The sequence below is a fragment of the Tachyglossus aculeatus genome, chromosome 22 (genome assembly GCF_015852505.1).
Source record: "Tachyglossus aculeatus isolate mTacAcu1 chromosome 22, mTacAcu1.pri, whole genome shotgun sequence".
NCBI classification, from domain to species: domain Eukaryota; kingdom Metazoa; phylum Chordata; class Mammalia; order Monotremata; family Tachyglossidae; genus Tachyglossus; species Tachyglossus aculeatus.
Genome location: NC_052087.1, coordinates 55430121 through 55502209, shown reverse-complemented (window position 1 = coordinate 55502209; position 72089 = coordinate 55430121). Strand labels below are relative to the sequence as shown.

At 48.8% G+C, this 72089-nt stretch overlaps 1 protein-coding gene across 1 annotated transcript; it reads left to right on the top strand.

The window, feature by feature from the left end:
* Positions 1–27805: 27805 nt before the first annotated feature.
* On the top strand, positions 27806–68619 carry LOC119944188 (toll interacting protein). The gene is made up of 6 exons (XM_038765413.1): positions 27806–27960; positions 60020–60169; positions 63783–63965; positions 64077–64229; positions 64559–64649; positions 67046–68619. Exons 1-6 carry the CDS (start codon positions 27928–27930, stop codon positions 67258–67260), a joined length of 825 nt encoding a protein of 274 aa, XP_038621341.1. The 5' UTR covers positions 27806–27927; the 3' UTR covers positions 67261–68619.
* Positions 68620–72089: the final 3470 nt, after the last annotated feature.

Genomic DNA, 72089 nt, shown 5'->3' with positions numbered 1-72089 from the left:
ATAGAGACAGTCCCTACCCAACAGTGGGCTCACAGTCTAAAAGCTTAATAAAAGCCATTGTTATTATTATTATTATTATTATTGTTATCAGGGTTGTCTCCCAGGGGAATCATCATCATCATCAATCGTATTTATTGAGCGCTTACTATGTGCAGAGCACTGTACTAAGCTCTTGGGAAGTACAAATTGGCAACATATAGAGACAGTCCCTACCCAACAGTGGGCTCACAGTCTAAAAGGGGGAGACAGAGAACAAAACCAAACATACTAACAAAATAAAATAAATAGAATAGATATGTACAAATAAAATAAATAAATAGAGTAAAAAATATGTACAAACATATATGGAATGGGAAGGAGGGAGAGGTGGGGAGGGAATGGGCAAAGGAAAGGGGAAGAGGGGGGAGAATTTAGGAAGGGATGGGAGAGGGCAGGAAGGACAGAGTGGGGGAAGGGATGAAAGTGGGGGGCACAGAAGGGGATTGGGGGCGAGATGGGAGAAACGGGTGGCAGGAGGAGCTGGCCCAGAGGAGACAAAGAAGCCAGCTGGCCCGGGAGCCGAGCCCACCCTTCTTTCACGGCCATCATTAGCAGCCAATCAGGAAACCACAGCTGGTCCCCTGCCCGGCCTAAATCCCCTTTATGATAAGAGTTAACGGGCCCTGGGGTGGTGAGGGATCAGGAGCTGGGGGGAGGGCATCTCATCATATTTAGGGCAGGTGGCCACCAGTGACCATATCTATAATTCTTCTTATTTTGGTGCTATTGATGTCTATCTACTTGTTTTGTGTTGTTGTCTGTCTCCCCCGCCACCTTCTAGACCGCGAGCCTGTTGTTGGGTAGGGATTGCCTCTATCTGTTGCCTATTTGGGCTTTCCAAGAGCTTAGAGAATCAATCAATCAATCGTATTTATTGAGCACTTACTATGTGCAGAGCACTGTACTAAGCGCTTGGGAAGTACAAATTGGCAACACATAGAAACAGTCCCTACCCAACAGTGGGCTCACAGTCTAAAAGGGGGAGACAGAGAACAGAACCAAACATACCAACAAAATAAAATAGATAGGTTAGAAATGTACAAGTAAAATAAATAAATAAATAAATAGAGTAATAAATATGTACAACCATATATACATATATACAGGTGCTGTGGGGAAGGGAAGGAGGTAAGATGGGGGGATGGAGAGGGGGACGAGGGGGAGAGGAAGGAAGGGGCTCAGTCTGGGAAGGCCTCCTGGAGGAGGGGAGCTCTCAGCAGGGCCTTGAAGGGAGGAAGAGAGCTAGCTTGGCAGAGGGGCAGAGGGAGGGCATTCCAGGCCCGGGGGATGACGTGCTCTGCACACAGTGGGTGCCTAAGAAATGCACGCCGCGTGCTTCTCCACACTGCAGAGAAGCAGCGTGGCCCAGAGGAAAGAGCCTGGGCTTTGGAGGCAGAGGTCATGGGTTCAAACCCTGGCTCTGCCAACTGTCAGCTGGGTGACTTTGGGCAAGTCACTTCACTTCTCTGGGCCTCAGTTCCCTCATCTGGAAAATGGGATTAAGACTGTGAGCCCCCCGTGGGACAACCTGATCACCTTGTAACCTCCCCAGCGCTTAGAACAGTGCTTTGCACGTAGCAAGCGCTTAATAAATGCTATTATTTATTCCCCACTGCACCTGTATATATGTGTATATGTTTGTACATATTTGTTACTCTATTTATTTACTTTACTTGTACATATCTATTCTATTTATTTTATTTTGTTAGTATGTTTGGTTTTGTTCTCTGTCTCCCCCTTTTAGACTGTGAGCCCACTGTTGGGTAGGGACTGTCTCTATATGTTGCCAATTTGTACTTCCCAAGTGCTTAGTACAGTGCTCTGCACACAGTAAGCGCTCAATAAATACGGTTGATGATGATGATGATATTATTATTATTATAAATGCGATTGAATGAATGAGTGACCTGGCCCCCCAAAATGTAGCAATGGGGGCCCAGGCCTCCCTCTCCCCTAATTCCCTTACAGCTCCCTCTCACCCATAAATCCCTCTGCCCCCCATCACAGGCTGCAGCAGGGGTGACCCCCCCCTCCTTCCGGCGGTAGAGACCCCCAGAAATGAGCCTGGTCCCACCCTGTCTCCCCGCTTCTAGACTGGGAGTCCTTTGTTGGGTAGGGATTGTCTCTATCTGTGGCTGAATTGTTCTTCCCGAGTGCTTAGTACAGTGCCCTGCACACTGTAAGCGCTCAATAAATATGATTGAATGAATGAGTGAATAAACAGGCTACGTTCCCTGCCCACAACGAGCTTACAGTCTAGAGGGGACAGAGACAGACACATAATATAACAGTGCCTCAGTTACCTCATCTGTAAAATGGGAATTAAGACTGTGAGCCCCACATGGGACAACCTGATCACCTTGTATCGCCCCCCCCCAGCGCTTAGAACAGTGCTTTGCACCTAGTAAGTGCTTAACAAATACCATTATTATTCCAGCGCTTAGAACAGTGCTTTGCACATAGTAAGCGCTTAATAATAATAATAATAATGGCATTTGTTAAACACTCACTATGTGCAAAGCACTGTCCTAAACGCTGGGGGGATACAAGGTGATCAGGTTGTCCCGCGTGGGGCTCACAGTCATCATCCCCATTTTACAGATGAGGTAACTGAGGCTCCGAGAAGTTAAATGACTTGCCCAAGGTCACACAGCAGACATGTAGCAGAGCCGGGATTCGAACCCATGACCTCTGACTCCAAAGCTCGGGCTCTTTCCACTGAGCCACGCTGCTATGACTGAATTGAATTGACAGGAGGGCTTAGTCAGGGAAGGCCTCTTGGAGGAGATGTGCCTTTAATAAGGCTTTCCTAGGTAGAGTGAGTGACCATGTGTCGGATGTGAAGAGGAAAGGATTGTCAGAACAATCAAACAATCAATCAATCAATCGTGTTTATTGAGCGCTTACTGTGTGCAGAGCACTGTACTAAGCGCTTGGGAAGTCCAAGTTGGCAACATATAGAGACGGTCCCTACCCAACAGTGGGCTCACAGTCTAAAAGGGGGAGACAGAGAACAAAACCAAACATACTAACAAAATAAAATAAATAGAATAGATATGTACAGGTAAAATAAATAAAAATAAATAAATAGAGTAATAAATCTGTACAAACATATATACATATATACAGGTGCTGTGGGGAAGGGAAGGAGGTAAGATGGGGGATGGAGAGGGGGACGAGGGGGAGAGGAAGGCAGGACGTAGGTGAGACGAGATAGAGGTACAGTGAGGAGGTTGGCAACGGAGGAGCAAAATGTGTGGGCTGAGTTGGAGGAGAGTGTAGCCTTATTGAAGGCCCATTTCCTCCAAGAAGCCTTCCCAAACTAAACCCCACTTTTCCTCATCTCCCACTCCCTTCCGCGTCGCCTTGACTTGTTCCCTTTGCTCTTCCCTGCTCCCAGCCCCACTTATGTGTCATTTTATTGATTTTTTACTGATGTCTGTTTCCCCCTCTCTAGACTGTAAGAACGATGTGGGTGGGGAATGTTACTGTTTATGGTTGTATTGTAGTTTCCCAAGCGCTTAGTCCAGTGCTCTGCACCCAGAAAGCACTCAATAAATAGCGATTGAATGAGCGAAGGAATGAATGAGAGCAGCGAGGTGAGGTAGGAGGGGGCGAGGGGATGGAGGGCTTCAAAGCGGGTGGTGAGGAGTTTCTGTTTGATGCGGAGGTGGATGGGCAACCACCGGAGGGTCTTGAGGAGTGGGGAAACATGGACTGAAGGTTTTTGTAGAAAAATGATCCGGTCAGCAGAGTGAAGTATGGACTGGAGTGGGGCGAGACAAGAGGCTTGGAGGTCAGTGAGGAGGCTGATACGGTAATCTAGGCGGGATAGGCTAAGTGACTGGATTAAGGTTGGTAGTCGTTTGGATAGTTGAACTCAGCTCTCTTGATCATAAATCATTTATAATTGCAATTTTTGTTGATACAGTAATCTAGGCAGGGTAGGCTAAGTGACTGGATTAAAGTTGGTAGTCGTTTGGATAGTTGAACTCAGCTCTCTTGATCATAAATCATTTATAATCGCAATTTTTGTTGAGTGCTTACTGTCCGTCAAATACTGTTCAAAGCTCTGGGTTAGGGACAAGTTAATTAGGCCGGGCATAGTTTCTGCCCCACATGGAGCTCACAGTCTAAATAGGAGGGAGAACAGGTTTTACAGAGAGGAAACTGAGTCACAGAGAAGTTAAATGACTTTCCCAAGGGCACACAGCAAGCAGTTGGCAGAGCTGGATTGGAACCCAGGTCCGTTTTCCTCTCAGGCCTATGATCTCTTCAGTAGGCAACAGTGCTTCTCAGTCTAAGCCCTCTTCCTTCTGCATCAACCTGGCAAGTGGATTTGTACCCCTTGTTCCCCCTTCCCTCAGCCCCACAGCACTTATTTACATATCCATCATTTATTTATTTCTATTAATGTCTGTCTCCCCCTCTAGACCTAGAGCTCCTTGTGGGCAGGGAACATATCTATCAATTCTGTTGTATCGCTTGCTCACAAGTGCTTAATATAGTGCTCTAAGTACAGTAAGAGCTCAATAAATATGATTTATTGATTATATACTCCACTCCTCCTCCTCCTCCTCCTCCTCCTAATAATAATGAGGGCATTTGTTAAGCGCTTACTATGTGAAAAAGCACTGTTCTACGCACTTGGGGGTATACAAGGTGATCAGGTTGTCCCATGTGGGCCTCACAGTCTTAATCCCCATTTTACAGATGAGGTAACTGAGGCACAGAGAAGTGAAGTGACTTGCCCAAAGTCACACAGCTGACAAGTGGTGGAGCCAGGCCAGTAATGGTAAAAACAATGATAATTTTACTAATAATTCATTGGCAACATAAATTGCTTGGTGCTATTTCTGGGACAGAGGGAGGGGAAAAGGGAGAAGCGGTATGGCATAATGGATAGCGCCTGGACCTGGGACTCAGAAGAACCTGGGTTCCAATTCTGGTTTGGCCACGTCTCTGGTCTGTGACCGTGGGCAAATCACTTCACTTCTCTGGGCCTCAGTTACCTCATCTGTAAAATGGGGATGAAGACGGTGAGCTCCATGTGGAACAGGGACTGTATCCAACCTGATTAGCTTGGATCTACCCTAGCATTTAGTACATAGTAAGTGTTTAACAAATACCATCAAAAAGAGGGGTAGCCATGAATCGCCCCATTCTACAGATGGGAGAAGGCTGAGTCCCAGAGAAGTTAAGAGATGTAAGTGAGGTCACATAGCAAGCCTGAGAGCCCAGAATCCAGGCAGCCTATTAAACAGTGATCTTAATTCTTTTCCAGACTGTTTTGTCAATTTTGTGTTTGTTCAAAATCTACAGTCCTTGGCCACACTGTAAAACTTCCTTCTCATCTCCTCTCTTTCACTCTTTTCCCCACTCTTCTTCTCGTTTCTCCCTTTCTCCCCCTCCTTGCTTCTCTCCTTTTCTCTCCTCCCTCTCTCTTTTCCCCCACTCTCATTCATTCATTCATTCAATCATATTTATTGAGCGCTTGCTGTGTGCTGAGCAGTGTACTAAGCGCTTTGGAAGTACAAGTTGGCAACATATAGAGATGGTCCCTACCCAACAACGGGCTCACAGTCGAGAAGGGGGGGACAGACAACAAAACAAAACATTTAGACAGGTGTCAAAACTGTCAGAATAAATAGAATTAAAGCTAAATGCACATCATCAACAAAGTAAATAGAATAGTAAATATGTACAAGTAAAATAAATAGAGTAATAGATCTGTACAAATATATATACAAGTGCTGTGGGGAGGGGAAGGAGGTAGGGTTGGGGGATGGGGAGGAGGAGAGAAAAAAGGGGGCTCAGTCTGGGAAGGCCTCCTGGAGGAGGTGAGCTCTCAGTAGGGCTTTGATGGAAGGAAAAGAGCTAGTTTGGTGGACGTGTGGAGAGAGGGCAATCCAGGTCAGGGGAAGGACGTGGGCCGGGGCTCGACGGCGGAACGGGCGAGAACGAGGTGCAGTGAGGAGGTTCATTCATTCATTCATTCATTCAATCGTATTTATTGAGCGCTTACTGTGTGCAGAGCACTGTACTAAGCTCTTGGGAAGTGCAAGTTGGCAACATATAGAGATGGTCCCTACCCAACAGTGGGCTCACAGTCTAGAAGGGGGAGACAGAGAACAAAACAAAACATATTTACAAAACAAAGAGAATAAATATGTACAAATAAAATAAAAAAATAAATAGAGTAATGAATACATACAAACATCTATACATATATACAGGTGCTGGGGTGAGGGGAAGGAGGTAAGGTGGGGGGATGGGGAGGGGGAGGAGGGGGAGAGGAAGAGGGGGCTGAGTCTGGGAAGGCCACCTGGAGGAGGTGAGCTCTCAGTAGGGCCTTGAAGGGAGGAAGAGAGCTAGCTTGGTGGATGGGCAGAGGGAGGGCATCCCAGGCCAGGGGGTTGGGGGTCAGTGGCGGGGCAGGTAAGAATGAGGCCTAGTGAGGAGATGAGCGGTGGCAGAGGAGTGGAGGGTGCAGGCTGGGCTGGAGAAGGAGAGAAGGGAGGTGAGGTAGGAGGGGGCGAGGTGATGGATGGACAGCCTTGAAGCCCAGGGTGAGGAGTTTCTGCCTGATGCGTAGGTTGATTGGTAGCCACTGGAGATTTTTGAAGAGGGGAGTAATGTGTCCAGAGCGTTTCTGGACAAAGACAATCCGGGCAGCATTGTGAAGTATGGATTGAAGAGGGGAGAGACAGGAGTATGGGAGATCGGAGAGGAGGCTGATACAGTAGTCCAGACGGGATAGGATGAGAGCTTGAACGAGCAGGGTAGCAGTTTGGATGGAGAGGAAAGGGCAGATCTTGGCAATGTTGCGGAGGTGAGACTGGCAGGTTTTGGTGATGGCTTGGATGTGAGGGGTGACCGAGAGAGCGGAGTCGAGGATGACACCAAGGTTGCGGGCTTGTGAGACGGGAAGGATGGTAGTGCCGTCAACAGTGATGGGAAAGTCAGGGAGAGGGCAGGGTTTGGGTGGGAAGACAAGGAGTTCAGTCTTGGACATGTTGAGTTTTAGGTTAACGGCAGCAGAGGAACGGAGGGTGTGGGCTGGGCTATAGAAGGAGAGAAGGGAGGTGAGGTAGGAGGGGGCGAGGTGATGGACAGCCTTGAAGCTGATAGTGAGGAGTTTTTGCTTGATGCATAGGTTGACAGGCAGCCACTGGAGATTTTTGAGGAGGGGAGTAACATGTCCAGCGTGTTTCTGCACAAAGATGATCTGGGCAGCAGAGTGAAGTATAGACTGAAGTGGGGAGAGACAGGAGGATGGGAGATCCTTGTGACCCCTCTCCTTTTCTCTCTTTCCCTCCTCTCCCCTCTCTCCTTCCCCACCTCTCCTTCCTCCTCTCCTCGTCTCCCCTTTCCCCCTCTCTTCTTTTCTATCTCCTCCTCGTGACATAGTGGATAGAACCACTATCGTCCCATATCCCTCCTACCATTCCTTTCCAAACTCCTTGAACGAGTTGTCTACACGCGCTGCCTAGAATTCCTCAACAACAACTCTCTCCTCGACCCCCTCCAGTCTGGCTTCCGTCCCCTTCATTCCACGGAAACTGCCCTCTCAAAGGTCACCAATGACCTCCTGCTTGCCAAATCCAACGGCTCATATTCTGTCCTAATCCTCCTCGACCTCTCAGCTGCCTTTGACACTGTGGACCACCCCCTTCTCCTCAACACGCTATCCGACCTTGGCTTCACAGACTCCGTCCTCTCCTGGTTCTCCTCTTATCTCTCCGGTCGTTCTTTCTCAGTCTCTTTTGCAGGCTCCTCCTCCCCCTCCCATCCTCTTACTGTGGGGGTCCCCCAAGGTTCAGTGCTTGGTCCCCTTCTGTTCTCAATCTACACTCACTCCCTTGGTGACCTCATTCGCTCCCACGGCTTCAACTATCATCTCTACGCTGATGACACCCAGATCTCCATCTCTGCCCCTGCTCTCTCCCCCTCCCTCCAGGCTCGCATCTCCTCCTGCCTTCAGGACATCTCCATCTGGATGTCCGCCCGCCACCTAAAGCTCAACATGTCGAAGACTGAGCTCCTTGTCTTCCCTCCCAAACCTTGTCCACTCCCTGACTTTCCCATCTCTGTTGACGGCACTACCATCCTTCCCGTCTCACAAACCCGCAACCTTGGTGTCATCCTCGACTCCGCTCTCTCGTTCACCCCTCACATCCAAGCCGTGACCAAAACCTGCCGGTCTCAGCTCCGCAACATTGCCAAGATCCGCCCTTTCCTCTCCATCCCAACCGCTACCCTGCTCGTTCAAGCTCTCATCCTATCCCGTCTGGACTACTGCACCAGCCTTCTCTCTGATCTCCCATCCTCGTGTCTCTCTCCACTTCAATCCATACTTCATGCTGCTGCCCGGATTATCTTTGTCCAGAAACGCTCTGAGCATATTACTCCCCTCCTCAAAAATCTCCAGTGGCTACCAATCAATCTGCGCATCAGGCAGAAACTCCTCACCCTGGGCTTCAAGGCTCTCCATCCCCTCGCCCCCTCCTACCTCACCTCCCTTCTGTCCTTCTCCAGCCCAGCCCGCACCCTCCGCTCCTCTGCCGCTAATCTCCTCACTGTACCTCGTTCTCGCCTGTCCCGCCGTCGACCCCCGGCCCACGTCATCCCCCGGGCCTGGAATGCCCTCCCTCTGCCCCTCTGCCAAGCTCGCTCTCTTCCTCCCTTCAAGACCCTGCTGAGAGCTCACCTCCTCCAGGAGGCCTTCCCAGACTGAGCCCCTTCTTTCCTCTCCCCCTTGCCCCCCTCTCCATCCCCCCATCTTACCTCCTTCCCTTCCCCACAACACCTGTATATATGTATATATGGTTGTACATATTTATTACTCTATTTATTTATTTATTTATTTATTTTACTTGTACATTTCTATCCTATTTATTTTATTTTGTTGGTATGTTTGGTTCTGTTCTCTGTCTCCCCCTTTTAGACTGTGAGCCCACTGTTGGGTAGGGACTGTCTCTATGTGTTGCCAATTTGTACTTCCCAAGCGCTTAGTACAGTGCTCTGCACATAGTAAGCGCTCAATAAATACGATTGATTGATTGATTGATTGATTAACCCAGGCCTGGAGTCAGAAGGATCTGGGTTCAAATCCCAACTCCACCACTTGTCTGCTCTGCAAAATGGGACAAGGTAATTCTACCATCAGTGAGTGACCTGAATAATCTAGCTGTAAAATCAATAAGCGATATGCTATTACACATACAATTGAAGTGTTGTTTAAACTCAAATGACCCCAGAGAGAGAATGATTCTAATAAATGAAAGAGAGACTGCAGGGTCTCTTTTCAAAGAGAAGCAGCGTGGCTCAGTGGAAAGAGCCCGGGCTTTGGAGTCAGAGGTCATGGGTTCAAACCCTGGCTCAGCCAACTGCCAGCTGTGTGACTTTGGACAAGTCACTTCACTTCTCTGGATCTCAGTTACCTCATCTGTAAAATGGGGATTAAGACTGTGAGCCATTTGTGGGACAAGCACTGTGTCCAACCCGATTTGCTTATATCCACCCCAGTGTTTATTACAGTGCCTGACACATAGTAAGCACTTAACAAGTGCTAGTTATTATTCTCCATTTCTCTCTTCTCTCCTCTCTTCGTCTCTCCTCTTCCCTACTCCATCCTTCTACTTCCTTTACTTCTTTTCCCTGCTTCCTTCTCTTTTCTTCTTTTCTCTTCTTTGTTTTACAGAAAATGAGGGTTGTGTGAAGATGGCTTTTGGCACAGTTGGAAGAATATGCTTATTTCCTATTTCAGCTAGAGGCCAGCCCCTCTAAAGTGTTTTCTCCTCTCAGAATGGAGAGAGGGGGAGAGAGAGATAAAGAGAGAGAGAGAGAGAGAAAGAGAGAGAAGAGACAGTAGGGAAAGGGGGAGAAAGAGAGAGAAAGGGAGAAAGAAAGGGGGCAGGGACATATATATATATATATATATATATATATATATATATATATATATTGAGAGAGAGACGAGACAGTAGGGAGAGATAAAGAGAGAGAAGAGACAGTAGTGAGATGGGGAGAAAGAGAAAAAGCATGAAAGAAAATGATCAGGAAGAGAGAGAGAAGAGACAGTAGGAAGAGAGAGAGAAGGGAAAGGGAAAAAGAGGGGGAGAAAGAGAGAAAAGGGAGAAAGGGAGCAGGGAAAAAGAGAAGAAAGAGAGAGATAATGGACAGTATGGAAAGAGAGAAGGGGAGGGAAGGATGGAAAGAAAGAGGCCAGGAGGCCAAGAGGCCATTATGTTGTAGTCATAATGGTGTTAGGCGCTTACTAGGTGTTTATTATGTGGTAATACTGGTATTTGTTAAGCACTTACTAGGTGTCTGTTTATTGACATGTTGTAGTCATAATAATGGTATTTAAGTGCTTACTAGGTGTCTGTTTATTGGTATGTTGAAGTCATTATAATGGTATTTGTTAAGCGCTTACTAGGCGTCTGCTTATTAGTATGTTGTAATAATTTTTACAACAGGAGAAGGTGAGAAAGAGAGAGATGAGAAAGAGAGAGAGAGAGGAGAGAGCGAGAGAGAGAGAGAGTGAAAGGGGTCATGGAAAATTCAAACATCAATAGGTCTTGTAGCTGCTGCTGTTATTGCTTCCCGCACATTGGCAGATCGCAGGAGCCAACAAATGAACCTTCTCTTTCCATTCCTCCTCTCAATGAAATGATTTCCAAGGAGTCGGATCAGTAGTTCTCGGGAAGTGATCAATATCCTAGTGACAGTGATGCTTTTTCCCGGCTACTCTGCTCCCGGGTGACAGACTCAGTGGTCTGGTACAGCCAGTTTCAGAGATTTCCTCCTCAAGGATGAATTACACCCCTCTCTCCCTAGGGATAGCCTGTCTCTGCTGGTTGCTCCTCTAATATTAATAATTGGGGTACTTATTAAATGCTTACTATGTGTCAGTAACTAATAATAACAATAATGGTATTTGTTAAGCACTTACTATGTGCCAAGCACTGTTCTAAGCACTGGGGTGGATACAAGTTAATCAGATTGGACACAGTCCCTGTCCTATATAAGGCTCACACTTTTTAGACTGTGAGCCCACTGTTGGGTAGGGACTGTCTCTATATGTTGCCAACTTGTACTTCCCAAGCACTTAGTACAGTGCTCTGCACACAGTAAGCGCTCAATAAATATGATTGATTGATTGATTCATCCCTGTTTTACAGATGAGGGAACTGAGGCCCACAGAAGTAAAGGGACTTGCCCAAGGTTATGCAGCAGATGTGGCAGGACGAGGATTAGAACCCATGACCTGTACATATTTGTACATATTTTTATACTCTATTTATTTATTTATTTAATTTATTTGTACATATCTATTCTATTTATTTTATTTTGTTAGTATGTTTGGTTTTGTTCTCTGTCTCCCCCCTTTTAGACTGTGAACCCACTGTTGGGTAGGGACTGTCTCTATATGTTGCCAGTTTGTACTTCCCAAGCGCTTAGTACAGTGCTCTGCACATAGTAAGCGCTCAATAAATACGATTGATGATGATGATGATGATGATGATGATGACCTTTGGACTCCCGGGCCCGTGCTGCTTCTGTGAGATCCCGGCTCCATCACTTTGCTGTGTGACCTTGGGCAAGTCACTTTACTTCTCTGGGCGTCAGTTCCCTCATCTGTAAAATGGGGATTGAGACTGTGAGCCCCACGTGGGACAGAGATGGTGTCCAACCCTATTTGCTTGTATCCACCGCAGCGCTCAGAACAGTGCCTGGCACATAGTAAGCACTTAACAAATGCCATAAGTATAATCAGGTCAGACATCATCATCATCATCATCAATCTACAAATAGAGACGGCCACTACCCAACAGTGGGCTCACAGTCTAGAAGGGGGAGACAGACAACAAAACAAAATAAGTGGACGGGTGTTAAGACATCAGAACAAATAGAATTAAAGCTAAATAATAATAATAATGGCATTTGTTAAGTGCTTACTATGTGCAAAGCACTGTTCTAAGCGCTGGGGGGATACAAGGTGATCAGGTTGTCCCGCGTGGGGCTCACAGTCATCATTTTACAGATGAGGGAACTGAGGCTCTGAGAAGTTAAGTGACTTGCCCAAGGTCACACAGCAGACACGTTGGCGGAGCTGGGATTTGAACCCACGACCTCTGACTCCAAAGCCTGGGCTCTTTCCACTGAGCCATGCTGTAAATGCACATCGTTAATAAAATAGGTAGAACGGTAAATGTGTGCAAGTAAAATAAATAGAGTAATAAATCTGTACAAACATATATGAATAAAGAGGGATGCTCACAGCCTAGAGGACCAGTTCACAGTCTAGAGGGAGACCCCTGCCCCGTCTACATCTTTTCATCCCAAGGCGGGAAGGGGCTTCAGGGTTCAGATACTCAGATATGGGAGGGTGGGAGGTGGGAATGGGGTCTCTGCCAAGCGAGCGAGCAGCTGGCCAAAGGACCGGCCTTCCAGATGGTCACTCTGTTGCCCACCCAGCGGCCCCTCCCCAGCCGCTCACAAAGAAAGCTCTCCAGGCCCCAGGCAAGGGGTGGGAGTGGGGGGAAGGGGATAGAGGAGGGAATGGGGGGGGGGGGTGATGGAGAAAGGTGGAGGGAGTGAAGGGGGGGCGAGGGTGAGAGGGATGCAAGGACAGTGCTCTGCACACAGTAAGCGCTCAACAAATACGACTGATGATGAAGGGGGACCCCCAGGGAGTGGGAAGGGAAGGGTGTGAGGTGGTAGTGAGGGGATGGAAAGGGAGAAAGAAGGAGGTGAGGGGGAAATGAGGGGGGGCTGGGGGTGATGGGGAGCCAGGAGTTGGGAGGGGGAAGTGGGAGGGGAGAGAGGAGGGTCAATCAATCAATCAATCAATCAATCAGTCGTATTTATTGAGCGCTTACTATGTGCAGAGCACTGTACTAAGCGCTTGGGAAGTACAAATTGGCAACACATAGAGACAGTCCCTACCCAACAGTGGGCTCACAGTCTAAAAGGGGGTCGAGGGGATCGAGGGTGGCAAGGGGCAGTGAAGAGCAGAGAGGAGCGAGGGGGAGAGAGGAAGGGGTGTTGAACAGGTGCAGGAGAATTCTGGTCCTGGGAAATGGGGGAGAGGGAATAGCAGAGTGGGGTTGGGGGGGTTCAGGGGGGATGGATAATAATAATAATGGCATTTATTAAGCACTTACTATGTGCAAAGCACTGTTCTAAGCGCTGGGGAGGTTACAAGGGGATCAGGTTGGATAGAGAGGGTCAGCAGGGAGCTCAGGAACTCACCTTCCGGGGATTGTTGGAGCCCCCTGGCTCCTGGCGGGGGGGTCTGGAGAGAGGGCAGAAGAGGGAAAGAGGCCCAGATAGACAGCAGAAGGGAGATGGACACCAGGCCAGGCGCAGCTGGACACACAAACCCAGAAAGACAATGAGAGGCACTTGGAAAGGAAGAACAAAGGATTGAAAGAGAGAGGGAAAATTGGAGAGCATACTCTCTCTCTCTCTCACCCCCCCAACCACACACACACATATGAGAAGCAGCATGGCTCAGTGGAAAAGAGCCCGGGCTTTGGAGTCAGAGGTCATGGGTTCAAATCCCAGCTCTACCAGTTGTCAGCTGGGTGACTTTGGGCAAGTCACCTCACTTCTCTGGGCCTCAGTTCCCTCATCTGTACAATGGGGGTTAAGACTGTGAGCCCCCCGTGGGACAACCTGATTACCTTGTAACCTCCCCAGCGCTTAGAACAGTGCTTTGCACATAGTAAGCGCTTAACAAATGCCATCATTATTATTATTATTACATACATGCACAGGAGCCACAGAGCGCCAGGAAGAGACTGAGAGACATACAGAGACAGAGACTGAGAGAGCAGCAGATAAAGAGACTTGGGAAGCACAGCAAGAGAAGAAGAGCCAGAAAGAAAAAAATAGAGAGACAGAGAAACGGAGAGATGGAAAGCCAGAGAGGCTGAGAAAGAGAAAAAAAAAGGCAGCCAGTAATAATAATAATAATGGCATTTATTAAGCACTTACTATGTGCAGAGCACTGTTCTAAGCGCCGGACAGAGCAATCAATCAGTCTTATTTATTGAGAACATTTTTTTAACAGTATTTGTTAAGTGTTTATTAGGTGCCAGAAACGGTTTTAAGCTCTGGGGTGGATAAGTTAGTCAGGTTGGACACAGTCCATGTCCCACAAGGGGCTCACACCCTTAATCCCCATTTTACAGATGAGGTAACTGAGGCACCGATAAATTAAGTGATTTGCCCAAGGTCACACACAGCAGACATGTGGGAGAGCTGAGATTAGAACCCAGGTCCTTCTAACTCCCAGGCCTGTACTCTACCCACTAGGCCAAACTGCTTCTCTAATGGGTGTAGAACACCATGCTTAGAGCAGCGCTTGGCACATAGTAAGCACTTAACAAATACCAACATTATCATTATCACAAAGCTCTTGGAAGAGTACAGTAGAATAACTAGAGATGAATCCTACTTTCCAGGAGCTTACAGTCTACTGGGGAGATGGACATTATAATAAATTACCTGTAGGGAAGCTATGAGAGGGAGAGACAGATGGAGGAATAGAGACGGATGATAAGTAATCACAGAGGAAAAATTACAGAGGAAATATTTTAGAGTGTTAATAGCTCCTTGAGGACAGGCAACACTTATTGCTAGTGCCTACGTCTAGTTGCCTTGGGAAAACCCAAACGGAAAATTAAACATAGACTGGACACTTCACCGTTAGACCTATCCTATTGAACTTGAGATGGTCAGGTATTATCTAGACTGTCAGCTCCTTGTGGGGAGGGAGCATGTCAGCTCTGTTGTGTTGTCCTCTCCCAAGCAGTTAGCACAGTGCTCTGCACACAGTAACTGCTCAGTACTTAGACCATACGTTCAGTGTGGAACAGGGACTGGGTCCAGCCTGATGAATTGTATCTACCCCAGTGCTTCAGACGTATTAAGTGTCTAAAAAATATAATAATAATAATAACTGTAATAATAATCATGTGCTTCAATAGCCTAGGGCAATGCACTGCTTTTAGTAGGTATACAGTCGATTGAAAAAGAAAGAGATAGAGAGCTAGAGGAAGAGAAAGAGAGAGACTGAGAGGAAAAATGAGGCTGGCAAAGAGACTAGAGATAGACTGAGAGGAAAAAAGAGACAGAGGTAGGGAGACTGAGAAATGGAGGAAAAAGGAGATAGATGCAGAGGATAAAAGAAAGAGAGGGAGTCTGAGAGGAAAAGAGAGAAAGAGAGACTGAGAGGATAAAAGAGACAGAAAAAGAGAGGCTGAGAGAGGAAAAAAGAGACAGAAGGAGACAGAGAGGAAAAAAAGAGACGGGGGGACAGAGACTCTGAGATGATAAAAGAAACAGAGATATGCAGAGAGAAAAAGAGAGAGGCTCTGAGAGGTTAAAAAGAGACAAAGAGAGAGACTGAGAAAGGAAAAAAGAGACAAGGAGGGAGACAGAAAGAAGAGACAGAGAAAGAGAGAGACTGAAAGTTACAGAGAAACAGAAAAAGGAGACAAAGAGAAAGATGGAGATTTAGAGGCAAAAAGAGAAAGAGACTCTTAGAAGAAAGAGACAAAAAGAGAGGGACAGAAGGAGAAAAAAGAGACAGGGGAAGAGAGAGGCTCCATGAAGATAAAAGAGACCAAGAGAGACTGAGAAAAAAGGCAGAGAGAAGAGAGCCTGAGGATAAATGAGACAGAGAGAGAAACTGAGAAGAAAAGAGAGGTGGAGAAAGAGAGACCAGAAGATGAAAAAAGAGACAAAACCTGAGAGAGAATTTAAGAGAAGCAGAGGAAGAGAGATTTGAGAGTGGAAAAATGGGAGGCAGAGAAAGAGAGAGGAAGAGGCCCCAGAGTCAGATGAGGAATGATGAAGGCAGGGAAAGGAGAGAAATTAGATAAAGGGGAGAGGGGAGAAGAGAGGCTGATTCAGGGAATGGGGGCGGGGGGCACTTGACATTTCAACTTTATTGCAAAATAAATTTAATTGATTGTCATTTCAGCTTCTTTAATCACTTTTCAACCTTTTTTTAATGAGGCCCATATGTTGCCAGTAACCACGTTTTATGGCTCTTGTTCTCTCTCCTTTCCCAAAGCCTCCATTTGCCCGGTAATTGTGGCGTTCACCGCGCACTTATCAGCCTCTGCCTCCTGGTTCAGCGCCCAGGCGACCTATTTGGCGAGACCCTCCTCTGGGAGAAATACGGTAGCAACACCTGTCTCCCCTTAATTGCAGGCCGCTAGCATTTCTTTGGCCCAAAGGCCAGATGGTGGTTGTGGGTTTTCCCCAGCTGCCATCAGTCAATCGATCTATCCATCAATCAATCCATCAATCATATTTATTGAGCTCTTTCTGTATGCAGAGGACTGTACTAAGTGCTCGGGAGAAAGCAATATAACAGAGTCGATAGGCACGTTCCCTGCCCGCAATTAGCTTACAGTCTAGAAGTCTGTTGATCGATTAATCGATCAATAGTTTCTATTGATAAGTTGCCATTCATTCAATCATATTTATTGAGCACTTTCTGTGTGCAAAACACTGTACTAAGCGTGTGGGAGAGCAGCATGGCGTAATGGTTAGAGCACGGACCTGGAAATCAGAAGGTCATGGGTTCTAATCCCTGCTCCACTACTTTTCTGCTGTGTGACCTTGGGCAAGTCACTTCACTTCTCTGTGCCTCAGTTCCCTCATCTGTAAAATAAGAATTAAGACTATGAGCCCCACATGGGACAGGGAATGCGTCCAACCCGATATGCTTGCATTCACCCCAGAGCTTAGTATTCATTCATTCAGTCTTATTTATCGAGCGCTTACTGTGTACTTGGGAGGGGAGAATATAATAGAGTTGGTCAATAAAATAGAGTTGGTCGACACATTCCCTGCCCATAAGGAGCTTACGGTCTAGGTGGGGAGACGAGCATTAAAACAAATCACAGATTGGGAAATTACATTCATTCATTCAATTGTATTTATTGAGCGCTTACTATGTGCAGAGCACTGTACTAAGCCCTTGGGAAGTACAAGTTGGCAACACATAGAGATGGCCCCTACCCAACAATGGGCTCACAGTCTAGAAGGGGGAGACAGACAACAAAACAAAACAAGTGGACAGGTGTCAAGACGTCAGAACAAATAGAATTAAAGCTAAATGCACATCATTAATAAAATAAGTAAAATAGTAAATATGTACAAGTCAAATAGAGTAATAAATCTGTACAAACATATGTACAGGTGCTGTGGGGAGGGGAAGGAGGTAGGGCGGAGGGGATGGGGAGGAGGAGAGGAAAAAGGGGGCTCAGTCTGGGAAGGCCCCTTGGAGGAGGTGAGCTCTCAGTAGAGTATAGGGATATGCTCTTACTTTCTCAATCAATCAATCAATCGTATTTATTGAGCGCTTACTGTGTGCAGAGCACTGTACTAAGCACTTGGGAAGTACAAGTTGGCAAGCTTTCTCCTTTAGTTTAGCAACAAAGAGAGACAATCCCTGCCCACAACGGGCTCACATTCTAGAAGGGGGGAAACAGACATCAAAACAAGTAAGCAGGCATGCATGGCACATAGTAAGGGTTTAATAAATGCCATAATTATCATTATTATTATTACATAACAATAACCTGACAGATTCCGTGACCACAATGAGTTCACAGTTACTGTGGACAGAACACATTACTATGTGCTTGGGAGAGTAACATGTAGTTGGAAGACACAATCTCTGCCCTCGAGGAGTTTATAATTTGCAGTGGTAATCAATCAGCTGATGGTGTGTAGAGAATTGTAGTAATAATAATGATAACAGTACTACTACTATTGATATTTGTGAGGAGCTTACTATATGTCAATCACTGTACTAAGCTCTGGGGTAGATTCAAAATAACTAGGTCCCATATAGGATTCACAGAGTAAGTATGAAGGAGAACAGGTATTGAATTTCCATTTTGCAGATGAGAGAACTGAGGCCCAGAGAAGTTAATAATAATAATAATAATAATTAATAATAATAGAGAGGCAGCGTGGCTCAGTGGAAAGAGCACGGGCTTGGGAGTCAGAGGTCATGGGTTCTAATCCTGGCTCCTCCACTTATCGGCTGTGTGACTTTGGGCAAGTCACTTCACTTCTCCGTGCCTCGGTTACCTCATCTGTAAAATGTGGATTAAGATTGTGAGCCCCACGTGGGACAACCTGATCATCTTGTATCCCCCCAATGCTTAGAACAGTGCTTTGCACATAGTAAGCACTTAACAAATGCCATTATTATTATTATTATTATTATTATGGTATTTGTTAAGCTCTTACTCTTTTCCAAGTACTGTTCTAAACGCTGGAGTAGATATATGATAATCAGGTTGTCCCAAGTGGGGCTCACAGTCTTACTCCCCATTTTACAAATGAGGTAACCGAGGCCCAGAGAAGTTAAGTGACTTGCCCAAGGTCACACAACAGATAAATAACAGAACCAGGATTAGAGCCCAGGGCCTCTGACTCCCATGCTGGGGCTCTTTCCACTAGGCCACGCTGCTTACCGTAATAATAATAACTGTGGTATTTGTGTAAACTTCTCTAGATTGTAAGCTCATTGTGAGCAGAAAATGTTTCTGTTTATTGTTCATTCAATCGCATTTATTGAGCACTTACTGTATGCAAAGCACTGTACTAAGCGCTTGGGAAGTACAAATCAGCAACATATAGAGACGGTCCCTACCCAACAATGGGCTCACAGTCTAGAAGGGGAAGACAGAGAACAAAGCAAAACAAATAGACAGGCATCAATAGCATCAAAATAGAGAAATAGAATTATAGATTCATTCATCCATCCATTCATTCATATTTATTGAGCGCTTACTGTGTGCAGAGCACTGTACTAAGCGCTTGGGAAGTCCAAGTTGGCAACATATAGAAACGGTCCCTACCCAACAGCGGGCTCACAGTCTAGAAGGAGGAGACAGAGAACAAAACCAAACAGATTAACAAAATAAAATAAATGGAATAAATATGTACAAGTAAAATAGAGTAATAAATATTTATTGAGCGCTTGCTGTGTGCAGAGCACTGCACTAAGCGCTTGGAAAGTCCAAGTTGGCAACATCTAGAAACGGTCCCTACCCAACAGTGGGCTCACGGTCTAGAAGGGGGAGACGGAGAACAAAACACAACATAGTTAACAAAATAAAATAAGTAGAATAAATATGTACAAGTAAAATAAATCAATAAATAGAGTAATAAATCCGTACAAACATACATACATATACACAGGTGCTGTGAGGAAGGGAAGGAGGTAAGGTGGGGGGGGATGGAGAGGGGGAGGAGGGAGTGTAGAGAGGCATTATGGCCTATATTCACATTATTATTATTACAGTCTAATAGGGGAGACAGACATAAAAGGAGCCATAGAGTCAGAAAAAGAAATAATTAAATGGACAGTAGAATAAATGTAATAATTAAGGTACTTGTTAACCACTTCCTATGTACCAAGCACTGTTCTAAACACTGGGGTAGAGGCAAGTTAATCAGATTGGACACAATCTCTGTCCCACATGGGGCTCACAGTCTTAATCTTCATTTTACAGATGGGGTAACTGAGGTTCAGAGAAGTGAAGTAATAATAACGATAATAATAATAATAATAATAATGATGATGATATTTGTTAAGCGCTTACTATGTGCAAAGCACTGTTCTAAGCGCTGGGGAGGTTACAAGGTGAACAGGTTGTCCCACGTGGGGCTCACAGTTTTTTAATCCCCATTTTACAGATGAGGGAACTGAGGCACCGAGAAGGAAAGTGACTTGCCCAAAGTCACACAGCTGACAGTTGGGGGAGCCGGGATTTGAACCCATGACCTCTGAGTCCAAAGCCCGGGCTCTTTCCACTTCTCTGAAGTGACTTGCCCAAGGTCACACAGCAGACATGTGGCAGAGCCGGGCTTAGACCCCAGGTCCTTCTGACTCTCCAGCCTGTGCTCTATCCACACTGCTTCCCTACACCAGTTCCATTCCCGGCTCTGTTATATCATCCTCTCCCAAGTGCTTAGTACAGTGCTCTGGACACAGTCAGTGCTCAATAAATACTATCGATCGATTGATCGATTCCCTTTTTTTTTTCCTGGCCCCCAGGTGAAGACAGTAAGAGAGCAACCCAATTTCCCCTCAGAACAAACCTGATTGTACTACAAAGCGGAAGAGCCCCCTCCACCCACCACCACCAACACAAATTTCTGTTTTATATTTGGAATCTCTTCAATTTTGTTCTATTTCCAGGGGCTGGGATCCGCACCAGAATTTTAATTGATGAGTAAATTCATGCAGCAGGCCAGAGCAGCAGGGAACATGCACGTTATTTAAATAGGTTTTGAAATGATCAGATTTCATCTCCCCAAACAGCACTCTGATGAATATTAAAGTTGCCTTTGTTCCTCTAAAGGAAGTGGGGAGAGAGGATCAAGGCGAGAGGAAGGCAAATCCGGAGCACTCAAACACCAGATTCATTCATTCAATCCACCGCATTTATTGAGCGCTTCCTGTGTGCAGAGCACTGTACTAAGCGCTTGGGAAGTACAAGTTGGCAACATATACAGATGGTCCCCACCCAACAATGGGCTCACAGTCTAAAAGCGGGAGACAGACAACAAAACAAAGCATGTGGACCGGTGTCAAGTCGTCAGAATAAATAGAAATAAAGCAAGATGCACATCATTAACCAGATCCATGCCAGGCACGCAAAACCAATATTCATTCATTCATTCAATCGTATTTATCGTGTGTGCAGAGCACTGTACTAAGCGCTTGGAAAGTACAATTCGGCAACGGATAGAGACAATCCCTACCCAACAACGGGCTCACAGTCTAGAAGCGGGGAGACAGACAACAAAACAAAATAATAATAATAATGGTATTTATTAAGCGCTTACTATGTGCAAAGCACTGTTCTAAGCGCTGGGGAGGTGACAAGGTGATCAGGTTGTCCCCCGGGGGACTCACAGTTTTAATCCCCATTTTACAGATGAGGGAACTGAGGCCCAGAGAAGTGAAGTGACTTGCCCAAAGTCACACAGCTGACAGTTGGTGGAACTGGGATTTGAACCCATGACCTCTGACTCCAAAGCCCGGGCTCTTTCCACTGAGCCGCGCTGCTTGTTTTGAAATACAATACAAAACGAACAGAACAATACACACGTGTCAGTCCGTGATCTTAGACTGTGAGTTCTGTCATGGACAGGGACTGCGTACTAGCCTGCATACTGAGAAGCAGCATGGCTCGGTGGAAAGAGCCCGGACTTTGGAGTCAGAGGTCATGGGTTCAAATCCCGGCTCTGCCCGTTGTCAGCTGTGTGACTTTGGGCAAGTCACTTAATTTCTCTGTGCCTCAGTTACCTCACCTGTAAAATGGGGATTAAGACGGTGAGCACCCCCGTGGGACAACCTGATTACCTTGTAACCTCCCTAGCATTAGTACAGTGCTTTGCACATGGTAAGCACTTAAGAAATGCCATCATTATTATTATTAGCCCCTCATTATCTTCTGCAGGATTCAGCACATTCAATCAGTCAATGAATCCATCAATGGTATTTACTGAGCCTCTAGACTATCAGCTCACTGTGGGCAGAGAATGTGTCTGTTTATTGTTGCATCACACTCTTTCAAGAGCTTAGTAATAATAATAATAATAATGGCACTTATTAAGTGCTTACTATGTGCAAAGCACTGTCCTAAGCACTGGGGAAGTTACAAGGTGATCAGGTTGTCCCACAGGGGGCTCACAGTCTTAATCCCCATTTTACAGATGAGAGAACTGAGGCCCAGAGAAGTGAAGTGACTTGCCCAAATTCACACAACTGACAATTGGTAGAGCTGGGATTTGAACCCATGACCTCTGACTCCAAAGCTCGTGCTCTTTCCACTGAGCTACGCTGCTTCTACAGCCACGAGCCAACTTGTACTTCCCAGGCGCTTAGTACAGTGCTCTGCACACAGTAAACACTCAATAAATGCGATTGAATGAAAGAATGAATCATCATCATCATCAACCGTATTTACTGAGCGCTTACTGTGTGCAGAGCACTGTACTAAGCGCTTGGGAAGTACAAATTGGCAACATATAGAGACAGTCCCTACCCAACAGTGGGCTCACAGTCTAAAAGGGGGAGACAGAGAACAAAACCAAACATACTAACAAAATAAAATAAATAGAATAAAATAAAATATTTTATTTTATGAATGAATGAATGAATGAATGAATGAATGAATGAATGAGAGACAATCCCTGCCCACATTGTCAGCTGTGTGATCTTTGGCAAACTACTTAACTTCTCTGTGCCTCAGCTATCTCATCTGTAAAAATGGGGTTTAAGACTGTGAGCACCACGTGGGACACTCTTATTATCTTGTATCTATCCCAGTGCTTAGAACAGTGCTTGACACCTAATAACGGCTTAACAAATACCATTATTATTATTGTTATTATTATTATTATCATTATTGGGAGAGTACAAAATGCCACAGAGCTGGTAGACATACTCCCTGCCCACAGCAAGCTCACAATCAGTACCACTGACTGGTTGATTGATGTGATTGGTGATTTCAGCAGGAGTTAAGATCTCCTCACAGCATGGAGTTGGATTATTTCTTGTTAATAGGGTTCTGGTTTTGTGTTTTCTCGCATTTTGCCTCAAAATATGTTCCTTATCCATTATGAATGGGAACAGAAAAGAGCAAAAATGCAATTGAAGGGGTGGGGCATTCGCTACAGTAGCTCCCTAATTCATGTTTTATTAAAGATGTTTTTTATGAGATCCAAGAGGAACTGAAAGTAAATTCAGCTTTTGGAATAAAACATTAAGAACACTCTTTGCTTGCCAGATGTGTTTCTCCGGAGGGATTCCTAGACCTGTTTCCAACATATCAAAAATCCTTCCAATAATAAGAATGGTATTTAAGTGCTTACTATGTGCAAAGCACTGTTCTAAACGCTGGGGAGGTTATAAGGTGATCAGGTTGTCCCACGGGGGGCTCACAGTTTTAGCCCCCATTTTACAGATGAGGTAACTGAGGCACAGAGAGGTGAAGTGACTTGCCCAAAGTCACACAGCTGACAGTTGGCGGAGCCGGGTTTAGAACCCATGACCACCGACTCCAAAGCCCGTGCTCTTTCCACTGAGCCACGCAGCTTCTCTAACCTTCCAACGCCATCAAGAAGTCAATTTTAAACCCATTTTTCAGATGGGGGACTTAGGTTCTAAATCCGGCTCTGCCACGTATCTGCTGTATGACCTTGGGCAAGTCACTTCACTTCTCTGTGCTTCAGTTTCCTCATCTATAAAATGGGGATGAAATCCTCCTCCCTCCAATTTAGACTGTGGCCTGGTAGATTGAGCAGAGGGTGGCTGTGTTTTGTTCTGTGTTTGTATTTTTTATGGTACTTGTTAAGTGCTTAATTTGTGCCAAGCCTTGTGCTAAGCGCTGGAGTAGATCCAAGATGAGCACGTTGGACTCAGTTCTTGTCCCGCATGGGACTCACAGTTTAAAGAGGAACACGGTCTGCGGAGCACTGTTCTGCTGCTCTGAAAGAGTGTACCTCCTTCCCCTCCCCACAGCACCTGTATATATGTATATATGTTTATACGGATTTATTACTCTATTTATTACTATTTTTACTATTATTTACTATTTACTATTATTAATTTACTATTTACTATTATTACTATTATTTACTATTATTACTCTATTTATTACTCTATTTATTACTCTATCTCCAGGAGGCCTTCCCAGACTGAGCCCCTTCCTTCCTCTCCCCCTCGTCCCCCTCTCCATCCCCCCATCTTACCTCCTTCCCTTCCCCACAGCACCTGTATATATGGATATATGTTTGTACATATTTTTTACTCTATTTATTTATTTATTTATTTTATTTGTACATATCTATTCTATTTATTTTATTTTGTTAGTATGTTTGGTTTTGTTCTCTGTCTCCCCCTTTTAGACTGTGAGCCCACTGTTGGGTAGGGACTGTCTCCATATGTTGCCAATTTGTACATATTTATTACTCTATTTATTTATTTATTTATTTATTTATTTATAATTACATATTTATTCTATTTATTTTATTTTGTTAATATGTTTTGTTTTGTTCTCTGTCTCCCCCTTCTAGACTGTGAGCCCGCTGTTGGGTAGGGACCGTCTCTATATGTGCCGAACTTGGACTTCCCAAGCGCTTAGTACAGTGCTCTGCACACAGTAAGCGCTCAATAAATCGACTGACTGAATGAATGAATGAATGAATAACAGCCCAGGTTTGGCAGAGGAGCGCGCCGAGCATGCGCACTGGCGGGCATTGGGAGCCCTTTGGCCCAAGCCTTTGGTCCGGTCGGGGAGTCTGCGCAGGCGCGCGCTCCTCGGCATCGCCCCTCGGCGGCGAATCCGGGAAGCGCCGAGGGCGGGCCGGAATTCAGCTCGCGCGCCTGCGCATGCGCCATCACGAAGGGGCGAAAGGGGGGGGAGGCAGGGTTCTATGGCGCCTGCGCACGAGCCGTCACGAGCGGGCGCGGCAGGGTTCCCTGGCGCCTGCGCACGGGTCATTCATTCATTCATTCATTCATTCATTCATTCATTCATTCATTCATTCATTCATTCATTCATTCATTCATTCATTCATTCATTCATTCGACTTTGGCCGTAGTTCCCCTTTTAGACTGTGAGCCCACTGTTGGGTAGGGACTGTCTCTATATGTTGCCAATTTGTACTTCCCAAGCGCTTAGTACAGTGCTCTGCACACAGTAAGCGCTCAATAAATACGATTGATGATGATGATTCATTCATTCATTCATATTTACTGAGCGCTTACTGTGTGCAGAGCGCTGGACTAAGCGCTTGGGGAGTACAAGTTGGCAACATATAGAGACGGTCCCTACCCAACAGCGGGCTCACAGTCTAGAAGGGGGAGACAGAGAACAGAACAAAACATATTAACAAAATAAAATAAATAGAATAATCAATCAATCAATCAATGAATCAATCGTATTTATTGAGCGCTTACTGTGTGCAGAGCACTGTACTAAGCGCTTGGGGAGTACAAGCTGGTAACATATAGAGACAGTCCCTACCCAACAGTGGGCTCACAGTCTAAAAGAGGGAGACAGAGAACAAAACACAACATACTAACAAAATTAAATAAATAGAATAATCAATCAATCAATCAATCGTATTTATTGAGCGCTTACTGTGTGCAGAGCACTGTACTAAGTGCTTGGGAAGTACAAGTTGGCAACATACAGAGACAGTCCCTACCCAACAGTGGGCTCACAGTCTAAAAGGGGGAGACGGAACAAAACCAAACACACTAACAAAATAAAATAAATAGAATAGATATGTACAAGTAAAATAAATAGAGTAATAAATATGTACAGACGTATATACAAATATACAGGTGCTGTGAGGAAGGGAAGGAGGTAAGATGAGGGGATGGAGAGGGGGACGAGGGGGAGAGGAAGGAAGGGGCTCAGTCTGGGAAGGCCACAGTCTAGGAGGGGGAGACAGAGAACAAAACAAAACATATTAACAAAATAAAACAAATAGAATAATCAATCAATCGTATTTATTGAGCACTTACTGTGTGCAGAGCACTGTACTATGCGCTTGGGAAGTACAAGTTGGCAACATATAGAGACAGTCCCTACCCAACCAGTGGGCTCACAGTCTAAAAGGGGGAGACAGAGAACAAAACTAAACATACTAACAAAATAAAATAAATAGAATAGATATGTACAAGTAAAATGAATAGAGTAATAAATATGTACAAACATATATACATATATACAGGTGCTGTGGGGAAGGGGAGGTAAGATGGGGGATGGAGAGGGGGATGAGGGGGAGAGGAAGGAAGGGGTTCAGTCTGGGAAGGCCTCCTGGAGGAGGTGGGCTCTCAGCAGGGCCTTGAAGGGAGGAAGAGAGCTAGCTTGGCGGATGGGCAGAGGGATTGGGGGCATTCCAGGCCCGGGGGAGGACGTGGGCCGGGGGTCGATGGCGGGACAGGCGAGAGCGAGGTACGGGGAGGAGATCAGCGGTGGCAGAGGAGCGGAGGGTGCGGGCTGGGCTGGACAAGGAGAGAAGGGAGGTGAGGTAGGAGGGGGCGAGGTGATGGACAGCCTTGAAGCCCAGGGTGAGGATAATAAGGGCATTTGTTAGGCGCTTACTATGTGCGAAGCACTGTTCTAAGTGCTGGGGGGAATACAAGGTGATCACGTGGGGCGCGCAGTCTTCACCCCCATTTTACAGATTAGGTAACTGAGGGCCAGAGAATAATAACAATAATGATGGCATTTGTTAATTGCTATGTGCAAAACAATCAATCAATCGTATTTATTGAGCGCTTACTGTGTGCAGAGCACTGTACTAAGCGCTTGGGAAGTACAAGTTGGCAACATATAGAGACGGTCCCTACCCAACAGTGAGCTCAAAACACTGTTCTAAGCGCTGGGGAGGTTACAAGGTGATCAGGTTGTCCCACGGGGGGGGGGGGGGCTCACAGTCTCAATCCCCCTTTTACAGATGAGGGAACTGAGGCCCAGAGAAGTGAAGTGACTTGCCCAAAGTCACCCAGCTGACAATTGGTGGAGTCGGGATTTGAACCCACGACCTCTGACTCCAAAGCCCGGGTTCTTTCCACTGAGCCACAGTGCTTCTCTATGACTTGCCCAAAATCACATTGCTGACAAGTGGCGGAGGCGGAATTAGAACCCAGGACCTCAGGCTCCCAAGCCCGGACTCTTTCCACTTGGTTCCCTGGCGCCTGCGCACGAACCATCAGCAGAGGGCGCTACGGGGGTGGGGAGGCGCGTTGTCTGGCGCCTGCGCACGAGGCGTCACGATTGGGCGCAACAAGGGAGGGGGAAGGCAGGGTTCCTGGCGCATGCGCATGAGTCGTCACGCGAGGGCGCAGGGCGGGTAGGGAGGCAGGGTTTTCTGGCGCCTGCGCACGAGGCGTCACGAGCGGGCGCAAGAAGGGAGGGGGGAGGCAGGGTTCTATGGCGCCTGCGCACGAGGCGTCACGAGCGGGCGCAAGAAGGGAGGGGGGAGGCAGAGTTCTTGGCGCCTGCGCACGAGCCATCACGACTGGGCGCAAGGGGGGGTGGGGAGGCAGGGTTTTTCTGGCGCCTGCGCACGAGGCGTCACGAGGGGGCGTAAGAAGGGAGGGGGAAAGGCAGGGTTCTTGGCGCCTGCGCACGAGGGGGCGCTAGAAGGGAGGGGGAAGGCAGGGTTCCTGGCGCATGCGCCCGAGCCATCACGAGAGGGCGCAAGAGGGGGTGGGGAGGCAGTGTTTTTCTGGCGCCTGCGCACGAGGCGTCACGAGCGGCGCAAGAAGGGAGGGGGAAGGCCGGGTTCCTGGCGCATGCGCACGAGGCGTCAAGAGGGGGCGCAAGAAGGGAGGGGGAAGGCAGGGTTCTTGGCGCCTGCGCACGAGGGGGCGCAAGAAGGGAGGGGGAAGGCAGGGTTCCTGGCGCATGCGCACGAGCCATCACGAGAGGGCGCAAGAGGGGGTGGGGAGGCGGGTTTTCTGGCGCTTGCGCACGAGGCGTCACGAACGGGCGCAAGAAGGGAGGGGGGAGGCAGAGTTCTTGGCGCCTGCGCAGAAGCCGTCACGCGGTGGCGCAAAAGTGGGGGGGGGGGAGGCAGGTTCTTGGCGCCTGCGCTAGAAGGGTGGGGGGTGTGTGTGTGTGTGTGTCAGAGTTCTGTGGCGCCTGCGCAGTGCGGCGCCAGTCCGGGGGCGGGGTCAGGGTCGGGCGCTCAGCTGACGCGGCGGGGGCAGCGGGCCGGACCGGAGCGGACCGGACCCGCGCCTCGCCCTCCTGTCCATCCATCCGTCCGTCCGTCCGTCAGCCCAGCCGCCCGCTCGGGGACGACATGGCCACCACCGTCAGCACCCAGAGGGGCCCGGTGAGCATGGACAACCCCCCCCGCCCCCCTCCCGGGCCGCTCCTCGTCTCCTCAGACCCCCAACCGTCTGTGTGTGTGTGTGTGTGTGTGAGTGACGGGAGGGGGGGCGGGGGCTCCCTGGCTCCTTAGCGCCCCCTCCCGGGCTGGGCAGGGGGGGCCTTGTCTCCTCAGACAACCGCCCCCCTCCCGGACTGGGGTGTGTGTGTGTGTGTGTGTGGAGTGACGGGAGGGCGGGGGCTCCCTGGCTCCTTAGCGCCCCCTCCCGGGCTGGGCAGAGGGGGCCTTGTCTCCTCAGACAACCGCCCCCCCCCCCCGGATTGGGCTCTGTGTGTGTGTGTGTGTGTGTGTGTGTGTGTGTGTGACGGGGGTGGGGGGGCGGGGGCTCCCTGGCTCCTTAGCGCCCCCTCCCGGGCTGGGCAGAGGGGGCCTTGTCTCCTCAGACAACCGCCCCCCCCCCCCGGATTGGGCTGTGTGTGTGTGTATGTGTGTGTGTGTGACGGGGGTGGGGGGGGCGGGGGCTCCCTGGCTCCGTAGCGCCCCCTCCCGGGCTGGGCAGAGGGGGCCTTGTCTCCTCAGACAACCCCCCCCTCCCCCCGGACTGGGGTGTGTGTGTGTGTGTGTGTGTGTGTGTGTGTGACGGGGGTGGGGGGGCGGGGGCTCCCTGGCTCCTTAGCGCCCCCTCCCGGGCTGGGCAGAGGGGGCCTTGTCTCCTCAGACAACCGCCCCCCCCCCCCCGGATTGGGCTCTGTGTGTGTGTGTGTGTGTGTGTGTGACGGGGGTGGGGGGGCGGGGGCTCCCTGGCTCCTTAGCGCCCCCTCCCGGGCTGGGCAGAGGGGGCCTTGTCTCCTCAGACAACCGCCCCCCCCCCCCCCGGATTGGGCTGTGTGTGTGTGTGTGTGTGTGTGTGTGTGTGTGTGTGTGTGTGACGGGGGTGGGGGGGGCGGGGGCTCCCTGGCTCCTTAGCGCCCCCTCCCGGGCTGGGCAGAGGGGGCCTTGTCTCCTCAGACAACCCCCCCCTCCCCCCGGACTGGGCTGTGTGTGTGTGTGTGTGTGTGTGTGTGTTGCGGCTGTGGGGGGGGGGGGATGCTGGGAAATCCCTGTCTCCTCAGACCCCTCCCCCCAGGGCCGGATGGGGGGGCGGGGTCTCCCTGTCTCCTCATTCATTCATTCATTCATTCATTCAATCGTATTTATTGAGCGCTTACTGTGTGCAGAGCGCTTGGGAAGTCCATTCGTTCAATCGTATTTATTGAGCGCTTACTGTGTGCAGAGCCCTGGACTAAAGCGGTTGGGAAATCCATTCATTCACTCATTCATTCAATCGTATTTATTGAGCGCTTACTGTGTGCAGAGCCCCGGACTAAAGCGGTTGGGAAGTCCATTCATTCATTCATTCATTCATTCAATCGTATTTATTGAGCGCTTACTGTGTGCAGAGCGCTTGGGAAGTCCATTCGTTCAATCGTATTTATTGAGCGCTTACTGTGTGCAGAGCCCCGGATTAAAGCGGTTGGGAAATCCATTCATTCACTTATTCATTCAATCGTATTTATTGAGCGCTTACTGTGTGCAGAGCCCCGGACTAAAGCGGTTGGGAAGTCCATTCATTCATTCATTCAATCGTATTTATTGAGCGCTTACTGTGTGCAGAGCGCTTGGGAAGTCCATTCATTCAATCGTATTTATTGAGCGCTTACTGTGTGCAGAGCCCTGGACTAAAGCGGTTGGGAAGTCCATTCATTCACTCATTCATTCAATCGTATTTATTGAGCGCTTACTGTGTGCAGAGCCCCGGACTAAAGCGGTTGGGAAGTCCATTCATTCATTCATTCATTCATTCAATCGTATTTATTGAGCGCTTACTGTGTGCAGAGCGCTTGGGAAGTCCATTCGTTCAATCGTATTTATTGAGCGCTTACTGTGTGCAGAGCCCCGGATTAAAGCGATTGGGAAATCCATTCATTCACTTATTCATTCAATCGTATTTATTGAGCGCTTACTGTGTGCAGAGCCCCGGACTAAAGCGGTTGGGAAGTCCATTCATTCATTCATTCATTCATTCAATCGTATTTATTGGGCGCTTACTGTGTGCAGAGCGCTTGGGAAGTCCATTCATTCAATCGTATTTATTGAGCGCTTACTGTGTGCAGAGCCCCGGATTAAAGCGGTTGGGAAATCCATTCATTCACTTATTCATTCAATCGTATTTATTGAGCGCTTACTGTGTGCAGAGCCCCGGACTAAAGCGGTTGGGAAGTCCATTCATTCATTCATTCATTCATTCAATCGTATTTATTGAGCGCTTACTGTGTGCAGAGCGCTTGGGAAGTCCATTCATTCAATCGTATTTATTGAGCGCTTACTGTGTGCAGAGCCCTGGACTAAAGCGGTTGGGAAGTCCATTCATTCACTCATTCATTCAATCGTATTTATTGAGCGCTTACTGTGTGCAGAGCCCCGGACTAAAGCGGTTGGGAAGTCCATTCATTCATTCATTCATTCATTCAATCGTATTTATTGAGCGCTTACTGTGTGCAGAGCGCTTGGGAAGTCCATTCGTTCAATCGTATTTATTGAGCGCTTACTGTGTGCAGAGCACCGGACTAAGCGCCAGGGAAATCCATTCATTCATTCATTCAATCGTATTTATTGAGCGCTTACTGTGTGCACAGCCCCGGACTAAGCGCTTGGGAAATCCATTCATTCATTCATTCAATCGTATTTATTGAGCGCTTACTCTGTGCAGAGCCCCGGACTAAGCGCTTGGGAAATCCATTCATTCATCCATTCATTTAATCGTATTTATTGAGCGCTTACTATGTGCAGAGCCCTGGACTAAAGCGGTTGGGAAATCCATTCATTCAGTCGTATTTATTGAGCGCTTACTGTGTGCAGAGCCCTGGACTAAGCGCTTGGGAAATCCATTCATTCATTCAATCGTACTTATTGAGCACTTACTGTGTGCAGAGCCCTTGACTAAGCGCTTGGGAAATCCATTCATTCATTCATTCAATAATAATAATAATAATAATGATGATAGCATTTATTAACCGCTTGCTATGTGCAAAGCACTGTTCTAAGTGCTGGGGAGGTTACAAGATGATCAGGTTGTCCCCCGGGGCACTCACAGTCTTCATTCCCATTTTACAGATGAGGGAACTGAGGCCCAGAGAAGTTAAGTGACTTGTCCAAAGTGACACAGCTGACAAGTGGCGGAGCAAGATTTGAACCCATGACCTCTGACTCCAAAGCCCGGGCTCTTTCCATTGAGCCACGCTGCTTCTCTGCAATCGTATTTATTGAGCGCCTACTGTGTGCAGAGCCCTGGACTAAGCGCTTGGGAAATCCATTCATTCATTCATTCAATCGTATTTATTGAGCACTTACTGTGTGCAGAGCCCTGGACTAAGCGCTTGGGAAATCCATTCATTCATTCAATCGTATTCAGCACTTACTATGTGCAGAGCACGAGACTAAGCGCTTGGGAAATCCATTCATTCATTCATTCAATTGTATTTATTGAGCACTTACTGTGTGCAGAGCCCTGAACTAAGCGCTTGGGAAATCCATTCATTCATTCATTCATTCATTCAATCGTATTTATTGAGTGCTTACTGTGTGCAGAGCACCAGACTAAGCAGTTGGGAAATCCAAGTTGGCAATCAATCAATCAGTCGTATTTATTGAGCGCTTACTGTGTGCAGAGCACTGGACTAAGCGCTTGGGAAGTACAAGTTGGCAACATATAGAGATGGTCCCTACCCAACAGTGGGCTCATCATCAATCATATTTATTGAGTGCTTACTGTGTGCAGAGCATTGTACTAAGCGCTTGGGAAGTACAAATTGGCAACAAATTGGCTCACAGTCTAGAAGGAAAATAATGATGGTATTTGTTAAGCGCTTACTATGTGCAAAGCACTGTTCTAAGCGCTGGGGAGGTCACAAGGTGATCAGGTTGTCTGACAGGGGGCTCACAGTCTTCATCCCCATTTCACAGATGAGGGAACTGAGGCACAGAGAAGTGAAGGGACGTGCCTAAAGTCACACAGCTGACAGTTGGCAGAGTCGGAATTTGAACCCAGGACCTCTGACTCCCAAGCCCGGGGTCTTTCCACTGAGCCACGCTGCTTCTCTGCAGCATCTGGAGACGGTCCCTACCCAGCAACGGGCTCGCAGTCTAGAAGGGGGAGACAGGGAACAATCAATCAATCAATCAGTCGTATTTATTGAGTGCTTACTGTGTGCAGTGCACTGTACTAAGCGCTTGGGAAGTACAAGTTGGCAACATATAGAGACAGTCCCTACCCAACAGTGGGCTGGACAAAACAAAACATATTAACAAAATAAAATAAATAGAATGGGGGGGGGGGGGTGCTGGGAAATCCCTGTCTCCTCAGACCCCTCCCCTCCAGGACTGGGTAGGGGGGTCTCCTTGTCTCCTCAGACCCCTGGGCTGGATGGGGGGGTCTCCCTGTCTCCTTAGACCCCTCCCCCCTGGGCTGGATGGGGGGGATCCTCCCTGTCTCCTCACACCCCCCCCTCCCCCGCCCCGGGCTGGATGTCCGTTGTTGGGTAGGGACCGTCTCTATATGTTGCCAACTTGTACCTCCCAAGCGCTTAGTACAGTGCTCTGCACACAGTAAGCGCTCAATAAATACGATGGAATGAATGAGTGAATGGATGGGGAGGGTCTCCCTGTCTCCTCAGACCCCCCCTGCCCCGGGCAGGATGTCTGTTGTTGATTAGGAACCGGCTCTATAGGTTGCCAATTTGTACGTCCCAAGCGCTTAGTACGGTGCTCTGCACACAGTAAGCGCTCAATAAATACGATTGAATGAATAAATACGATGGAATGAATGAATGGATGGGGAGGGTCTCCCTGTCTCCTCAGACCCCCCTGCCCCGGGCTGGATGTCCGTTGTTGGGTAGGGACCGTTTCTATATGTTGCCAATTTGTACTTCCCAAGAGCTTAGTACAGTGCTCAGCACACAGTAAGTGCTCATTAAATACGATTGAATGAATGAATGGATGGGGAGGGTCTCCCTGTCTCCTCAGACCCCCTCCTGCCCCGGGCTGGATGTCCGTTGTTGGGTAGGGACCGTTTCTATATGTTGCAAACCTGTACTTCCCAAGCGCTTAGTACAGTGCTCTGCGCACAGTAAGTGCTCAATAAATACGACTGAATGAAGAAATACGATGGAATGAATGGATGGATGGGGAGGGTCTCCCTGTCTCCTCAGACCCCTGGGCTGGATGGGGGGTGGTCTCCCTGTCTCCTCAGACCCCCCTGCCCCGAGCTGGATGTCCGTTGTTGGGTAGGGACCGTCTCTATATGTTGCCAACTTGTACCTCCCAAGCGCTTAGTACAGTGCTCTGCACACAGTAAGCGCTCAATAAATACGATTGAATGAATAAATATGATTGAATGAATGGATGGGGTGGGTCTCCCTGTCTCCTCAGACCCTTGGGCTGGATGGTGGGGAGTCTCCCTGTCTCCTTAGACCCCTCCCCCCTGGGCTGGATGGGGGGGGTCCTCCCTGTCTCCTCAAACCCCCGCCCCGGGCTGTATGTCCGTTGTTGGGTAGGGACCGTCTCTATATGTTGCCAACTTGTACCTCCCAAGCGCTTAGTACAGTGCTCTGCACACAGTAAGCGCTCAATAAATACGATTGAATGAATGAATGAATGGGGAGGGTCTCCCTGTCTCCTCAGACCCCCTCCTGCCCCGGGCTGGATGTCCGTTGTTGGGTAGGGACCGTTTCTATATGTTGCAAACCTGTACTTCCCAAGCGCTTAGTACAGTGCCCTGCACACAGTAAGCGCTCAATAAATACGATTGAATGAATAAATACGATGGAATGAATGAATGGATGGATGGGGAGGGTCTCCCTGTCTCCTCAGACCCCTGGGCTGGATGGTGGGGAGTCTCCCTGTCTCCTTAGACCCCTCCCCCCAGGGCTGGATTGGGGGTGGTCTCCCTGTCTCCTCAAACCCCCCCCCCCCCCCCGCCCCGAGCTGGATGTCCGTTGTTGGGTAGGGACCGTCTCTATATGTTGCCAACTTGTACCTCCCAAGCGCTTAGTACAGTGCTCTGCACACAGTAAGCACTCAATAAATATGATTGAATGAATGAATGAATGAATGGGGAGGGTCTCCCTGTCTCCTCAGACCCCCTCCTGCCCCGGGCTGGATGTCCGTTGTTGGGTAGGGACCGTCTGTATATGTTGCAAACTTGTACTTCCCAAGCGCTTAGTACAGTGCTCTGCACACAGTAAGCGCTCAATAAATACGATTGAATGAATAAATACGATGGAATGAATGAATGGATGGATGGGGAGGGTCTCCCTGTCTCCTCAGACCCCTGGGCTGGATGGGGGGTGGTCTCCCTGTCTCCTCAGACCCCCCTGCCCCGGGCTGGATGTCCGTTGTTGGGTAGGAACCGTCTCTATAGGTTGCCAACTTGTACCTCCCAAGCGCTTACAAGGTAAGCCCTCAATAAATACGATTGAATGAATAAATACGATTGAATGAATGGATGGGGAGGGTCTCCCTGTTTCAGACCCCTGGGCTGGATGGGGTGTGTGTGTGTGGGGGGGGGTCTCCCTGTCTCCTCAGAGCCCCCCCGGGCTGAATGGGTGTGTGTGTGTGTGTGTGTGTGTGTGTGTGTGTGTGAGTGATATCCCTTTTTCCTCAGACCCCTGGGCTGGATGGAGGGAGAGGGAATCCCCGCCTCCCCAGACCCCCAGGGTTGCAGAATCCATGTCTCCTTAGATCTCCAGGCTGGATAGGGATGGGGGCTTGGGGTGGGAACGGCAGGGAATTCCCTTCTCCTCAGACCTCCGGGAACCCCATCCGGGCTGGGGGGGGTCCCTGTCTCCTCTGGCTGGGCCGGGGCGTTGGGGGCCGGAGACCCCTGGGCTGGAATTGGGGTGGGGAGCACAGTATTCTTTGCGCGTGAATTAAGCAGTGTATTCATGCAGAATAGTGTGCAGCTGCAAATACACGAATAAACGTGCCAAAATCTCCAACTCCAACAGGATTTTTCGTTTTACTTAAATTGTAATTTATGGTATTCCTTTATATCAATCTCTTCATTCCTGTATATATGTTTGTACATATTTATTTATGGTATTCCTTTATATCAGTCTCTTCATTCCTGTATATATGTATTTATGTTTGTACATATTTATTACTCTATTTACCTTACTTGTACATATATATTCTATTTATTTTATTTTGTTAGTATGTTTGGTTTTGTTCTCTGTCTCCCCCTTCGAGACTGTGAGCCCGCTGTTGCGTAGGGACTGTCTCTATGTGTTGCCGACTTGTACTTCCCAAGCGCTTAGTACAGTGCTGTGCACACAGTAAGCGCTCAATAAATACGATTGATTGATGGAATCCCCGTATCCTCAGACCCCTCGGCCGGGACTGGGATCCCAGTAGGAATCCGCGTCTCCCGAGACTCCTGGGCTTGAAGGTTGGGCGTCTCCCGAGACTCCTGGGCTTGAAGGTTGGGAATGGGGCGCGGCCTGGGAGAATCCCTGTCTTCTCAGACCCTGGGCCGGCTTGGGGGCGGGGTTGGGAATCTCTGTCTCCCCAACCTCCCAGGCTGGATTTCAGGGATTCCTGTCTCCTCCGATCCCCAGCTGGATTTAGGTGTGTCCGGTGGAATCCCTGCCCGTCTTCTCAGCCCCCCAGCTGGACTTGTGATTTTTGTGGCTGGGAATCCCTGTCTCCTCGGACACCCGGAAAGGACATGGTGGGGGATGCCTGTTTCCTCAGACCCCTGAGGGGGATGGGATAATAATAATGATGGGGTTTGTTAAGCGCTTATTGTGTTCCAGGCGCTGGGATCGATACAAGGTGATCAGGTTGTCCCAAGTGGGGCTCACAGTCTTCATCCCCGTTTTACAGATGAGGTAACTGAGGCCCAGAGAAGAGAAGTGACTTGCCCAAAGTCACCTAGCTGACAAGTTGCGGAGCCGGGATTAGAACCCACATCCTGTTACTCCCAAGTTCGGGCTCTTTCCACTAAGCCACGCTGCTTTTGTTGGGGGGGGGGGCTCCGTACCTAAAGACTTCAGTTTTGGGGTCTAGCCAGGATGGGATTTGTGACTATTCAGTTCCCTTGGGGGAGACAAGTTAGGATTTCTGGAGTTCTTGGAAAGGGAGCTGTGTGTGGTGTTATCCTCCAACCAAGAAGGTGCTCCTCTCCTCACAGATAAGAAACCGCATTCCTAATATTAATGATAATAGCGGTATTTGCTAATCAATCAATCAATCGTATTTATTGAGCGCTTACTATGTGCAGAGCACTGTACTAAGCGCTTGGGAAGTACAAATTGGCAACATATAGAGACAGTCCCTACCCAACAGTGGGCTCACAGTCTAAAAGGGGGAGACAGAATAAAACCAAACATACTAACAAAATAAAATAAATAGGATAGATATGTACAAGTAAAATAAATAAATAGAGTAATAAATATGTACAAACATATATACATATATACAGGTGCTGTGGGGAAGGGAAGGAGGTAAGATGGGGGGGATGGAGAGGGGGACGAGGGGGAGAGGAAGGAAGGGGCTCAGTCTGGGAAGGCCTCCTGGAGGAGGTGAGCTCTCAGCAGGGCCTTGAAGGGAGGAAGAGAATCACCCTGTGCAAAGCCCTCTGCTAAACGCTGGGGTAGTTACAGTGCATTCAGATCAGAGACACCGTTCCCCTGGGCGTTCACAGTCTGAGGTAGAGGGAGTTGATGCATAATCACTTCTCCGGGCCTCAGTGACCTCACCTGGAAAATGGGGATTAAGATTGTGAGCCCCACATGGGACAACCTGATCACTCTATATCCTCCCCAGTGCTTAGAATAGTGTTTGCGCATAGTAAGCGCTTAATAAATGCCATCATTATTATTATAATCTACATTTTACAGATGAGGAAACTGAGGCCCAGAGGAATCCCCGAGGTCACACAGCAGGTCTGCACATTCCCAGACCCCTCCCTCTTAACAGTAGGCCGCCCTGTTTCTGCCCTGTCTCTGCCCGGTCCTTGCCAGGTGGTTAGGTGCCTAGGCTGGACCGTCTGGGGCGGTGCCCGCAGAGACGCGATTTCGAGATTTCTCTCCCATTGCCCAACCTCAGCGGGAGAAAAAACGCTTTGCAGGATTGATGGGGCAATTTTTGACCTGCCCCAATGTCCCCCGGGGAGGGGTGGGGTGGGACAGACAGGATTTATCCCATCCTCGTCCCCCTACACCCAGTGAGTCAATTCCAGCAGCCAGTGGCCTCAGGGGAGGGAGGGCTGCCATCCTCCCCCTGGCCCAGCAGGCCGCCCACTTTCTTTTTTTCTTTTTTATTTATGGTATTTCTTAATCATCATCATCATCATCATCAATCGTATTTATTGAGCGCTTACTATGTGCAGAGCACTGTACTAAGCGCTTGGGAAGTACAAATTGGCAACATCTAGAGACAGTCCCTACCCAACAGTGGGCTCACAGTCTAAAAGGGGGAGACAAACAACAAGACCAAACATACTAACAAAATAAAATTAATAGAATAGGTATGTACAAGTAAGATAAATAGAGTAATAAATATGTACAAACATGGATGGAGAGGGGGACGAGGGGGAGAGGAAGGAAGGGGCTCAGTCTTAATCCGAGCTCTGTTCTTAGCACTGGGTAGATACAAGGTAATCAGGTTGGACACAGTCCCTGTCGCGGATGAGGCCCCCAGTCTAAATTGGCAGGGAAAAGATTGAGTCCCCCTTTTCCAGATGAGGTAACCGAGGCCCAGAAGTGAAGTGACTTGTCCTAGGTCACATGGCAGGCATTTGGTGGAGCTGGGATTAGAACCCAGGTCAATCAATCAATCAATCAATCGTATTTATTGAGCGCTTACTGTGTGCAGAGCACTGTACTAAGCGCTTGGGAAGTACAAGTCGGCAACACATACCCTACCCAACAGCGGGCTCACAATCTAGAAGGGGGAGACAGAGAACAAAACCAAACATATTAACAAAATAAAATAAATAGAATAGATATGTACAAGTAAGATAAATAAATAGAGTAATAAATATGTACAAACATATATACATATATACAGGTGCTGTGGGGAAGAGGAGGAAACCGACTCTCAGGCCCAGACTCTATCCTCTAGGCCATGCGTGGCTCAGTGGAAAGAGCATGGGCTTTGGAGTCCGTGTCATGGGTCTGGGCATGGGTTCAAATCCCGGCTCCGCCACTTGTCAGCTGTGTGACTTTGGGCAAGTCACTTAACTTCTCTGGGCCTCAGTTACCTCATCTGTAAAATGGGGATTAAGACTTTGAGCCCCCTGTGGGACAACCTGATTACCTTGTAATCTCCCCAGCGCTTAGAACAGTGCTTTGCACATAGTATACGCTTAATAAATGCCGTATATATATATATATATATATATATATATATATATATCCTTGACTCTCACTCAATCCACATATTCAATCCATCCCTAAATCCCTTGGGTCCCACTCTCACACCATGGCTAAAATCCACCCTTCCTTCTCCTTCCAAACCGTTACCACAGTAAGACAGTCACTCACCCTATCCCACCTGGATTTCTGCATCAGCTTCCTTGCCGACCTCCCAGCCACCTGTCTCTCCCCACTCCAGTCCATACTTCATCATCATCATCATCATCAATCGTATTTATTGAGCGCTTACTATGTGCAGAGCACTGTACTAAGCGCTTGGGAAGTACAAATTGGCAATATATAGAGACAGTCCCTACCCAACAGTGGGCTCACAGCCTAAAAGGGGGGAGACAGAGAACAAAACCAAACATACTAACAAAATAAAATAAATACTTCATTCTGCTGCCCGGATCATTTTTCTACAAAAATGTTCAGAACGTGTCACCCCACTCCTCCAAAAACTCCAGCGGTTGCCCATCCACCTCCGTGTCACACAAGAACTCCTCATCATTGGCTTTAAAGCATTCCACCTCCTTGTCCCCTCCTGCCTCACCTTGCTTCTCTCCTACTACAACCCATTCATTCATTCAATCGTATTTATTGAGCGCTTACTGTGTGCAGAGCACTGGACTCAGTCTGTACACATCATTCCTGTACCTCGATGTCATTTATCTCGCCTCTGACCTCTCGCCCGCATCCTACCTTTGGCCTGGTACTCCCTTCCTCCTCATATCAGATGGATAATTGCTCTTCCCCACTTCAAAGCAGCAGCGTGGCTCAGTGGAAAGAGCCCCGGCTTGGGAGTCAGAGGTCATGGGTTCGAATGCCGGCTCCGCCGCTTGTCAGCTGGGTGACCTTGGGCAAGCCACTTCACTTCTCTGGGCCTCAGTGACCTCATCTGTAAAATAGGGCTTAAGACCGTGAGCCCCCGTGGGACAACCTGATCACCTTGTATCCTCCCCAGCGCTTAGAACGGTGCATTGCACTTAAGTGCTTAACACATACCATCATTATTATTATTATTATTATTATTGTTATTATTCAAAGCCTTATTGAAGGCCCATCTCCTCCAAGAATCAATCAATCAATCGTATTTATTGAATGCTTACTGTGTGCAGAGCACTGTACTAAGCGCTTGGGAAGTACAAGCTGGCAACATATAGAGACAGTCCCTACCCAACCCTCCCTCCCATTCATTCATTCATTCATTCAATCGTATTTATTGAGCGCTTACTGTGTGCGGAGCACTGTACTAAGCGCTTGGGAAGTACAAATCGGCTCCCATCCCTTCAGCACTTATATATCTGTAATTGTACAGTGCTGTGCACACAGTAAGCACTCAATAAATACGATTGAATGAATGAATGTAATTTATATATTTAGTCATGTATATTAATATCCGTCTCCCCCTCTAGACTGTGAATTCATTGTGGGCAGGGAATGTCTCTTTGCTGTCGTATCGTACTCTCTGAAGTGGTTAGTACAGTGCTTTGCACACAGTGAGCGCTCAGTAAATGCAATCGAATGAATGATTTGAGTACCTCCCCTTGCTACTCTCCTACAATCCAGCCCGCACACTTTGCTCCTCTAATGCAGAAGCATTCTCTAATTAGAGAAGCAGCGTGGCTCTGTGGAAAGAGCCCGGGCTTTGGAGTCAGAGGTCATGGGTTCAAATCCAGGCTCCGCCAATTGTCTGCTGGGTGACTTTGGGCAAGTCACTTCACTTCCTCTGGGCCTCAGTCCCCTCATCTGCAAAATGGGGATGAAGACTGTGAGCCCCCCGTGGGACAAACTGATCATGGGTTCAAATCCAGGCTCCGCCAATTGTCAGCTGGGTGACTTTGGGCAAGTCACTTCACTTCCCTGTGCCTCAGTCACCTCATCTGCAAAATGGGGATGAAGACTGTGAGCCCCCCGTGGGACAAACTGATCACCTTGTAACTTCCCCAGCGCTTAGAACAGTGCTTTGCCCATAGTAAGCACTTAATAAATGCCATCGTTATTATTACAGTGCCCTGCCCACAGTAAGCTCTCAATAAGCAGAAGGGAGTGGGAGAAGAGGAAAGGAGGGCGCAGTCAGGGAAGGCTTCTTGGAGGAGATGGGCCTTCCGCCACTTGTCAGCCGTGTGACTTTGGGCAAGTCACTTCACTTCTCTGGGTCTCAGTTACCTCATCCGTCAAATGGGGATTAATCCTGGGGCCCCCACGTGGGACAGCCTGGTGACCTTGTATCTCCCCCCTCCCCCCCGCGCTTAGAACCGTGCTTGGCACATAGTAAGCGCTTAACAAATGCATCGTCATTATTATCATTATTAATATTATTATTATTAGAGAGCACAGGCCTAGGAGTCAGAAGGTCATGGGCTCTAATCCCGGTTCTGCCACTTGTCTGTTGTGTGACCTTGGGCAAGTCTCTCCCCCTCGTCCCCCTCTCCATCCCCCCATCTTACCTCCTTCCCTTCCCCACAGCACCTGTATATATGGATATATGTTTGTACATATTTATTACTCTATTTATCTATTTATTTTACTTGTACATATCTATTCTATTTATTTTATTTTGTTAGTATGTTTGGTTTTGTTCTCTGTCTCCCCCTTTTAGACTGTGAGCCCACTGTTGGGTAGGGACTGTCTCTATATGTTGCCAAATTGTACTTCCCAAGCGCTTAGTACAGTGCTCTGCACACAGTAAGCGCTCAATAAATACGATTGATGATGATGAAAAAGTACAATTGAATGAATGAATGAATGGGATAAATGAATGAGTACTTCCTTTTCCCCAGTGCCCAGTGAGGCGGCCTGGTCTTGTCAGCTGGTCAGAAAAGAAGTGACTTCTCTGTGCTCTGCAGCTCCAGATGCCTTCAAATTATACTAATAATAATAGTGATGGCATTTATTAAGTGCTTACTACGTGCAAAGCACTGTTCTAAGCACTGGGGGGGATGCACGGTAATCAGGTTGTCCCACGTGGGGCTCGCAGTCTTCACCCCCATTTAACAGATGTGGTAACTGAGGCCCAGAGAAGTGAAGTGACTCGCCCAAAGTCACACAGCTGACAAGTGGCGGAGCCGGGATTCGAACCCGTGATGGGTTCAAAATGGGCGGAGTTGTCCTGGGTGGGTTGAGGCAGCACACTGTGTCTCCCCCTCCTCCCGTTCTTCCTGCAGAAGGGTGAGGCGTCTGACTTGGAAGCTCGTTGTCGGCGGGGAATGGGTCCGTTGTATTGTTCTACTAGAGAAGCAGGGTGGCTCAGTGGAAAGAGCCCGGGCTTGGGAGTCAGAGGTCACGGGTTCTAATCCCCGCCCCACCACTTGTCAGCTGTGTGACTTTGGGCAGGTCACCTCACTTCTCTGGGCCTCAGTTACCCATCTGTAAAATGGGGATTATTATTATAATGGCATTTAGTAAGCGCTTACTCTGTGCGAAGCACCGTTCTAAGCACTGGGGAGGTTACAGGGTGATCAGGTTGTCCCACGGGGGGCTCACAGTCTTAATCCCCGTTTTACAGATGAGGTAACTGAGGCCCAGAGAAGTGAAGTGACTTGCCCGAGGTCACACAGCTGACAATTGGCAGAGCTGGGATTTGAACCCATGACCTCTGACTCCAAAGTCCGTGCTCTTTCACTGAGCCACGCTGCTTCTCCAGTCTGAAGATTGTGAGCCCCACGGGGGACAACCTGATCACCTTGTATTTACCCCAGTGCTTAAAACAGTGCTTCGCACATAGTAAGTGCTTACCAAATACCATTATTATTATTATTTATTGTCCTCACCCATGGTGCTCAGCACCCATTAAGCGCTCAGTAAATACGATTGGCTGGCCGACTGTTGAGAACTTGGAGGAGCTCGCCTCCTCCAAGAGGCCTTCCCAGACTGAGCCCCCTTTTTCTCCTCCTCCTCCCCATCCCCCCCGCCCTACCTCCTTCCCCTCACCACAGCACCTTTATATACGTTTGTACATGTCTGCAGTGTGAGCTTGGGCAAGTCACTTCACTTCTCTGGGCCTCAGTTACCCATCTGTAAAATGGGGATGAAGACCGTGAGCCCCACGGGGGGCAACCTGATCACCTTGTATTTACCCCAGTGCTTAAAACAGTGCATCGCACATAGTAAGTGCTTACCAAATACCATTATTAGTATTATTATTATTATTTATTGTCCTCACCCATGGTGCTCAGCACCCATTAAGCGCTCAGTAAATACGATTGGCTGGCCGACTGTTGAGAACTTGGAGGAGTTCGCCTCCTCCAGGAGGCCTTCCTAGACTGAGCCCCCTTTTTCTTCTCCTCCTCCCCATCCCCCCCACCCTACCTCCTTCCCCTCACCACAGCACCTGTATATATGTTTGTACGTAATAATAATGATAATAATGGTGGTATTTGTTAAGCGCTTACTATGTGCAAAGCACTGTTCTAAGCACTGGGGGGGGGAATACAAGGTGATCAGGGTGCCCCAGGGTGGGACACATCATCATCATCATCTATCGTATTTATTGAGCGCTTACTATGTGCAGAGCACCGTACTAAGCGCTTGGGAAGTACAAATTGGAAACATATAGAGACAGTCCCTACCCAACAGTGGGCTCACAGTCTAAAAGCTGCTGTGTGACCTTGGGCAAGCCACTTCACTTCTCTGCGCCTCAGTTCCCTCATCTGTAAAATGGGGATTAAGACGATGAGCCCCACATGGGACAACCCCATCTCCTTGTATTCCCCCCAGCGCTTAGAACAGTGCTTTGCACATAGTAAGCGCTTAACAAATACCAACGTTATTATTATTATTATTACAGATTTATCACTCTATTTTACTTGTACATATTTACTGTTCTATTTATCTTATTAATGATGTATATATAGCTATAATTCTATTTATTCTGATGGTATTGACACCTGTCTACTTGTTTTCTTGTTTGTCTCCCCCTTCTAGACTGTGAGCCCGTTGTTGGGCAGGGACTGTCTCTATGTGTTGCCAACTTGTACTTCCCAAGCGCTTAGTCCAGTGCTCTGCACACAGTAAGCACTCAATAAATACGGTTGAATGAATGAATGAACTTCTGGGCTTCACGTGCCTCACCTGGTTCAGCTTCGACGGCCAGGTCGAGTGGCAGCTTGGAATGTGCAGGGGTTTCGGGGATGATCACCTCCTCCAGGAGGCCTTCCCAGACTGAGCCCCTTCCTTCCTCTCCCCCTCGTCCCCCTCTCCATCCCCCCATCTTACCTCCCTCCCTTCCCCACAGCACCTGTATATATGTATATATGTTTGTACATATTTTTTTTTACTCTAATTTATTTGTACATATCTATTCTATTTATTTTATTTTGTTAGTATGTTTGGTTTTGTTCTCTGTCTCCCCCTTTTAGACTGTGAGCCCACTGTTGGGTAGGGACTGTCTCTAGATGTTGCCAATTTGTACTTCCCAAGCGCTTAGTACAGTGCTCTGCACATAGTAAGCGCTCAATAAATGCGATTGATGATGATGATGATGATGTTCCTTTTTTTAATCCATTCAATTGTATTGATTCAATCGTATTTACTGAGCGCTTACTGTGTGCAGAGCACTGGACTTTTTTTCTGGTATTTGTTCAGAGAAGTAGCATTGGCCTAGGGGATAGAACATGGGCCCGACAGAAGGACTATTAATTTATTTATTTGTTTTACTTGTACATATCTATTCTATTTTATTTTGTTAGTCTGTTTGGTTTTGTTCTCTGCCTCCCCCTTCTAGACTGTGAGCCCACTGTTGGGTCGGGACCGTCTCTATATGTTGCCAACTTGGACTTCCCAAGCGCTTAGTACAGTGCTCTGCACACAGTAAGCGCTCAATAAATATGATTGATTGATTGATTAATTGAGGATTAAGCGCTTCCTCTAGGCGGTAAGCTCGTTGCGGACAGAGAATGTGTCCGTGCTGTGTTATTCTTCCGAGCACTTGGTACGGTGCTCCGCGCAGAGTAAGCGCTCAAGAAATACCAAGCTCATTGTGGACAGGGACTATGTTGCCTAGTGAGCCTGGGAGCCCGAAGGTCGTGGGTTCTAATCCTGGCTCCACCACTTGAGTGCTGTGTGCCCTTGGGCCAGTCGCTTCCCTTCTCTGCGCCTCAGTGACCTCATCTGTAAAAGGGGGATAAAAGACTGTGAGCCCCACGTGGGACAGGGACTGAGTCCAACCTGATTTGCTTGAATCCACCCAGCGCTTAGTACAGTACCTGGCACGTAGTAAGCGCTTGGCAAATGTCATGAATCATCAGTCGTATTTACTGAGTGCTTACTGTGTGCAGAGCACTGTACTAAGCGCTTGGGAAGTACAATTTGGCAACATCTAGAGACAGTCCCTACCCAACAGTGGGCTCACAGTCTAAAAGGGGGAGACAGAGAACAAAACCAAACATGCTAACAAAATAAAATAAATAGAATAGATAGGTACAAGTAAAATAAATAGATAAATAAATAGAGTAATAAGGGGGCCCCACCTGGGACATCCTGGTGACCTTGTATCCCCCCCCCCCCGCCCCAGCACTTGGAACAGTGCTTGGCACATAGTAAGCGCTTAACAAATGCATCGTCGTTATTATTATTATTATTAATATTATTATTATCATTATAGAGCACAGGCCTGGGACTCAGAAGGTCGTGGGCTCTAATCCCAGTTCTGCCACTCGTCTGTTGTGTGACCTTGGGCAAGTCTCTCCCCCTCGTCCCCCTCTCCATCCCCCCCATCTTACCTCCTTCCCTTCCCCACAGCACCTGTATAGATGTGTATATGATATGGACAGTAACACTCGTGGGGGAGTTGATTCAGTCAGTCAGTGGTATTTATTGAGCGCTTACCGTGTGTAGAGCACTGTACTAAGCGCTTGGGAAAGTACGGATCCAACAATAAACACACATTTCCCGTCCTTAAGTGCCGAGGAGAGTGGTAGGGCAGAAATGGCCACTCCCAAACCGTTATCTCTTCCCCCTCTAAATGAGAGGCTGCTATCTTTTCCCCAATACTTTAGTTCCTTTTTTTTTTTTATGGTATTTGTTAAACGTTTACCATGTGCCAGTAACTTTACTGAGGGCTGGGCTAGATAGAAGCTAATCAAGTTGGATACAGTCCATGTCCCACATGGAGCCCACAATCCTCATCCCCGTTTTACAGATCGTTTTTTTGTTAGTAATGTATTTGTTAAACGCTTATTCTGTTCCAGGCCGGTAATAATAATAATAATGATAATGATGGCATTTATTAAGCGCTTACTATGTGCAAAGCACTGTTCTAAGCGCTGGGTAGACACAAGCGATTCAGTTTGGACACAGTCCTTGTCCCACTGTCCTAGTCCCCATTTTAGAGATGAGGTAACTGAGGCCCAGAGTCAGTCAGTCCATCAGTCATATTTATTGAGCACTTACTGTGTGCAGAGCACAGTACTAAGCGCTTCCTCTCCCCCTCCTCCCTATCCCCCCGCCTTACCTCCTTCCCCTCCCCACAGCACCTGTCTATCTATATATATGTTTGTACATATTTATTACTCTATTTTACTTGTACATATTTATTCTATTTATTTTATTTTGTTAATATGTTTTGTTCTGTTGTCCATCTCCCCCTTCTAGACTGTGAGCCCGCTGTTGGGTAGGGACCATCTCTATATCATCAATCGTATTTATTGAGCGCTTACTATGTGCAGAGCACTGTACTAAGCCCTTGGGAAGTACAAATTTGTATATGTTGCCAACTTGTACTTCCCAAGCGCTTAGTACAGTGCTCTGCACACAGGAAGCGCTCAGTAAATACGATTGAATGAATGCATGAACAGTGAACAGACACATTCCCTGCCCATAACCACCTTACATTCTAGAGGGGGAAGAAGAAGTCAAACGACTTGCCCAAGATCACACAGCAGACAAGCGGAGGAGCTGGGATTAGAATAATAATAATAATAATAATGATGGTATTTGTTAAGCGCTTACTATGTGCCAAGCACTGTTCTAAGCACTAGGGTAGATGCAAGGTAATCAGCTTGTCCCATGTGGGGCTCACGGTCTTAATCCCCATTTTCGGCTCAGTGGAAAGAGCCCGGGCTTGGGAGTCAGCGGTCATGCGTTCGAATCCCGGCTCTGCCAATTGTCAGCTGTGTGACTTCGGGCAAGTCACTTCACTTCTCTGTGCCTCAGTTCCCTCATCTGTAAAATGGGGATTAAGACTGTGAGCCCCCGTGGGACAACCTGATCTCCTTGTAACCTCCCCAGCGCTTAGAACAGTGCTTTGCACATAGTAAGCGCTTAATAAATGCCATCATTATTATTTACAGATGAGGTAATTGAGGCCCATTCATTCATTGTCGTATTTATTGAGCGCTTACTGTGTGCAGAGCACTGTACTAAGCGCTTGGGGAGTAAAGTGACTTGCCCAAAGTCACACAGCTGACAAGTGGCAGAGGTGGGATTAGAACCCACCCCCTCTGACTCCCAGGGCCCGGGAGTCAGGCTTCTTCCATCTTTCTTTATTTATTACTCTATTTATTTATTTTACTTGTACCTATCTATTCTATTTATTTTATTTTGTTAGTCTGTTTGGTTTTGTTCTCTGTCTCCCCCTTCTAGACCGTGAGCCACTTCCCAAGCGCTTAGTCCAGTGCTCTGCACATAGTAAGCGCTCAATAAATACGATTGATGATGATGCTGGGTAGGGACTGTCTCTATATGTTGCCAGCTTCTACTTCCCAAGCGCTTAGTACAGTGCTGTGCACACGGTAAGCGCTCAATAAATACGATTGATTAATTGATTGATTTCTTTATTCAAAAGGCCTTTTAATAGTAATGGTGATAATAACAATCATTGTTATTATGGTATTTGTGAAGCATTTACTTTGTGCCAGGCACTGTACTAATCCCTGGGGTGGATACGAGCTAATCGGGTTGGATACGGTCCCTGTCCCATGTGGGGCTCGCAGGCTCAATCCCCATTTGACCAATAAGCTAACCGAGGCCCGGAGAAGCGCGGTGACTTGCTCAAGGTCATCATCATCATCAATCGTATTTATTGAGCGCTTACTGTGTGCAGAGCACTGTACTAAGCACTCAGGGTCATGCAGAGACAATTGGCAGGGTCGGGATTAGAGCTCTTAAATACAGATCCTTCTCTGAGAGGCTCCAACCTGTCCCCAGTACAGTAAGCAGCCCTTTGAGGAGCAGCATGGCCTAATGGTTAGAGCTTGGGCCTAGGAATTAGAAGGTCATGGGTTCTAATGCCACCACGTGTCTCCCTTTTAGACTGTGAGCCCACTGTTGGGTAGGGACTGTCTCTATATGTTGCCAATTTGTACTTCCCAAGCGCTTAGTACAGTGCTCTGCACATAGTAAGCGCTCAATAAATACGATTGATGATGATGATGATGATGCTGTGTGACCTTCATTCATTCAGTCAGTCGCATTTATTGAGCGCTTACTGCGTGCAGAGCGCTTGGGAAGCACAAGTTGGCAACACATAGAGACGGTCCCCACCCAACAGTGGGCTCACAGTCTAGAAGGGGGCAAGTCACTTCATTTCTCTGGGCCTCGGTTACCTCATCTGGAAAATGGGGATTAAGACTGTGAGCCCTATGTGAACCCCCTCCAAAGCCCTGCTGAAGGCCCGTCTCCTCCAAGAGGCCTTCCCAGACTAAGCCCCCTTTTCCTCAGCTCCTACAGCACTTATATATAATTCTGTTTATTTATATTGGTGCCTGTTTACTTGTTTTGTTGTCTGTCTCTCTCCCTCTAGACTGCAAACCCGTTGTGGGCAGGGATTGTCCCTCTTTTTTGACGTATTGTACTTTCCAAGCGCTCAGCACAGTGCTCTGCACATAGCAAGCTTTCCATAAATATGAATGAATGAGTGTCACCTGCTAATTTACTAGCGATGACTCACTTTCCTCTCTGCTTACCCAGATCGGCCAAGGCCATCTGACAGAAACACGGGGAGGGCGGGGAAGGAATAAAAAAGAAGAAAAAAAAAAAGAATAAAAAAGAAAAAAGAATAAAAGAGAAGAACGGGGTACAATGCTCTCAGGTGCTACAGGGTCAAGATGTCCAAAGTGGCATCTCGGACGGATGATTCTGCATCCCAGACCAAGATTTGTGACCTGTGTTGAGCAGGTGATGATAGTGATGGTATTACTAATAATAATAATGGCATTTATTAACTGCTTAGTATGTGCAAAGCACTGTTCTAAGTGCTGGGGAGGTTACAAGGTGATCGTGTTGTCCCGTGGGCATTTAACAAACGCCATCATTATTATTATTACCCCACGCCCTCCACTCCAGGACCAACCCAGAAGTGCAGGGTTTATTCATTCCCTCCGGCGGCCAGCATCCCTAGGGCAGGATTTTTTTTTTAATGGTATTTGTTACTAATGATGTTATTCATTAAGTGCTTACTACTTATCAGGCACTGTACTAAGCGCTGGGATAGGTACAGGTAATCGGGGTAGATGCAAGCCCTGTCCCAAGCACTGTTCTAAGCGCTGGGGGGGGGATGCAAGGTCAATCAATCAATCAATCGTATTGAGCGCATACTATGTGCAGAGCACTGTACTAAGCGCTTGGGAAGTACAAATTGGCAACACATAGAGACAGTCCCTACCCAACAGTGGGCTCACAGTCTAAAAGGGGGAGACAGAGAACAGAACCAAACATACCAACAAAATAAAATAAATAGGATAGAAATGTACAAGTAAAATAAATAAATAAATAAATAAATAGAGTAATAAATATGTACAACCATATATACATATATACAGGTGCTGTGGGGAAGGGAAGGAGGTAAGATGGGGGGATGGAGAGGGGGGCGAGGGGGGTGGAGAGGGGGGTGAGGGGGGCAAGGGGGGCAAGGTGATCAGGTTGTCCCACGGGGGGCTCACAGTCTTCATCCTCATTTTACAGATGAGGGAACTGAGGCTCAGAGAAGTTAAGCGACTTGCCCAAGGTCACACAGCAGACCTGTGGCAGAGCTGGGATTCGAACCCATGACCTCTGACTCCCAAGCCCGGGCTCTTTCCACTGAGCCACGCTGCTGCGGGGTGGCAGGTGATGGTTATTTGATCTGATGTGTTGTTTTCATCTTCATAATGAAAATAATAACTGTGCTATTCAAGCGGTGTAGTATCTACCAAGCACTGTATTAAGCACTGCAGATTATCAGGTTGGACTCCCACTCCCACGTGGGACTCTCTCAGTCTGAGGAGGAGGGAGAACAGTTATCGATTCCCCATTTCGCAGATGAGGAAGCTGAGATACGAAGAAGCCAACTGTCTTGTCTGGGTTCACCAGCAGGCAAGGAGCGGAGGCAGGATTGGAACCCAGATCCTTTGACTGGAAGAGAAGCACGCCGCTTTTTCTGTTTTCTTCTCCGTATTTGTCATGTATTCGTGAGGATCGGATGAAGAAGCGGTCCTCTTCTTGGTGTTTTCAGGCATGCACTGGGTCGCAGCCAACTGTCTTGTCTGGGTTCACCCAGCAGGCAAGGAGCGGAGGCAGGATTGGAACCCAGATCCTTTGACTGGAAGAGAAGCACGCCGCTTTTTCTGTTTTCTTCTCCGTGTTTGTCATGTATTCGTGAGGATCAGATGAAGAAGCGGTCCTCTTCTTGGTGTTTGCAGGCATGCACTGGGTCTCCCCATTTCAGGGATCTATAGAAGTGTCCTCATACGCTGCTGTTAATAATAATAATAATAATAATAATAATAACAATAATAATAATAATAGCATTTATTAAGTGCTTACTATGTGCAAAGCACTGTTCTAAGTACTGGGGAGGTTACAAGGTGATCAGGTTGTCCCACGGGGGGCTCACAGTCTTAATCCTCATTTTACAGATGAGGAAACTGAGGCCCAGAGAAGTTAAGTGACTTGCCCAGAGTCACACAGCTGACAATTGGCGGAGCAGGGATTTGAACCCATGACCTCTGACTCCAGAGCCCGGGCTCTTTCCACTGAGCCACGCTGCTGTTGATGCCTCTGTTCTGGGTTGATGGACATTTTGTTTTTCCTCCTCTGAAATATTTCTGCCTCGTTAGGAAAGAGGAGTGATTTACTAGGATTTCCATTACAAAGGAGAGAAAAGTGCTAAGTTGGTTTCCTGGACCCTGGGGAGCCTAAATAATGATGATAACAATAATAATAATGGCATTTATTAAGCACTTACTATGTGCAAAGCACTGTACTAAGCGCTGGGGAGGTTACAAAGTGATCAGGTTGTCCCATGGCGGGGCTCACAGTCTAAATCTCCATTTTACAGATGAAGTAACTGAGGCCCAGAGAAGTGAAGTGACTTGCCCAAAGTCACCCAGCTGACAAGTGGCGGGGCCGGAATTTGAACCCATGACCTCTGACTCCAAAGCCCGGGGCCCTTTCCACTGAGCCACGCTGCTTCTCTAATTAGAGAATGCTTCTGCATTAGAGGAGCAGAGTGTGCGGGCTGGATTGTAGAAGGAGACTAGCAAGGGGAGGTACTCAAATCATTCATTCGATTGTATTTATTGAGCGCTCACCGTGTGCAAAGCACTATACTAGCCACTTCAGAGAGAACGGTACGACAGCAAAGAGACATTCCCTGCCCACAATGAATTCACAGTCTAGAGGGGGAGACGGATATTAATATACATGAATAAATATATAAATTACATTCATTCATTCATTCATTCAATCGTATTTATTGAATGAATGAATGAATGAATGTAAATAATTAAATCAGTCATATTTATTGAGCGCTTGCTGTGTGCAGGGCACTATACTAAGCACTTGGGAGAGGACAATATAACAATAAACAGACACATTCCCTCCCCACAACGATGTTGCCGTCTACTCTATTTATTTTACTTGTACATATCTATTCTATTTATTTTATTTTGTTAGTATGTTTGGGGTTTAGTTCTCTGTCTCCCCCTTTTAGACTGTGAGCCCACTGTTGGGTAGGGACTGTCTCTAGATGTTGCCAATTTGTACTTCCCAAGCGCTTAGTCCAGTGCTCTGCACATAGTAAGCGCTCAATAAATACGATTGATGATGAGGATGATGATTAAAAGAAAGAAAGAAATAACAGATATGTACACAAGAGCTGTGGGGCTGGGAGCGGGGATGAAGAAAGGGAGCAAGTCAGGACGACGCAGAAGGGAGTGGGAGAAGAGGAAAGGAGGGCGCAGTCAGGGAAGGCTTCTCGGAGGAGATGGGCCTTCCGCCACTTGTCAGCCGCGTGACTTTGGGCAAGTCACTGCACTTCTCTGGGTCTCAGTTACCTCATCTGTCAAATGGGGATTAATCCTGGGGCCCCCACCTGGGACAGCCTGGTGACCTTGTATCCCCCCCCCAGCACTTAGAACAGTGCTTGGCACATAGTAAGCGCTTAACAAATCCATCGTCATTATTATCACTATTAATATTATTATTATTATAGAGCACAGGCCTAGGAGTCAGAAGGTCGTGGGCTCTAATCCCGGTTCTGCCACTTGTCTGTTGTGTGACCTTGGGCAAGTCTCTCCCCCTCGTCCCCCCCTCCATCCCCCCATCTTACCTCCTTCCCTTCCCCACAGCACCTGTATATATGGATATATGTTTGTACATATTTATTACTCTATTTATTTATCTATTTATTTTACTTGTACATATCTATTCTATTTATTTTATTTTGTTAGTATGTTTGGTTTTGTTCTCTGTCTCCCCCTTTTTAGACTGTGAGCCCACTGTTGGGTAGGGACTGTCTCTAGATGTTGCCAAATTGTACTTCCCAAGCGCTTAGTACAGTGCTCTGCACACAGTAAGCGCTCAATAAATACGATGGATGACTAGCCCCCTCCTTCCTCTCCCCCTCTCCATCTCCCCCGCCTTACCTCCTTCCCCTCCCCACACCACCTGTATATATGTATAGATGTTTGTACGGATTTATTACTCTATTTTATTTGTACATACCTATTCTATTTATTTTATTTTGTTAGTATGTTTGGTTTTGTTCTCTGTCTCCCCCTTCTAAACTGTGAGCCCGCTGTTGGGTAGGAACCGTCTCTATAATGTTGCCAACTTGTACTTCCCAAGGGCTTAGTACAGTGCTCTGCACACAGTAAGTGCTCACTAAATACGACTGAATGAATGAATGAATATGTTTGTACGTATCAATCAATCAATTAGTGTAATTGATTTTTTTAAGCGGTATTTGTTAAGCTTAAGACAAAATATTTGTTAAGCACTTATGTGCCGGTCACTGTTGTAAGTGCTGGGGTAAATTCACTCTAATAAGGTTGGACACAGTTCCTGTCCCACGTGGGCTCACAGTCTTAATCTGCATTTTACAAATGAGGGAGAAGCAGCGTGGCTCAGTGGAAGGAGCCCGGGCTTTGGAGTCAGAGGTCATGGGTTCAAATCCCGCCTCTGTCAATTGTCAGCTGTGTGACTTTGGGCAAGTCACTTCACTTCTCTGTGCCTCAGTTACCTCATCCGTAAAATGGGGATTAAGACTGTGAGCCCCACCGTGGGACAACCTGATCACCTTGTAACCTCCCCAGTGCTTAGAACAGTGCTTTGCACATAGTAAGCGCTTAATAAATGCTATCATTATTATTATTATTATTATGAGGGACCTGAGGCCCAGGGAATAGTCTTCTAGACTGTGAGCCCACTGTTGGGTAGGGACTGTCTCTGTATGTTGCCAGCTTGTACTTCCCAAGCGCTTAGTACAGTGCTCTGCACACAGTAAGTGCTCAATAAATATGATTGATTGATTGATTGATAGTAATAATAATAGTAATAATAATTATGGTATTTACTAATTGCTTACTATATGCCAAGCACTGTTCTAAGCAGTGGGGTAGTTACAAGGTAATCAGGTTGTCCCACGTGGGGCTCACAGCCTTGAGAAGCAGCATGGCTTAGTGGAAAGAGCCCGAGCTTGAGTCAGAGGTCGTGGGTTCTAATCCTGGCTCCGCCACTTATCAGCTGTGTGACTTTGGGCAAGTCACTTCACTTCTCTGTGCCTCAGTTACCTCATCCGTAAAATGGGGATTAAGACTGTGAGCCCCACCGTGGGACAACCTGATCACCTTGTAACCTCCCCAGTGCTTAGAACAGTGCTTTGCACATAGTAAGCGCTTAATAAATGCTATCATTATTATTATTATTATTATGAGGGACCTGAGGCCCAGGGAATAGTCTTCCAGACTGTGAGCCCACGGTTGGGTAGGGACTGTCTCTGTATGTTGCCAACTTGTACTTCCCAAGCACTTAGTACAGTGCTCTGCACACAGTAAGCGCTCAATAAATACGATTGATTGATAGTAATAATAATAATAATAATAATTATGGTATTTAGTAATCGTTTACTATATGCCAAGCACTGTTCTAAGCAGTGGGGTAGTTACAAGGTAATCGGGTTGTCCCATGTTGGACTCACAGCCTTGAGAAGCAGCATGGCTTAGTGGAAAGGGCCCGGGCTTGAGTCAGAGGTCGTGGGTTCTAATCCTGGCTCCGCTACTTATCAGCTGTGTGACTTTGGGCAGGTCACTTCACTTCTCTGGGCCTCAGTTCCCTCATCTGTAAAATGGGGATTAAGACTGTGAGCCCCCCATGGGATAACCTGATTCTTATATCTCCCTCAGTGCTTAGAACAGTGCTTGGCACTGTTAAGTAAATGCTTAACAAATACCATTATTATTATTATTATTATTATTATTAATCCCCGTTTTCCAGATGAGGTAACTGAGGCACAGGGAAGTGAAGTGGCTTGCCTATGGTCACACAGCAGCCAAGTGGCAGAGCCAGGAGTAGAACTCACGACCTCCCGACTCCCAGGCTTGGGTTCTAGCCACTACGCCATGCTGCCTCTCTAATAGCCTAGTGGAAAGGGCACGGGTCTGGGCGTCAGAAGGACCTGGGTTCTAATCCTGGAGCTGCCACATGTCTGTTAATGTTTTGTTTTGTTCTCTGTCTCCCCCTTCTAGACTGTGAGCCCGCTTTTGGGTGGGGACCGTCTCTATATGTTGCCGACTTGTACTTCCCAAGTGCTTAGTACAGTGCTCTGCACACAGTAAGCGCTCAATAAATACAATTGAATGAATGAATGAATTGCTTTATTTATTTATTTTATTTGTACATACTTATTCTATTTATTTTATTTTGTTAATATATTTTGTTTTGTTGTCTGTCTCCCCCTTTTAGACTGTGAGCCCGCTGTTGGGTAGGGACCTATGTTGCCAACTTGTACTTCCCAAGCGCTTAGTACAGTGCTCTGCACACAGCGCTCAATAAATACGATTGAATGAATGAATGAATTACTCTATTTATTTATGAATAAATTTATTTTATTTGTACATACTTATTCTATTTATTTTATCTTGTTAATATGTTTTGTTTTGTTGTCTGTCTCCCCCTTTTAGACTGTGAGCCCGCTGTTGGGCAGGGACCATCCCTATATGTTGCCGACATGTACTTCCCAAGCGCTTAGTCCAGTGCTCTGCACACAGTAAGTGCTCAATAAATATGATCGAATAAAGGAATCTTGGGCAAGTCACTCTACTTCTCTGGGCCTCAGTTCCCTCATCTGGGAAATGGGGATGAAGACCACGAAGCCCCACATGGGGCAGGGACCGTGCCCAACCCGATGACCTTCTATCTACCCCAGCTTTAGAACAGTGCTTGGCGCACAGTAAGCACTTAATAAATACCATCATCATCATCAATCATATTTATTGAGCGCTTACTGTGTGCAGAGCACTGTACTAAGCGCTTGGGAAGTACAAGTTGGCAACATATAGAGACAGTCCCTACCCAACAGTGGGCTCACAGTCTAATCATTATTATGACTTGCCCAAGGTCACACGGCAGGCGAGCAGTGGTGCCAGGATTTTTAGCCCCCTTTTAGACTGTGAGCCCACTGTTGGGTAGGGACTGTCTCTATGTGTTGCCAACTTGGACTTCCCAAGCGCTTAGTACAGTGCTCTGCACACAGTGAGCGCTCAATAAATACGATTGATTGATTGATTACACCGCAGGTCACCTGCCTCCCAGCCCCTGGGCTCTTTTTCGTAGGCTGCCCTGCTTTTCCCAGAGCCCGCGTTGGCATGGCACGTGTTGCCTAGAGAGCCCGGAGGGAGTCTTGCCAATAGCCGGCACCCTGGGCAGAGCCCGCTCAGTGCCCGAGGGAACCGTGGGCTGCGGCACTGGTTGACACCAGCTTACAGTCCAGAGGGGAGGAGACAGACCTTAATAGAAATAAAATAAATAAGCAGTATGGGGCTGGGAGAGGGAATGAATAAAGGGAGCAAGGCAGGGCGACGCAGAAGGGAGTGGGAGAAGGGGAAAGGAGGCCCCTTAAATTGTAAATTAATTTATATTAAGTTTAATAAATAAATTAAGAATAAAGCAATAATGATTAAAGAAATATAATTATTTACTAGAATAAAAATAATAATGGTGGTATTTGCGAAGCGCCTACTATGTGCCAAGCACTGTTCTAAGCACCGAGTTACAAGCCAGTCAGGTTGGATACCGTCCCTGTCCAGCATGGGGCTCCCAGCCCTCATCCCCATCTCACAGACGAGGGGACCGAGGCCCAGAGAATAATAATAATAATAATAATGGTATTTGTTAAGCGCTTACTATGTGCAAAGCACTGTTCTAAGCGCTGGGGGATACAAGGTGATCAGGTTGTCCCATGGGGGGCTCACAGTCTTAATCCCCATTCTACAAATGAGGTAACTGAGGCTCAGAGAAGTGAAGTGACTTGCCCAAGGTCACCCAGCAGTCAAGTGGCAGAGCAGGGATTAGAACCCACGTCCTTCCAGTTCCCAGGCCCGGGCTCTACTCACTAGACCTTCTCTTGGGGACGATGGGCCTTCAAAAGGGCTTTGAAAGCGGCGGAGGGTGCACGCCAATTTGTGAAGCGTTCCGTATCTTTTGAGAAGCCGCGTGGCTCGGTGGCACGCCTGGGAGTGGGAGGTCGTGGGTTCTAATCCCGACTCCGCCACTTGTCAGCTGTGCGGCTTTGGGCAAGCTTCTCTGTGCCTCAGTTACCTCATCTGATGGGGATTAAGATTGGGAGACGTGGGACAACCTGATCACCTTGTATTCCCCCAGCGCTCAGAAGAGTGCTTTGCACATAGTAAGCGCTTAAATACCATTATTATTATTATTAATTATTATTATTAATTGTGTGACAGATTTGAGGACTCTAAGTCTGCAGGGCCTTGGATTCCCCGGCCCAAGGGCCACCTTGCAGTCCCCCTACTTGGGGCTGAGGCTGGGCAGGGAAGAATGGCTTAGTGCCCCCTGCTTTTATAAAATGACATTTATTAATATTCATTCATTCAGTCATATTTATTGAGTGCTTACTGTGTGCAGAGCACTGTACTAAGCGCTTGGGACTACTCCTAAGAATGGTGTGAGAAGCAGCGTGGCTCAGTGGAAAGAGCCCGGGCTTCCCACTGTTGGGTAGGGACTGTCTCTATATGTTGCCAATTTGTACTTCCCAAGCGCTTAGTACAGTGCTCCGCTCATAGTAAGCGCTCAGTAAATACGATTGATCGACTGATTGATTTGGAGTCAGAGGTCAGGGGTTCAAATCCCGGCTCCACCACTTGTCAGCTGGGTGACTTTGGGCAAGCCACTTCACTTCTCTGGGCCTCCGTTCCCTCATCTGGAAAATGGGGATGAAGACTGTGAGCCCCCCGTGGGACAACCTGATCACCTGGTATCCTCCCCAGTGCTTAGAACAGTGCTTTGCACATAGTAAGCGCTTTGTGAACGCCATTATTATTATTATTTGTTAAGCACTGACTATGCGTCAAGCACTATTTTAAGCGCCGCGGAGGATACAGGCTCGTCAGGTTGGACACCGACCATGTCCCACGTGGGGCTCACAGTCTTATTCCCCATTTGACAGATGAGGTAAGTGAGGCACAGGGAAGTCAAGGGACTTGCCCAGGGTCACCCAGCAGACAAGTGGCGGAGCCGGGATTAGAACCCAGGTCCTTCCGACTCCCAAGGCCACACTCTATCCACGAGGCAATGCTGTTTCTAGCGCTTTCTTTGTGCCATGCACTGTTCTAAGCGCTGGAGTAGGTCGAAGCTAATCAGGTTGGGCACAGTCTGTGTCCCACATGGGGCTCCCAGTCTTTATATAATAATAATAATAATAATAATAATGGCATTTATTAAGTGCTTACTATGTGCAAAGCACCGTTCTAAGCGCTGGGGAGGTTACAAGGTGATCAGGCTGTCCCACGGGGGGCTCACAGTCTTCACCCCCATTTTACAGATGACGGAACTGAGGCCCAGAGAAGTGAAGTGACTTGCCCAAAGTCACCCAGCTGACAAGTGGCGGAGCCGGGATTTGAACCCATGACCTCTGACTCCAAAGCCCGGGATCTTTCCACTGAGCCACGCTGCTTCTCGTTATTTTACAGATGAGGGAACGGAGGCACAGAGGAAGTGAAGTGACTTGCCCAAGGTCACATAGCAGACACTCTAATCTTTATATCATAAATTCCTTATTATAATATAAATTGTTTACTCTGAGCTCATTACGGGCAGGGAACGTGTCTGCCAATTCGATTGTATTGTACTCTCCCAGGCGCTTAGTACAATGCTCTGCACATAGTAAGTGCTCAATAAATACGATTGAATGAATGAATGAATAAATTCATCTTCTAGACTGAGCCCGTTGTTGGGTAGGGACCGTCTCCATATGTTGCCAACTTGTACTTCCCAAGCGCTTAGTACAGTGCTCTGCACACAGTAAGCGCTCAATAAATACGATTGAATGAATGAATGAATGAATGAATGAATACCACTGATTGATCGAAGTGACGGAGCCTGGATTGGAATTGATTCATTCAGTTGTATTTATTGAGCACTTACTGTGTGCAGGACACTGTACTAAGCACTCGGGGGAGGACAGACTAATGATAAGCAGACACATTCCCTGCCCACAGTGAGCTTACAGTCTGGAGGACTGTAGAAGCCGGGTCCTTCTGACTCCCGGCTCTGTGCGTTATCTACTAGACCGTGTTGCTTCAGCATGGAGGTGGTGTGAGGTTAATAAGGTTTTGGAGGTGGGAAGAGCGGTGATATAATAACAATAATAATAATAATAGCATTTATTAAGCGCTTACTATGTGCAAAGCACTGTTCTTAGCACTGGGGAGGATACAAGGTGATCAGGTTGTCCCATGGGGGGCTCACAGTCTTCATCCCCATTTTCCAGATGAGGTCACTGAGGCCCAGAGAAGTGAAGTGACTTGCCCAAAGTCGCACAGCCGACAGTTGGTGGAGCTGCGATTTGAATATAATAATAATAATGGTGGCATCTATTAAGCGCTTACTATGTGCAAAGCACTGTTCTAAGCACTGGGGAGGTTACAAGGTGATCAGGTTGTCCCATGGGGGGCTCACAGTCTTCATCCCCGTTTTCCAGATGAGGGAACTGAGGCCCAGAGAAGTGAAGTGACTTGCCCAAAGTCACACAGCCGACAGTTGGTGGAGCTGGGATTTGAATATAATAATAATAATAATGGTGGCATCTATTAAGCGCTTACTATGTGCAAAGCACTGTTCTAAGCACTGGGGAGGTTACAAGGTGATCAGGTTGTCCCACGGGGCTCACAGTCTTCATCCCCATTTTACAGATGAGGGAACTGAGGCCCAGAGAAGTGAAGTGACTTGCCCAAAGTCACACAGCCGACAGTTGGTGGAGCTGGGATTTGAATATAATAATAATAATGGTGGCATCTATTAAGCGCTTACTATGTGCAAAGCACTGTTCTAAGCACTGGGGAGGTTACAAGGTGATCAGGTTGTCCCACGGGGCTCACAGTCTTCATCCCCATTTTACAGATGAGGGAACTGAGGCCCAGAGAAGTGAAGTGACTTGCCCAAAGTCACACAGCCGACAGTTGGTGGAGCTGGGATTTGAATATAATAATAATGGTGGCATCTATTAAGCGCTCACTATGTGCAAAGCACTGTTCTAAGCACTGGGGAGGTTACAAGGTGATCAGGTTGTCCCATGGGGCTCACAGTCTTCATCCCCATTTTCCAGATGAGGTCACTGAGGCCCAGAGAATCAATCAATCACTCAATCAATCGTATTTATTGAGCGCTTACTATGTGCAGAGCACTGTACTAAGCGCTTGGGAAGTACAAATTGGCATCACATAGAGACAGTCCCTACCCAGCAGTGGGCTCACAGTCTAAAAGGGGGAGACAGAGAACAGAACCAAACATACCAACAAGATAAAATAAGTAGGATAGAAATGTACAAGTAAAATAAATAAATAAATAGAGTAATAAATATGTACAAGCATATATCCATATATACAGGTGCTGTGGGGAAGGGAAGGAGGTAAGACGGGGGGGATGGAGAGGGGGACGAGGGGGAGAGGAAAGAAGGGGCTCAGTCTGGGAAGGCCTCCTGGAGGAGGTGAAGTGACTTGCCCAAAGTCACCCAGCCGACAGTTGGTGGAGCTGGGATTTGAATATAATAATAATGGTGGCATCTATTAAGCGCTTACTATGTGCAAAGCACTGTTCCGAGCACTGGGGAGGTTGCAAGGTGATGGGTTCGGGGGCCCGCCCGAGCCGACTCCGTGCCCTTGGTGGGTGTGCAGGTGTTCATCGGGGACCTGCCCCAGGACTTCCTGCGCATCGCCCCCACGGCCCAGCAGCGGCAGAGCCAGCTGGACGCCCAGGCGGCCCAACAGCTGCAGTACGGGAGCCCCGTGGGGACCGTCGGCCGGCTCAGCGTCACCGTGGTGCAGGTAAGGGGCGGCGGGGGCCGCGCGGCCCACGGCCGCCTCGCTGGCCTGTCCTGGCCCGGCCCCTTGCCGCTGTGTGCGTTGGTGTGCGCGCGCCCCAAGCCCTGTGCTGAGCGCTGGGCCAGATGGGACGCAGCCCCCATCATCATCATCATCAGTCGTATTTATTGAGCGCTTACTATGTGCAGAGCACTGGACTGAGCGCTTGGGAAGTACAAGTTGGCAACATATAGAGACAGTCCCTACCCAACAGTGGGCTCACAATCAATCAATCAATCAATCAATCGTATTTATTGAGCGCTTACTATGTGCAGAGCACTGTACTAAGCGCTTGGGAAGTCCAAGTTGGCATCACAGTCACCAAGCCCCGCGGTGAGCGCTGGGGGAGGTGGGCCCGGCCCCCGGACCCACCCGGGGCATCCACCGAGGAGACAGTAATGACACTGTGTTTCCTCTGTCGTGTGTGTGTGTGTGCGTGCGCCCCTTTTAGACTCCCCCCCCTTTTAATAATAATAATAATAATGGCATTTGTTAAGCGCTTACTATGTGCAAAGCACTGCTCTAAGCGCTGGGGGGATGCAAGGCGATCAGGTTGCCCCACGTGCGGCTCACAGTCTTCATCCCCGTTTTACAGATGAGGGAACTGAGGCGCAGAGAAGTGAAGTGACTTGCCCAAGGTCACACGGCGGACATGTGGCGGAGCCGAGATTCGAACCCATGACCTCTGACTCCAAAGCCCGGGCTCTTTCCACTGAGCCACGCCGCTTCTCGACTGCTTTTAGACCGTGAGCCCACTGTTGGGTAGGGACCGTCTCTATATGCTGCCAGTTTGTACTTCCCAAGCGCTTAGTACAGTGCTCTGCACAGAGTAAGCGCTCAATAAATACGATTGATGATGATGACTGTAAGCCCGCTGTGGACTTCCTCTTAGCACAGCACCCGGCAATCAATCAATCAATCAATCGTATTTATTGAGCGCTTACTGTGTGCAGAGCACTGTACCAAGCGCTTGGGAAGTCCAAGTTGGCAACATACAGAGACAGTCATCATCATCATCCATCGTATTTATTGAGCGCTTACTATGTGCAGAGCACTGTACTAAGCGCTTGGGAAGTACACCCTACCCAACAGTGGGCTCACAGTCTCGAAGGGGGACTAGAAGAACTGGCACGCAGTAAGCGCTCAATAAAAATAAGAATAATGGCATTTGTTAAGCGCTCACTACGTGCAAGGCACTGTTCTAAGCACTGGGGAGGTTACAAGGTGATCGGGTTGTCCCACAGGGGGCTCACCGTCTTCATCCCCATTTGACAGATGAGGGAACTGAGGCCCAGAGAAGTGAAGCGACTTGCCCAGTGTCACCCAGCTGACAGTTGGCAGAGCCGGGATTTGAACCCGCGACCTCTGACTCCAAAGCCCGGGCTCTTTCCACTGAGCCACGCTGCTTCTAGACTGTGAGCCCGTTGTCGGGTAGGGATCGTCTCTCTTCGTTGCCGAGTTGTACTGTCCAAGCGCTTAGTACAGTGCTCTGCACACCGTAAGCGCTCAGTAAATACGATTGAATGAATGAATATCCCAGTGCTTAGTACAGGGCTTGGCCCAAACAGTCCTGGGAGTCAGAAGGACCTGGGTTCCCCTCCCAGCTCCACCACATGTCTGCTCTGTGACCTCGGGCAAGTCACTTCACTTCTCTGGGCCTCAGTTCCCTTATCTGTAAAATGGGGATGAAGACCGGGAGCCCCATGTGGACTGGGACTATAGGTTGCCAACTTGTACTTCCCAAGTGCTTAGTACAGTGCTCTGCACACAGGAAGCGCTCAATAAATTAGGGGAAGCAGCGTGGCTCAGTGGAAAGAGCCCGGGCTTTGGAGTCAGAGGTCATGGGTTCAAATCCCGGCTCCACCAACTGTCAGCTGGGTGACTTTGGGCAAGTCACTTCTCTTCTCTGGGCCTCAGTTACCTCATCTGGAAAATGGGGATTAAAACTGTGAGCCCCACGTGGGACAACCTGATCACCTTGTTACTTCCGCAGCATTTAGAACAGTGCTTTGTACATAGTAAGCACTTAACAAATACCATTATTATTATTATTATTATTACAGTACGTGCTCAGCAAGGACCCTAATTATTATTATTGGTAAGAGCGCTTAACAAATACCATTATTATTATTAATAATAATAATTCATTGTCAGTCATATTTATTAATAATAATAACAACAATAATAATAATAATAAATATGATTGAATGAATGAATGAACGGGACAGCCTCCAACCTGATTAACTCCTGTCTGCCCCAGCGCTTAGAACAGTGCTTGGCACACAGTACGTGCTCAGCAAGGACCCTAATTATTATTATTGGTAAGAGTGCTTAACAAATACCATTATTATTATTAATAATAATAATAATTCATTCAGTCAGTCATATTTATTAATAATAATAATAATAATAATAAAAATATGATTGAATGAATGAATGGGACAGCCTTCAACCTGATTAACTCCTGTCTGCCCCAGTGCTTAGAACAATGCTTGGCACACAGTATGTGCTCAGCAAGGACCCTAATTATTATTATTGGTAAGAGTGCTTAACAAATACCATTATTATTATTATTAATAATAATTCATTCAGTCAGTCATATTTATTATTATTATTATTAATAATAATAATAATAAATATGATTGAATGAATGAATGAACGGGACAGCCTTCAACCTGATTAACTCCTGTCTGCCCCAGCGCTTGGAACAGTGCTTGGCACATAGTATGTGCTCAGCAAGGACCCTAATTATTATTATTGGTAAGAGTGCTTAACAAATACCATTATTATTATTGTTAATAATAATAATTCATTCATTCAGTCAGTCATATTTATCAACAATAATAACAATAATAATAAATATGATTGAATGAGTGAATGAACGGGACAGCCTTCAACCTGATTAACTCCTGTCTTCCCCAGTGCTTAGAACAGTGCTTGGCACACAGTACGTGCTCAGCAAGGACCCTAATTATTATTATTGGTAAGAGTGCTTAACAAATACCATCATTATTATTATTATTAATTATAATTCATTGCCATTATTATTAATAATAATAATAATCATTCAGTCAGTCATATTTTGTAATAATAATAATAATAATAAATATGTTTGAATGAATGAATGAACGGGACAGCCTTCAACCTGATTAACTCCTGTCTTCCCCAGTGCTTAGAACAGTGCTTGGCACACAGTACGTGCTCAGCAAGGACCCTAATTATTATTATTGGTAAGAGTGCTTAACAAATACCATTATTATTATTATTAATAATAATAATTCAGTCAGTCAGTCAGTCATATTTATTATTATTATTATTAATAATAATAATAAATATGATTGAATGAATGAATGAACGGGACAGCCTTCAACCTGATTAACTCCTGTCTACCTCACCGCTTAGAACAGTGCTTGGCACACAGTACGTGCTCAGCAAGGACCCCAATTATTATTACTGGTCAGAGCGCTTACCGGACGCTGTTAAGAAAGAAAAAGGGAGAGGGGCTGGCGCCTCGCTTCCCGGAGGCCGCTCCCGCCGGCCCTGACTTGCCCGGCGGGCCGATCCTCCGCTCCCGCAGGCGAAGCTGGCCAAGAACTACGGGATGACCCGCATGGATCCCTACTGCCGGATCCGGCTGGGCTACGCCGTGTATGAGACGCCCACGGCCCACAACGGAGCCAAGAACCCCCGCTGGAACAAGGTCATCCAGTGCACGGTGCCCCCCGGCGTGGACTCCTTCTACCTGGAGATCTTCGACGAGGTCGGGGGGCGCGGGCCGCAGGGGGGGACCTCCGGGGAGCCCGGCGGGGCCGCCCCCGGGCGCTGGGGTTGACGGCGGCCCCCCGTCCTCCCCCCCCCCGCCCCCCGACAGCGCGCCTTCTCCATGGACGACCGCATCGCCTGGACCCACGTCACCATCCCCGAGGGGCTGAGGCAGGGCAAGGTGGAGGACGAGTGGTACAGCCTGAGCGGGAGGCAGGGCGACGACAAAGAAGGCATGATCAACCTGGTCATGTCGTACACGGTGAGCGCCCCCCCCGAGGGCCGGGTCTCTGTGCGCGTGTGTGTGCCCACGCGTGTTGGCGGGTGGCGACACGTCAGCGTGCCCGGGGGTGGGTGGACCGCGTGCGCGTGCCCACCTGCGGGCGCGGGGTCCGTTGCGGTGCGTCCCGAGCGAGGGCTTCGTTCCGGGCACGGTCCCGGGGTCAAGGGGGTGGGGGGAAGGGGTCACGCACACGTGGGCATCGCCCACGCGCACCCTTCCTCCTCCACATGCGCCCTCCGTGACATTCGTTCAGTCATTCAACCGTTGGGGTCGCGGTCGTTCCCCTCCTGCTCTCTCTCTCGCTCCAGTCGCTGCCCGCCGCCATGATGATGCAGCCCCAGCCGGTGGTCTTGATGCCCACGGTGTACCAGCAGGGCATCGGCTACGTGCCCATCACAGGTGTGTGGACCCCCCCCGCACCCCCCCACGCCTCCCCGGGCTGCCCTGTGGGATGGGGGGAGTATCACCACCCACCCCTCTGGGCCCTTGCCCCTGAGCCTCAAAACTCTCCAGTGGCTACCAATCAATCTGCACATCAGGCAGAAACTCCTCACCCTGGGCTTCCAGGCTGTCCATCCATCCATCCATCCCCTCACCCCCTCCTCCCTCCCCTCCCTTCTGTCCTTCTCCAGCCCAGCCCGCACCCTCCGCTCCTCCGCCACTGATCTCCTCACCGTACCTCATTCTCGCCTGTCCCGCCATCGACCCCCGTCCCATGTCATCCCCCGGGCCTTGAATGCCCTCCCTCTGCCCCTCCGCCAAGCTCGCTCTCTTCCTCCCTTCAAGGCCCTACTGAGAGCTCACCTCCTCCAGGAGGCCTTCCCAGACTGAGCCCCTTCCTTCCTCTCCCCCTCGTCCCCCTCCCCATCCCCCCATCTTACCTCCTTCCCTTCCCCACAGCACCTGGATATATGGATATGTTTGTACATATTTATTACTCTATCTATTTTACTTGTACATATCTGTTCTATTTATTTTATTTTGTTAGTATGTTTGGTTTTGTTCTCTGTCTCCCCCTTTTAGACTGTGAGCCCACTGTTGGGTAGGGACTGTCTCTATACGTTGCCAACTTGTACTTCCCAAGTGCTTAGTACAGTGCTCTGCACACAGTAAGCGCTCAATGAATACAATTGATGATGATGATGAGCCGGGTCCTGCGGGTCAGCGGCAGGAGGGCACCCCCTCGACTCCCGTCAGAGGAGCCCAGCCCCGGGTGGGGGGCGGCGGGTACCAGCGTGACCCCACGGCGCCCATCTGACCCCGATTCACAATCCATCAGTCAGTCAACGGTATTTATTGAGCACTTATCGTGCGCAGAGCACTGGACTGCTCAAGGCCCTACTGAGAGCTCATCCCAGACTGAGCCCCTTCCTTCCTCTCCCTCTCCATCCCCCCCATCTTACCTCCTTCCCTTCCCCACAGCACCTGTATAGATGTTTGTACATATTTATTACTCTATTTATTTTACTTGTACCTATCTATTCTATTTATTTTATTTTGTTAGTATGTTTGGTTTTGTTCTCCGTCTCCCCCTTTTAGACTGTGAGCCCACTGTTGGGTAGGGACTGTCTCTATATGTTACCAACTTGTACTTTCCCAAGCACTTAGTACAGTGCTCTGCACACAGTAAGCGCTCAATAAATACGATTGATTGATTGATTGACTGGCTGCTTAGAAGCATCCTGGCTCAGTGGAAAAGAGCCTGGGCTTGGGAGTCCGAGGTCGTGGGTCCTGATCCCAGCTTTGTCACTTATCAGCTGCGTGACTTTGGGCCAGGCACTTCACTTCTCTGAGCCTCAGTTCCCTCATCTGGAAAATGGGGATGAAGCCTGTGAGCCCCACGTGGGACAACCTGATCACCTTGTATCTGCCCCCGCGCTTATTTGTTAAGTAAGCGCTTAATAAATACCGTCATCATCATTATTATGATTATTATTGGGTGGCAGCGGATTTGGTTGCTGCGATCCCTGCCCACATGCAGCGTCCAGTCTAGAGTGAGACAGGCTTTTAAACCATTTTTCAAATTTTAAAAAATATTTCTTAAATGTTTCGTCTACGCCCGGCACCGTTCTAAGCACTGGGGTAGATACAAGATAATCAAGTCGGTCAGAGTCCACGTCCCGCATGGGGCTCACGGTCTCAATCCCCGTTTTACAGATGAGGAAACTGAGGCACAAAGCCAAGTGACTCGCCCACAGTCACACAGCTGGCAAGTGGCGGAGCCGGGATTTGAACCCGTGACGTCTGACTCCAAAGCCCGGGCTCTTTCAATCAATCAATCAATCAATCGTATTTATTAAGCGCTTACTGTGTGCAGAGCACTGTACTAAGCGCTTGGGAAGTACAAATTGGCAACATATAAAGACAGTCCCTACCCAACAGCGGGCTCACAGTCACACTGAGCCACGCTGCTTCTCTGCTGCTTCCGGTAGCCTGGAAGCTCCTCGAGGGCAGGAACGGTGTCCCCCCGCTCAGAGAAGCAGCGTGGCTCGGCGGAAAGAGCCCGGGCTTTGGAGTCAGAGGTCATGGGTTCGAATCCCGGCTGCGCCACGTGTCCGCTGTGTGACCTTGGGCAAGTCGCTTCACTTCTCTGAGCCTCAGTTCCCTCATCTGTAAAATGGGGATGAAGGCTGTGAGCCCCACGTGGGGCAACCTGATCACTTTGTATCCCCCCAAGCGCTTAGAGCAGTGCTTTGCACATAGTAAGCGCTTAAGAAATGCCAACATTATTATTATGATGATGATTATTATTACAGTGCCCGATGGCTTGCTGACGCTTGTCTCCTCGCCCCCAGGAATGCCCGCCGTCTGCAACCCTGGCATGGTCCCCATGGCGCTACCCCCGCCAGCAGTGGCTCCGCAGGCCCCGTGCTCTGCCGAGGACCTCAAAGCCATCCAGGACATGTTCCCCAACGTGGACAGGGAGGTCATCCGCTCCGTGCTGGAGGCCCAGAGGGGGAACAAGGACGCGGCCATCAACTCCCTGCTTCAGATCGGGGAGGAGTCGTAGGCTCTCCCCTCCTCCCCCAGCCCCGTTCCCTCCGCGCCCCCCACCCCTCGCCCCTTCCCCGCCTGGCCACCTCTTCCCCCGCCCCGCCGCGGCCGCGGGAGCCGGTCCGCGGCAGACGCCTTCCCGTCGGTCGGCTCTTCCCCGTCCCTCGTGTCCCTGGCGGCGGGGGGCTCGGGGAGCCGGGAAGGGGCTCAGGGCGGCCCTTCCTCCTCCTCCTCCTCCTCCATCCTCCTCCGCGGGGGCGAGCTCCCGGCGGCGGCGGCCCGCGAGCTGAGGGCCCCGACGGGGCGTGCTGGACTTCTCCCCTGCCCACCTCCCCCGCCGCTTCTCCCCTCGGCCTTTTAATAAATCCCCCGGCTCCCGAAAGTAGCCTCTGTAGCTTAGGGAGAAGCCGAACCCCGAGTCCGCCCCCGATCTTCCCGGAGGGGGGCCCCGCCACCCCTGCCGCCTCCGGTCCGTCTCCCGGGCAGCCCCCGTGGGTCGGCTGAGCGCCGTCCCCGCCCCGGCGGCCCCCGGGGCCGGTGGCATCCCGGGGTGAGCGAGAGGCAGGGCCCCCGGGCCCGGCAACGGCGGGCCCGTCCGGAAGCGCGTCCGATCTGCGGACAACGGGACCAACCGAGGGGTCCTCAGGGCACAGTTGGAAAGCGGCAGTGGGGTCTGGGCGCCGTCACTCTTGGCCGCCCCGTTGGCCTTGGCCTGCGACCACCCCTCGGCCTCGAGCGTGCTCGTGTCTTGGCTCGGCCGGAGGGTCCCAGGCTCCACGTGGACCTCCAGCGGAGTGGCCGGCTCAGAGTGTGGCTCCGTGCCCCTGCGGGGGTGCCCCCTCCACACCTCCAGAGAGAAGGAGCCCCGGGAGCGGCGCCCCGAGATCGTGCCTGGATTCCTCCACCCCCCGCCCATCGTTCTGCCCTCCTGGGGACCCGCCGGTGAGCGAACGGGGGCCGAGAGTCGACGGCACCCGGGGCCGCCCCTGGATCTCTCCTCCCCTGCGCCGGGTGGCCCTTCCCGCCTACCCCGAGACCGCCGGGGCGTCCGCTTTCCGACCTGCTGCTCGTAAATATTTATTTTTTTAGGACTTGAGGCAAGAGCGCGGTGACGCTCATCAGGTGGGTTTTCACGCGTCGGGTTTCTGCTGGGTGGCAGCGACTGGGGAGACCCCCCCCCCCCCCCCCCCCCGGGAGCCTTTTCTCTACCACGGAAAAGACAGCGGGGCCTTCGTCCCGGGCCCACACAGGGGGCATGACCGATGTCTTGGGCGCCCTGCCTGCAGAAGCCCCCCACCCCGACAGCGGGGAGCGGGGGGCCATCCGCTCGAGGACCCGTGGCCCCTCGGACGTCGGCGGGCTCGTCCCGGGCTGTGCCCCTCCCCCGGGCGGCCGGCGTGGGCTGTGGGAAGAGGCGGCGGTGGCCCGGGACCCCTCCCCATCAATTCGATGCCATCCTCTCCAAGAAGCCGGCGGTCTGCCCCCGCGGGGTCCGGGAGCCCGGCCGGCCCAGGGCGCAGAGGACCCAAAGAGTCACTCCGCACTAGCCGCTCAGTACAGCCCTGCCTGGGGCCAAGGGAAGGGCCCAGTGGGCCGGTCAGACCACGCGGTCCCCCCGGCTTTGTTCCCTGCCGTGTCTTCAAATGCCCAACCAGTGGGTAGCGCGGGAGGTTTTGAGGATGCGGTTACCCCCGGCCTCACCGAACCGCTCCGCCTCGATGCCCGGAGGAGAGGGGGAATCTCAGATGGGCCACGTGTGTGTCGACAAATCATCCTCGAGGGTCGGGGCTCTCCCCCCGCCCTCCCCCGGCTCCGGGAAATCTGGGGTCCCCTGGCCGTGGGGTGGGTTTTTCAGACTCGGTAGAGGAGTTCAGATGGGGTTGGGCGGAGCAGGGGGCAAGGCAAAGGCGCCTCTTCTATTGGAGGTGGGGGAAGATGAGGGCCAGGGTACCCCCGTGCCCGCCGGTTTGAACCCCCCATCCTGGGGTCTGGGGAAACCCCCGGCGGTGACAGGAAGAAGGCGTCATCTTCGGTTCCAGTTTAAGCACCACGGCAGTTCCTCCCACCCCTGGGCCCGAACCCCAATCTACCCCATCTCGTCGTGGGGGTCGACGGCCCCCCGATCGGGGGGGCGGCCAACAGTGGGACTCTTTTGGTCTAGCTAGACCCCCTTGCTGCTTTCTCCCCCCAAACCGGCCACCCCGCGCTTCCCCCCCGCCCCAGCCGTCCGCTCGCGTACCCCGAGATGCGACCGTGTACCCAGGGTGTCCCGCCGTGAGCATCGTCCAGTCCGAGCTTTCCGTTTCTAACTGTACCGTCGGGGCCTAGCGTCCCTTCACCCTATGATAATCGCCACTTTTTCATTCTTCTAATTTAATAAACGATCACCCGGAGGAGAACGGAGTGGTGGAGCCTTTGTGAGGGTTGCGGGGCGGGGGGCGGTCTCGGAGTCGTGTACGCCTCCCCTCCCGCCACGCCGTCCCTCAGTCGCCCTTATCCGTGGCTCGGTGGAAAGAGCTCGGGCTTGGGAGTCGGAGGTCGCGGGTTCAAGTCCCGGCTCCGCCGGTTGTCAGCTGGGTGACTTTGGGCGAGTCACTTCACTTCTCTGGGCCTCAGTTACTTCATCCGGAAAATGGGGATTAACGATGATAATGGCATTTATTAAGCGCTTACTACGTGCAAAGCACTGTTCTAAGCGCTGGGGAGGTTACAAGGTGATCAGGTTGTCCCACGGGGGGCTCACAATCTTAATCCCCATTTTACAGATGAGGTCACCGAGGCCCTGAGAAGTGAAGTGACTTGCCCAAAGTCACCCAGCTGACAATTGGCGGAGCCGGGATTTTTTTTTTTTTTGTATTAAGCGCTTACTATGTGCAAAGCACTGTTCTAAGCACTGGGGAGGATACAAGGTGGCCAGGTTGTCCCACATGGGGCTTACAGTCTTAATCCCCATTTTACAGATGAGGTCACTGAGGCACAGAGAAGTCAAGTGACTTGACCAAAGTCACACAGCTGACAAGTGGCAGAGCTGGGATTTGAACCCACAACCTCCGACTCCCAAGCCCGGGCTCTTTCCATAGAGCCACGCTGCTTCTCTGAGCCACGCTGCACGGGATTTGAACCCGTGAGCTCTGACTCCAAAGCCCGGGCTCTTTCCACCGAGCCACGCTGCTTCTCTAAGACTGTGAATCCCACGTGGGACAACCTGATCACCTTGTATCCTCCCCAGCGCTTAGAACAGTGCTTTGCACATAGTAAGTGCTTAACAAATGCCATCATTACCGTTATTATTATCATTATCATCCACGGGGTCAAGCCAACTTTTCAAGATTGTTGAGAAGCAGCGTTGGCTCAGTGGATAGAACCCGGGCCTGGGACTCAGCAGGACCTGGATTCTAATCCTGACTCCACCGTTTGTCTGCTGTGTGACCCTGGGCAAGTCTCTTCACTTCTCTATGCCTCAGTTACTTCATCTGGAAAATGGGGGCTACAACTTGTACTTCCCAAGCGCTTAGTACAGTGCTCTGCACACAGTAAGTGCTCAATAAATACGATTGATGATGATGATGATGATCTGTGAGCCCTTTGGGGAACATGGACTGTGTCCAAGCCTTTATCTATCCTAGTGCTTAGTACGGTGCCAGGCACATAATAATAATAATGATGGCATTTGTTAAGCGCTTACTACGTGCAGACCACTGTTCCAAGCGCTGGGGAGGATACAGGGTGATCAAGTTGTCCCAAGTGGGGCTCCAAGTCTTCATCCCCATTTTACAGCTGAGGAAAGTGAGGCCCAGTGAAGTGACTTGCCCACAGTCACCCAGCTGACAATTGGCGGAGCGGGGATTTGAACCCATGACCTCGGACTCCCAAGCCCGGGCTCTTTCCACTGAGCCACGCTGCTTCTCTAGTGAGCGTTTAATGACTACCATAAAAAGCAAAACAAAAAAACTGGGAGTTGGACAGTGGTTGTTGTTCATCTTTGTCATTAAAGATGTTGTCATCTTTTATGGTGCTTGTTAAGCTCTTACCGCGTGCCAAACACTGTCCTAAGCACTGGGGTAGATAGAGGTTTATCAGGCTTGATACGGTCCCTGCCCCCCATGGGGCTCACCCCGTCTTACCTCCTTCCCTTCCCCACAGCACCTGTATATATGTATATATGTTTGTACATATTTATTACTCTATTTATTTTACTTGTACATATCTATTTTATTTATTTTATTTTGTTAATATGTTTGGTTTTGTTCTCTGTCTCCCCCTTCTAGACTGTGAGCCCACTGTTGGGTAGGGACCGTCTCTATATATTGCCAACTTGTACTTCCCAAGCGCTCAGTCCAGTGCTCTGCACACAGTAAGCGCTCAATCAATACGATTGATTGATCAATCCCCGTTTTTCAGAGGAGATAACTTCAGAGAAGCAGCGTGGCTCAGTGGAAAGAGCACGGGCTTTGGAGTCAGAGGTCATGGGTTTGAATTCCGACTCCGCCACATGTCTGCTGTGTGATCTTGGGCACGTCACTTAACTTCTCTGGGCCTCAGTTACCTCATCTGTAAAATGGGGATTCGGACTGTGAGCCCCACGTGGGACAACCTGATCACCCTGTATCCTCCCCAGCGCTTAGAACAGTGCTTTGTGCATAGTAAGCGCTTAACAAATGCCAATTATTATTATTATAACTGAGGCTCAGAGAAGTGAAGTGACTCGCCTAAGGTCACACCGGGGGCACGAGTGGAGCTGTGATTAGAACCCAAGTCCTCTGCTGCCCAGGCCCCGTCCGCTACCGTGTCCTGGTTCGGGGTCCCCGGGTGGGGGGCAGGGGGTCCTTGATGCCGCCGGTGTGG

Coding starts and splice junctions, on each gene's coding strand:
- LOC119944188 (XM_038765413.1), top strand. CDS start 27,928: ATGGCCACCACCGTCAGCACCCAGAGGGGCCCG. Junction 63,966..64,076: donor ACCTGGAGATCTTCGACGAG/GTCGGGGGGCGC, acceptor GCCCCCCGACAG/CGCGCCTTCTCCATGGACGA. Junction 64,230..64,558: donor ACCTGGTCATGTCGTACACG/GTGAGCGCCCCC, acceptor CTCTCGCTCCAG/TCGCTGCCCGCCGCCATGAT.